Source organism: Stegodyphus dumicola, chromosome X1 (assembly GCF_044657685.1).
Source record: "Stegodyphus dumicola isolate Sdum_Otavi_A_Nest chromosome X1, ASM4465768v1".
NCBI classification, from domain to species: domain Eukaryota; kingdom Metazoa; phylum Arthropoda; class Arachnida; order Araneae; family Eresidae; genus Stegodyphus; species Stegodyphus dumicola.
The window spans coordinates 28,576,542-28,638,299 of record NC_140780.1 but is presented as its reverse complement, the minus strand read 5'-3'; the positions used below and the strand labels follow the sequence as shown (position 1 = coordinate 28,638,299).

General features: G+C 33.8%; 1 protein-coding gene across 1 annotated transcript; it reads left to right on the top strand.

Moving 5' to 3' along the window:
• The first annotated feature begins 9,207 nt into the window (after nucleotides 1-9,207).
• Nucleotides 9,208-39,152, top strand: LOC118196185 (pituitary tumor-transforming gene 1 protein-interacting protein-like). The gene is made up of 7 exons (XM_035367600.2): nucleotides 9,208-9,512; nucleotides 12,826-12,875; nucleotides 20,537-20,639; nucleotides 26,116-26,287; nucleotides 27,811-27,857; nucleotides 33,839-33,889; nucleotides 36,206-39,152. The coding sequence occupies exons 1-6, from the start codon at nucleotides 9,353-9,355 to the stop codon at nucleotides 33,880-33,882; spliced, it is 576 nt and encodes a 191-aa protein (XP_035223491.1). The 5' UTR covers nucleotides 9,208-9,352; the 3' UTR covers nucleotides 33,883-33,889; nucleotides 36,206-39,152.
• The last annotated feature ends 22,606 nt before the right edge of the window (nucleotides 39,153-61,758 follow it).

The window sequence follows — 61,758 nt, the reverse complement described above, 5'->3', positions numbered from 1 at the left end:
AATTGATGGCTGCTTTTAATGCAAGAAGCTCTGCCTGAAAGACGGTATTTTTGTCTGCCAGTCGTCTTTCCCAAGTTTTAAGCACTTCTCCTTCTTGGAGTACACAATAGGCGCAGCCTGTGCCTTTCTCCGTCTTTGAGCCATCTGTATAAATAGCAAATGCCTTCTCATTTGGCGGCGTGTATTGCATGTATATTGTGTGCGATAAATCGGTGTCTGCAAGGGTGTCCAAGCATGATCGGCTAGCGCTTCTCATAGTCTGTATGGTAGAATGTCTTTTGCCACAGAGAGACTTTATTTTCTAGGCGCAATGTCCTTACTAATAGTGATTCTCTCTCAACTAGAAGGTCCAGTGGAGGGATACCCGCCAGCACTTGCAGTGCCGCAGTTGGGGATGTTCTATAACCTTTGCATATGATCAAAAGTTGCATTCTTTGTATGGTGAGAAGCTGCTTCCTCATATGGGCAGTAAGCTTCCTTCCCCATATGGCAGCCCCATATAATATGATTTTTTCTGAGATGAACTACTGTGTACTTAACAATTTATTTCCAAATTTTGAGAATATGAATTAATATTAAGGTAAAATTAATGTTTAAACTTTAATTAAGAAATAAAGTTAGTAGACTGAGCAATCGAATCTCAATTAATAGAGTAGTTAGAAACGTTTAACTGCTTTTAAACGAAACAACTACTCATATATGTATATATAACATCGTTAGCAAAATTTATCAAGGGCCGAAGACAAGTTTTCTTTAAGAAAGAATAATTTGAAATTAGTTTTACAGTCTAAATGCTAAACAAGCGTAAGGCAGTCTTTATTTCCTAAATATTAACATAGTTTGTGGTCAGACAACTATTAATAAGTTGTAACGCTGATACATTTAGAAACTAAGCAATACAACACAAGCATGACCATTTTAAATTAAGGCTTAGAACTCGAAAAATTTGGTGTTAATGAATGAAATAATTTAACCTGGGGCGACGTCCGCAGCAGAAATTGGAAAAAATGTTTTTCTTACCGGTGTAAATTTCCTTTTCTACTTCACTCAGAATGAGACTTTGAATAATTAAAATATTCTCATTTTAACACGTATTGGAAAAAATGTCAAAATCATAAATGGTAAGCGATAATAATATCTATGGCGATGAGCGGATTTTTCAAATTCATAAATAAGCAGGAAATTCGATTTCGTATATTAATTTTGACTAGCACTGAAAAGCTCTCACTTGACAAAAGACAGAAATTAATTTGAAAAAACGCGTTCGTTGCAGAATTTACATAATTTGAATTCATTGGTTAATTATAAGTTTAACAGTAATACGATTTTGATAAATGAGCATTCAAATATTAACTGCTTCAACCTTCTACTGCAGGGATCTTTAATCTTTATGTACCTCAGAGCAACGGTGCCCAAACGATTTTGACGTACGATCCTTCATTTTGTATAAAATTTTGTCACCAGTTCTTAGTAGTAAGTTTGTCTTCAACGTAGTTAAACTTAAATAAAAGACATAATTTATGCATATATAATCACATAGACCTGCCAGCGGCGGAGCAGTAGTGTAGTTGAGCACTGGTAGTTCGGCTTGGGGTTCGAATATCGACGAACAGGCTGGCTGCATGGGCGTTTTCGTGGTTTTCTCCATGTGTAACGTGTATAAGAGCCAATTTTCCTTAGAAAGTCATTCACAAAAGCATCTCTTCCCTTAGGCAGAAATTTCTCGAGTGCTTTGCCGTTATTAAATAAAAAACCATAGTCGTACAATACTAATAACAATGGTAAATATTTAAATATTTCTTTAATCAAAACACTTTAAAAACAAACACTTTAAAAAACAATGTAAGAATTCAGTACGAGGTATGCGCTTGCAAAGAGCTCATAATTGCTTCTGTATTCAGATTTGTGTTGGAATCGCAAACCGTCATACTCTGGGTCTAATCAAGTTCGGTATTTTGTTTTAATGGCTACTAATTTTGGAAAACTGGCTTCACGTAAATAGGCTGATGCAACCTGAATCAAAATATTCATCGCCGCCGCCTTTAAATCGATATATTCGTTTTCAGTCGTTAATCATGTTTTTGGCAAGTCAGGGACTCAAATTCAATACACAGTATTTCGTCGCTTGAATTATCACTTAACCGTTCTTTTTTATTTAAATGGACATTGTAATTGAAAATTTCTAAGGAAATGGGTACGGATCCAATCTAATTCCTTATTTGGAAAATTTTAGAACCTTTTTGGAACATTTTCTGTCAGTTTTATCATATGCCGAGAAGTCATGTTTTAAATAGCAAGGAATTTTTATTGCTTCTTTTAGTAAGTTCTGAAAAACACGGGAACCTGTCCGTGTTGTGTTTGTCCAATTTTCCTTGCCAAAGCATTAGATGAGTTTTAAAAGCTCCCATTTTGGGGCTCATTATTAAAATGTTTGTATTTTCACACTGTAGACTTAAATACAAATCGCATTAATGTAACATATTTTCTTCTGGGTTAGGTTAGGTTATTTAATTACGGCAAAGCCTCGAGGGCTATCTGCCTAAGAGGAGGGATGCTTTCGTGGAGGACTTTCTAAGGGAAACTGGCTCGTATACACGTTACACACGGGGAAAACCATGAAAACGCCCATGCAGCCAGCCCCTTTCGCGGGATTCGACCCACGGACCGAACTACCAGTGTTCAGGAACTTTACCGCTCGTGCGCTTGCGGGCCGAGTTCTGAATGAGATGAGGTGTTGTTGACATCATGACAGGAAGCTCTCCTCATAAAGCGGCCCCGCCCACCAGCGGCCGAGCGGTAAAGTCGCTGAACACTGGTAGTTCGGTCCGAGGTTCGAATTCCGCGAACGGGCTGGCTGCATGGGTGTTTTCGTGGTTTTCCCCATATGTAACGTGTATACGAGCCAGTTTCCCTTAGAAAGTCCTATACGAAGGCATCCCTTCCCTTAGGCAGATAGCCGTGAAGGCTCTGCCATAATCACAACCACAATCACAACCACATAAAGCGGCCCACCAGCGGCCGAACGGTAAAGTCGCTGAACACTGGTAGTTCTGTCCGAGGTTCGAATCCCGCGAACGGCCTGGCTGCATGGTTTTCCCCATGTGTAACGTGCATACGAGCGAGTTTCCCTTGGGAAGTCCTCCTCGAAGGCATCCCTCCCCTTAGGCAGATAGCCCTAGTGTGCTTTGCCATAATTAAATACACCAACACCTCATAAAGCGTTCACGGATAGAGTGGTAACCAATCAGAAACAAGCTCAGAGGCAGTTTTTTCCGAATAGTGGAAGACCGCGTGAGTTGATTCCAATTTTTTGCTGCGTCAGTTTCAAGTATCTCTCAAATCACGCTTTCAAAAATTCTACTTGAAGAAAATATGAAATCAAATGCAACAATTTTAATAAATAAATTCAGATGATAATTAAAAATGTGTAAACTAATACAGTAATTAAAAAAGTTATTTAAAAGAACATTCTGAAGTTTATTGAGAGTAATATTAACCATAATTATGAACCATAAATGAGATACGGTTGATTAATTTTTACATAATAATCTAAAGCAATAAATTATTGTGAGCAAATAATGATAGACTTCGAAATCCTGCATTTTGAATTTTACTTATAATTTACATCAATTTAAGGTTGCTTTTATCACCTCTAGTTGCCTGATGAATAAAGCTTGGCCTCCGGAGACGAAGATTGTCGATTCAGGTCCCTCATTTGGAGTTATTGTAATGTAGTTGATATTTAACAAAAAAATGATTTACAAATAAGTTTACCACTAGCCTCAAAACAGCAGAGACGCTTCTTCACTTTGCTGAAGGCGAAGGTTAAATGCCAAATTTTTACTGACAATGCTTTAGCTACAGTTACGCGTTTGGTACAAGATTCTGCGGGTACTACTTATATTATAGGTTGGAAACTTGTTTTTTTTTTTCCTTCCTCTTCCTTTACGAATTAACTAAATTTTTACCTTTTTCGACTCTTTTTTTTTTTTTTTTTAAATTTTTATTTTCTTTTATTTTTCACAAGGAATTCGCATTCATTTTTCAATGATTACAAACGGGAATTTTGCCTTCACAGCAGTACTAGGTGCTTTATCTTTCTTATAACAATGATCCTTTAGCACAATTCACAAAATAATTTGTGCAAAAGTCTTTTTGGCTTACGCCAGACTACTAAAAGTATAAGGTATTTTTCCCGCCTTCGTGGTGTAGTGGTCGGTACGCTCGACTTGAATTCGAGAGTTCCGTGGTTCGAGTACCGGCGAGGGCATTGCTCATTTTTCATCTCTCCGTCTATCCTAACGTCTCTATGGTGATCTATCCTAACGTCTCTATGGTCTCTATGGTCTCTATGGTGAATATCCTAACGTCTCTATGGTGGCTCCCGAGCTAAAGGTGGTGAATGATGATTCTTCTCCACCAGGATTTGGCAATTGGGTACCCTAAACCCCAGTCGCCCTTTAAAAGGGGGAGTATATAAAGTATTTCTCCCACCTTCTTAGCATGCCTTCGTGGCGTAGTGGTCAGCATGCTTGACGCGTGTTCAAGAGGTCCGTAGTTCGAGTCCCGGTGAGGGCATTGCTCATTTTTCATCTCTCCAGCTTCGAAACAAACTAATGTCTCAACGAAAGCGATATTAGTAGAATGTTGCTTTTTTGCGCAATTTTAGAAATTTAGCTAGTTTTAAACAACTGGTGACAAATAAATTACGTATTTAAGAATTTAGGAAAACTGTTATTTATAAAGAAAGGAAACTTTCCAAGTATGGTACATTGAAATTAAGGTAAACTTCAACATTAGCTATTGAAGCTGATTTTATGGAATACTGCTAGCCATTTTAATATCTTCATGTGAGTTTTTCTCACAAATGTTAATCAAGCCAAAGTATACATTATAAGGTATTTCTCTCGTCTTCTTAGCATGCCTTCGTGGTGTAGTGTTCTGCATGCTGGGCATGTATTTCAGAGGTTCATGGTTTGATTCCCGGCAAAGGCGTTGCTCATTTTTCCTCTCCTGCTTCCAAAAACTATCTAATGTCTCTACAGTGGCTCCCGAACTAAAAGGGTAGTGGATGATGTTTCTTCACACCCAGGATTTGGCGATTGGGTCCCCTAAACCCCCCAATCGCCCTCTAAAAGGGGGAGTACATAAGGTATTTCTCCCGCCTTCGTGGTGTAGAGGTCTGCAAGCTGGGCGCGTATGCCAGAGGTCTGTGGTTCGATTGCCAGCGAAGGCGTTGCTCATTTTTCATCTTTCTTGCTTCCAAAAAATACCTAATGTCTCTACAATATGATCATTAGCAAAATGTCCTAATTCTGAAATTCAATTTTCAAAACAGAAAAGAAATATTATATAAAATGCAGTTAATTGAGTTTTAGATTAAAGTGACTTTGGAAAATAAATCTTTAGACAGCGACTCTTCATTAATATATGAATAACTAATTGAAATTATAGTTACATTCAGGGTAAAAAAATTTGCACATAAAACAGAAAATACGTTTTAAAGATTTTTAAAAATTTTATCTGCTTTACTAATACTATTTTTTTTATTTTTAACATTGTTTCCTTCGTTTCGAGTGAGATATTTCGTTACCCTGTTACCTGAATAAATTAAAACAAAATATAATTTTTTAATTACGCTAATTAAACCAATTTTATTACAGAAAATACAATGTACATCATAAAACAAATTTCATAGTGTCTTACTGTATGGGAAACTCACTGTCTAAGATATAATAAAGAATTTTTAATTATCATGCAAAAAATAATAAATAAAATTAATTAGATATATAAAACGACTCTTTTCTAGGATATTCCGTTTTTGTCCTTCAGATGATGCTCTTCTGGAATTCGGTTATTACGAATGTACCAGGATGAGTTTGAAATTTCACGTAATATACAATTTTGGGCTGTTTGGAGCCTCTTTCTGTCCGATTTGCAACAATGTGCCCATACTGGGCAGGCGTAACAGAGCATGGGACGCAATACGGATTTGTAAATGAGTAACTTGTTGTCTATAGATAGAATGCTGTTTCGAGCAATTAAAGGGAATAGTGTTGCTTTACGAGTTCGAAACTTCTGTAAGAGAGATGCTATGTGTGGGGTCCATGTGAGAGAATTACTGAGGATCACCCCTAGAATAAGGGACCTTCTTAGCCCAGGGGATAGATGATCTGTAGAAATACAAGTTTTTATCAATTTTCTTTTTCTAAGCAAGATAGCATGCGTCTTGTCTACATTAACAAGAACATTCCATTTTTGCAGCCACATCTCAAGTATGTTTATGTGATTTTGTAAACGTTGTACGACTGATCCATCAAATGCACATTGCGTCAGGATAGCTGTGTCATCTGCATACATTGCGAGTATCGTGTTGGTGGTGTAGGAATGTCGTTCAGATAAATATTAAAAAGTGTGGGTGCCAGGAGGAACCTCTGGGCTACGCCTGTTTATATGGGACGTTGTGTAGAATACGAGCCGAAAACATGAACGACGAAGTGTCTACCGGTTAGATAAGATTTAATTATGTTTGTGATGTAATCTGGGAAACCCAGATTGCGTATTTTGTAAAGGAGTGCTTCCAGCCATACGCGATCGAAAGCCTTGGAAATGTCTAAGAAAATTCCACCTGTGATCTTCTTGTTTTTTATTCCTTCAGTAATCGTTTCAACAACTCTGTAGAGTTGGTTTGTTGTGCCTAGATTCTTTCGGAATCCAAACTGGAAAGGGATGAGGATATTATTGTCTTCCAGGTGCTTACACACTCTTTGAAGAATGAATGCTTCGGTAATTTTGCTTAGGCATGGCAGGAGGTTGAAGGGCCTGTAAGAATCTGGTTTGTTTGATGGTATTCTAGGCTTTAATATAGGGTTTATTGTAGCAAGCTTCCAGTCTTGAGGAAAATATTGCCGTTTCAGGATCAGGTTAATGATTTTGACGAAGATGAACACAGTCTTTTTGGGGAATTTTTGAATCATATCGTTTGAGATCTTCTCGTGCCCTAGGGCTTTCTTCTTCTTGAGTCGTTGAATGTATTCAAGGACTTCCAATGGCATGACTGGGGTATGTTGTCAGTGCGTGGATTGGGAGAGTAATTGTTCTGAAAGCTAGTGATAATATTTTCTGTTGTTGTGTCATGTATGTTGTGAAGTTGAAAGTGAGATTCCAGATGCTGAGCAATAAGTTCTGCTTGCTCAGTTTCAGTGTAATGGATCCTATTGGCGCCTTTAAGGGGCGGAATGCTGTTGTAGCATTTCTTATACCTTTTGAGAGCTTTCCACAGCGAATTATCATTCGTGACCAGTGATGTAAGGTATTTGGACAAGCCGAGTTCTGCTTGTACGTTAGTCTCAGATAGTCTGAGATTTGACTGCGTTACACAGTTGGTTAAATCTACACAATTGCGTTACAGAGTCTGGTTATCTACACAATTGCATTGCGCAATCTGGTTAAATCTACACAATCTGCGTTACACAATTGGTTGTCTACAGGATTTCAAGTGCGCTGAAATTTTCTCCGAGCTGCATTTCGTTGTTTAATGAGTTCAGGTATTTCCTTGGTGCGACCTTTGTTTCTGGCTTTAATTTCTTTTTTTGCTCCGCTATATGCAGCTTGAATTTGTTTCGTAAAGCTCTTTACTAAACTGCCAATGTCATTCCCTGATTGTATTGTAGGAAGTGTGTATTGAATGTTGTTCAGAGCTTTGACATATTTACGCCAGTCAGTAGTAAAGGCTATTTTGTCTCTTGTGGTACAACTATTGATAATCAGGAGTATCCGAACTGGGTTGTGATCGGATGAGAGTTCATCCAGCGCAGAAACATCCAGTGAAACACTGGTGTTTCTGAGGAGGAAGAAATTTATGATTCCCGTGGAACCGGCAGGATACCGTGTTGGGATTTTTGGAGCTGCAACTCGTAATCCTGCCATGGAATTGGCTAAGTTGCAGATTACGGTACCCATGCTGTTATAATTTGAAAAGTTCCATGCGCGTTGTCGTGCATTTAGATTTCCACATCGAATTACATGTCTTTCAATTGTAAGTAATTTCTTTATGTCATCTGTGACCTGTACGAGGTTGCTGTTGCACTTTTCATCTTTTCCGAAAATGTGGTAATATGCAAGAGTCAGTTTGACAAGTTCGTTCGATCAGATCATCTAAACAAGGAGTCGAGAGACAGTGATCATCATTGTCTTGTGAAAGAATGGCGGCAGTGGGAAGTCTTTGTTTTTTGTATCTTTCCTCTTCCTCGTCTAAATCTTCAATTCGAAAGGATAGATTACTCGTCGGCTTTCGAAACGATCCAAAGACTATGTAAATAATTTATATTTAAATCAGGTTTCTTTCAGGTTATACAACAGAATGATGAAGGATGTCACATTTATTATAAAAAAGGTGCGTAATTTTAAATTTCTTCATTCTTCGTTTGCATAATACAGAGAAAAGAAAATATTAACTTTCTTTCTAATACAATATAGAAATAAAAACTCAAAATGTTAACACGACATGTATTGCAAATATTAAAACAATTAATTTAAGACTGAAATCTCGTATATTTCTCAGTGCTGTAAAACAAACGCAAGAGTGCATTGGAAAAATATACATGCTGTTAAGATATAAAAACTGTAATATTTCCATGAAGAATTTCTCTTTTTTAGAAATCTCCAAATTGTGCAAAACAAAATTTACTGGCGCAACTTTGATGTCGGAGATCGGAGATCATCATTCGTTAAGTGGTGTTCGACCCGAGGGCCTTTACCACTACATGTTTATCAATCCCCTAAGGACCTGTAAAAGTTCGTTAAATTCCATAAACTGGAAAAGTCCTGTGCACTTGTAATAAAAGTGCAAAGTCTTCAGTAGTGAAGAAGTTGATCAGGGGTGGCGACTTATATCGGCCACAGATGAAGTCTTCGTTGGATAAGCTATAATAGCAACTAAATTTTGGCATATCTTTTACACATTATCGTATATTTGACACTGTATCGTACATTAGTAAGATGAAAAGGATGATAGATGAAACAAAATCTAGATTAAATAGTTGAAAATAATAAAATATATACAAGAACTACCATCTAACATTATGATGTATAGTTCTGGGCCGTGTCCCACTTTGATGTGACACAGTCTTCGTTGCGCGTAAGATGTCACGTGATCTTCATGCACGTTTGGGGATTTAGTACTGACCAGGAAAATACGTGAAGCGTGAAGTTTGATCATGTGATTTTGTTTTCCGTGTAGCCTTTCAAGTTTTGGAGGTAGTACGTGAAAGACTGGTAGAAACTAGGTTGTTGCACTATTTACTTGTTGGCGTTCTTAATTACTCCCCATACAATTTTTGTAATTTAAATCATGGTAGGAGTTACGGCTAAGCATGCAATGGCCATTCAGTTCTTCGTAACTTTCATAATTATTTGCGGCGTTAGTGGGCAAAATAATCAGAATGTAAACAATACTGAAACTGCGACAGCCAGTATTACAAGTACAGTTTCCGATCTTCCTAAGAACATATGTGAGTTCTTTTTACATTTCTGTGTTTTTTTAACTCATTCTTGTTTCTGTGTGATTAACTATAGTTTTTTGTGAATTCGCAAAACTGATAAATACAAGTGTTTAAAAACTGATAAATACAAGCGTTTATTATTATGGAACTAAAATTGTATTTATTTTATGATTTATGAAAACCATAAACTGGCTTTCACTTTCTTAACGCACGGGGTATCACACATATTATATTCCATACAAGTGAAAGCCAGTTTCCTTTCCACTATGAGGGCATCCACTATGAAGTCCACTATGAGGGCATCTTCCCTTTACGCATATTGCTCTGGAACTACTGTGCCATAATAAATTACCCACTACGGTCATTAATTTATGTTTACATGTAGCGTCAAACCAAATAATTCCATAATTAAGTATGTGACATGTATGACAGCATTGGTGCAGTAATATGTAGTAATAATATTATTGTAATATAACCTGTTATAAAATAATATGTATATAGTGTAAGTTATTTTTTTTCATTATTCTTAGCAACGTTAGCAGTTCATTAATTAGTAGCAGTTAGTTAATTTTTCGTTCAGTAAATTTCAAGTTTGTCATGTTAAAAGTTACAAAGTTTCAAATTTTAAGAGAAACACACCAGTGTAAAATTTAAAATTAGCCTAAACAGCAGTTGTAAACTTACTCAAGATGTATGAGAAAGTAAGGTTGCCTAATGTTAAATTCATAAAATTTCATAGTATTTTGGGTAATTATTGTAAAATGTAGTTTACATATATGCAAATGTTTGTATTGAATATTACAAAGTAATGACTGTGTGAGTTAGATTCAAATTTGTGTTTTTGGGATTCTGGGGAAAAAAAAAAAAAAACTGTTATTTTTTTTTTCAGTTATCAACAAAATCTCTCTAAACAACTGACAGTTTTTATGTATGTGAATTTTTGATAAAAAGAGACAAAAATTTAAGAATCTTCCTTAAAGAGTAAAATAAAGGCTTCATGCAGTAATTATAATAAAATAGAATTTATATGTTTTGGAGAACAGCTGTATAGTTGAATGACGCAAAGTACACCTTGCATAAGTAAAGCTGACATTTAAGTTGTCAGTGTTGATGCATCCTTTCAGTTTTTAGAAGATGCTGTTGTTTTTTTAAACAGTAAAACTTAAATGATATGCATTAAAATAAATCTAGGAATTCAAAACGGGATAATAAAGCTTAACAATGATGAAAAATGTTAGAGATAAAGAAAGATTTTGTGAAATTTGAAAGGGCAAAGTATTCGTTTAGTGATATGAAATTATAAATTACTAAAAATAATAATTTCTGAAATTTTAATCCAGGAGGAAAGAATTTTAAACATAAAAGTTTTGATGACTATGAATATTTACCATTAGTGGTGGGGGAAAAGTTTGTCTGCAAACCATAAGATCATCTTTGAGGTCTGCTGGATATTTTGACAGGTTTAGGAAAGCCTGTGAAGTCTGTAGATTGATTTAAAAGAATGCAGTTTAAAATGATTAAACATTTTTATAATTGTGCTTTTGATTGAAAAAAGGTTAGTTTAGTGCATTTGGTTACTGCGGTCATCCTGAGGAAAAGAAATGAAAATTTATAGTTATATACAAGGCCATGTAAAGGTTTGGGATCAACATTTTCCAGGAGGGGGGGGGGAATGATTTCTTTTGGTACTAATATAAATTCAGTATAATACTATAAAATAACGATAATCTATAGTTTAAAATTAGGCAAGAAAGCAGTCATAGACTTAATGCATGTTTTTAATAAAACTCTGTTGATTTTAAGAGTGACTGAAAAAAGAGGAAATTGTGTTTGAGCACCTTCAAAGTCAATAGAGTTTTTTTCTAAATTTATGCCAAACTGAGACTTTTTATTCCTGAAGAAGAGAGACCTGTAGACGATCATCCTCAAAGTCAGTAAGCATTTTATTCAAAATCTATGAATTATGCCTTCCTACTTTCTTTTCTTTTCTTTTCCCTCCTTTTTTTAGTCCAAAGGGGCTTTGTCCCTGAAGGACTATTGTTTTCGTTTCTCAATTTTGCATCGGAACTCTATAAATATCATATCACTTTTAAAATCGTTGCCACCAATTACTATCACCATATTTTGTAAAACAAATTTTTGATTAGCAAACTGAATGATTTAAAAGAAGTAATAGCAACACTCTACGGGGGTTGGGAAACCTTTTTATTTCCAGTATGTGGAACTGTGTATCGAAAATTCTAAAGATAAGCTCATTTTAAAATTATTTTGCAACATTGCTGTTGAACTGAATTTTCTGGTTTAAGTGCAAAGAACATGATATTTAATAAATAAAGGTAACACACAAAATGTTAAAAAAAGCCCCTTTAGACGTAATTTAAAATCTGAAACCTTTCAGATTTTTTTTTTTTTTTTTTGCTGATATTTAAATTTTTTCCTTAGTATGTTTCTCTTCCTATCTGCAGTTATTTATGAACAGCATGAAGTATAAAGACTACTGAAATCTTCCATGGGGTGGCGATTCCTAACAGTTTCATTGGTTTGAAGCTGTGGCTTTTTAGCATGTTTTTGAATCAGCACCTTTCATCCCTACTCTTTCCTTTCTCCAATAACCAGTGAGATAAGATAGCAGTTTGACATTTAATGCAGATTTATTTTTATGATTTATGAAAACCATAAACTGGCTTAGAAAAGTGCTTCAAAGGTTGAGGTTTTCCCAAGAAAGTGCTTCAAAGGTTGAGGAATCGAATTGCATGCATCTGCCCAGAGCTCGCAAACAATTGGATTCTGCATCACAATAATGCACCAGTTTACACATCCTTGAAAGTGACTAAGTTTTTGGCACAACATTGCCCCAACCACCATACAACCCCGACCTGTAAATGCCAGATGCTTTTCTGTTCCCTTGGTTAAAATCCAGTTAAAGATCATTGTTTTAACAATCTGGAGATTTTTCAGAAATGCGTAACATGCATTCTGGACAGCATTCCAGTTGAAGACTTCAAGTTGGACATCAGTGGGTGGCCAAGCCATTGGCAACGGTATATTAATGTAGGAGGAGGCTTTTCTGAAGAATATCAAGCATCTCTCTGTAAAATGTCTCACTACTACGTGTCTAATTATTATGATTAATTTACTGTAAGACTATCTTCAACTAAACAAATTTTATGGAATCGGTCTCATTACTTTCTAGAGAGACCATGAATGTACAGGGCATTTTTTCCCATATTTAAAATTGCAATAAAATGAGTTCAGAAGAAGCAGAAATGTATATATAAAACTTTAAATGCTTATTGTATTAATTAATTTTTTTCTCTTTCAGCTTGTGAAGTATTCGATAATGATTGTAAAGCATGTGTTGAAAATACCCAGGTAATGTGTACATTAATGAATTATTAATTTTTAATGTTTTTTAGAGCAGATTTTTACCAATTCATTCAGAAAGATGGTATATTAATAAAATTTACAGTTGATTTTACTTAACTCATTTATTATTTATATAAAATATCTCTTTATATGAAATTGTCTTGTTTGCTAGACAATTTTTGTATATGAAAATTTGTAAGTTATCTTCATGGGAGAATTTAAGGGACATATATATATTAGTTTACCTTAGTGAAATTTGGTGAATTTTCACAGAAGAAAAAGAACTGCAAAAAATTATTTCTTGGAAAACTTTACATTTTAATTAGGTAAGATCAGTCAATGAACCTATCTTCAAGAGGATTTTTTTTTCGGTTGATCTTTAGATTATGGTAACTTGGCGATTTTTTGGCGAAAATTTGGTGACCAACTCTCCTACAGCAACCCTCTATTTTTTTTTTTTTTCCCGCCGCCATTTTGTCTTCACGAAGTAAAGACATGTTTCTTTTCTTTTTATCTACTGAACACTTCTTCCAACAATCTACTAGCCGAATTACACTTATGCTAAAAATTTTATCTAACAAAACTGCTTAATCATGACAAATATTCACTGCAAAATTGGGAAAAAGTGCACAATAGCAAACTCCTTGCGCGTTTTTCAAAATAACACATACACGTAAACCATGTACACGTCGACTTATTTTTACTTAAAAAAACACCCCAGAGTTGTACAAAAATGGCATTGCGCACACTCTTTACTATATCCATGTACACTGCTTTTTTTCTCATAAATTAGAAAAATTTCACGAAAATACATGACAATTTTTTGAATCTTTAAACCCGGTAAAAAGAACATATATGAAATTACCTGATCGCGAAAAAGTATATACCCTTTCCAAATATGAACATTTCCACATATAAAATAAATAAAATATCCAAAAACTTTTACCTCTAAATTATCTATTATATTATAAATGTCACCAACGAATTCATACCGCAAACATTACAAATACTTAGTGTCAAATATTTAAATTATTGCCATGCACGTTTACTTCAACTAAAACGTATACCAAATTCCTACAAACATAAAATTCACAAAATAAGTATAATTTAATTAAAATATCACTAAACCATGTACACGTCGACTTATTTTTACTTAAAAAAAACATCCCAGAATTGCACAAAAATGGCATTGTGCACACTCTTCACTATATCCATGTACACTGCTTTTTTCTCATAAATTAGAAAAATTTCACGAAAATGCATGACAATTTTCTAAATCTTCAAACCCGGTAAAAAGAACATATATGAAATTACCTGATCGCAAAAAAGTATATACCCTTTCCAAATATGAACATTTCCCCGTATAAAATAAATAAAATATCCAAAAACTTTTACCTTTACATTATCTATTATATTACAAACGTCACCAACTAATTCATACCGCAAACATTACAAATGGTTACAAATACTTAGTGTCAAATATTTAAATTATTTCCATGTACGTTTACTTCCACTCTAACATATACCAAATTCCTACAAACATATAATTCACAAAATAACTATCATTTAATTAAAATATAATTAAATTCAAAAACACTACTTAAAATATAAAAATCATTGCTAATAACAATTTTCCAATAATACCATATTATTTTATTTACTCCTTACATTTAGAACAATGCATAAAAATAATATCCTCAAATAATTAAAAATACTAACTTACCTAATCTTCTTCAGAATCTTGATTACGTGTCCGATAAACTTTTCTTATTTCCTCTGCTAAATAAAAAGCAAGCGTATGTGCGCCTGTTTCAGGATCTTTAAAATCATACTTATAGTTCACAGCAAGGTACCAGGTAAAATAAATAACTTAATAAAACATCTTTACTTCTATCTCGCACATCCTTAAAGAAACACTTATTACTACCCCTTTCAATCCCACTAAATACCCATTTCGAGTTCACTTTAGTTAGGGCCATGGGATTCAAAAATTAACAAACACTGTTTCACACAACACAGCATAAAGCTAAATATAAAATTTCCAGATTTTTTCCCGATTTCCCCCCTTTTCCGATTAAAGAACTGTAATTCGTCCATTAATATCACATGACATATCCCATGATCTCTCATTTCCCTCACACAAAATAATGTGTAATCGGAACTGAGTACTGCTCACATTATTACCAAAGTCCCAGGTAGTAACCTTTATCGCCTCCAAAATGTCACCAAACTACCAGTTACCATATTCTAAAGATCAGCCTTTTTTTCATTATAGTGAAAATTTTGTGGCAGCTATTTAAGAATGCATAGAACCAAAGCTGTTGCCAATTGAGTAATATGTGATATATGGGATTTTTTTGTTATCTGTTTATATTAAAAGCATAGTACTGCAGTGATCCTTGCATCTTTGTTCACTTAAATATTCTGAGTGGAGAAGTTATGGTACTTTGATTATCTGCATTCCTACCGAAAAGTACCGAACTCTTTGGAGAGCAATCGTGAACTCATCAGTGATTTTGAAAAGAATATATGTTTATTTTGGGTATTTTTACATCTATTTTGGTTTCAAGAAATTGTGTAAAATGATCATCCCATGCATACTTGGTGTCAAAATCGTAAAATGAGAAGGAAAAAAGAAGTGCGTGATCCCTTTGAGTGAGCCACAGTAAGGTGGCTTATGATGTGTGCCTAAAGAAAGTTGGAGAATTGGCTGAGAATGATGTCATTGCTAGGCAAAAATGCTGAAATTTCCATAGGAGGGATTATGATATGCAGTCACACTGTTGAAAATGCCTTGAGATGTGGGAAGCCATCTAGGGAAATGATTGTATTCATACTTGGGTTTCCAAATAAGTACATGTTCGTAAAACCATAGATTGTTACATAAATACTTTTTGGCAAGATTGTACATTATCTCATCAATGCTTTTTTGTTTCTTTATGGTGGGGGTGCTAATAATTAAAAAGTAACAAAGCTATTCTAGAAAATTCCTCCTAAGAACTTTGTGGAACTTTTCGGTTAACTGTATTTTTAAACTGAGGTAATACAGTCAAAAGTCGTTAATTCGGACTCGTCGGACTTCAGCGATTCCGGATTATTGATTTTTCCAGATTATAGATCATCAGTTTAAATCTCGTAAAATGGCATGCAGAAATTCTAAAATTAAAAATATGAAACCGTAATTTATGAAATAAAGATTAATTATGATCTAAAGGGTATCAAAATTTACAAAAAAAAAAAAAAAAAAAAAAAAAACCGCTTAATATTTATTTGTTTACTTTATTAAACATTTCTTTCAATGTAAGTTGTTTAAGTTGCTTCATTTTATGTGATAATACTTTTTCTTTAATTCTATAAACAGACATAATTTCTTGTTCAGTTACAAAGTTCCGCTGTTCAAGTCCCGTAATTGCTGTTCCGAGAATACTGACTAACTTGTCAATCGAAATTTTTTCGTTTTCACTAACTTCTCTGTCACCTTCTTCATGTCTTTATCCATTTTTTGCAGCAATTCCACTTTTTGTTTGATTTACATCGAAACATACTTTCGTTTTGTAGATCCTTTGGGAGCTCCGGCATCGGAAATTCTATTTGACATAATCGAAAGTTCAAGTTTACTTTTATAAAATTGCTCTTACAGTCTGAAAAAAGTAATAATCCGCATCCAGTTCAAAGATTAAGGAACAACTCAATAATCATCAGTAACTGAAATAGATAATTAGATAATTTTAGCTTATACTGTCCGTTATACATTAAACGTATTCTGCACTTGCGCACACGCATATGCGCAGTCGTAAAGGTCTTAACGCGCACACGTAAACGCCTATGTGCATGTGTCAACGCGGCGCATGTGCAGAAAGTTTTTAGCTTTGAGGTCCGGATTATAGATCATTCCGGATTATGGGTATCCGAATTAACGACTTTTGATTGTAATATAAAAATTCAACAATCCGAGACTACATAATATGTGAATGCCTGTAATCTGCAGGTGTGTTTTGGATGTCGGTGAACAAAATCTTTTTAGAAAATTTGCTATGGTAAATTTAGCAGTAATGAATTCCTTATATGAGTATGAAAATTAACCTTTTAACAAAAATGTAGTGTATTTATGACATTTTGTTTGAAGAAGTGAATTTGTTTTATTATTAACCCTTAGCGCTCCGTTGGCTCCGGTACGGAGCTGTCCGTCATTTGTTCCGTAACACCGTAGGCTCCACTGCAGAGCCCAGTGTTTTTAGCATGATTAGGCTTAAGATGTTACGGAATCGTCGTCATTGGCAATTTTTATCTGTAGTTAAAACATGCTCAGTCTCACTACTGTTATGATTGAAACAATATTTGACCCATTTTATGGCTAGCAACATGGAGAAAAATAATTATTGTGATGAGAATATAGAGTTGAGTGATAGTGAAAATATGTTTCATTTTTTTATTGTTAAAAGATATTGTGGAAGACAATTATAATTCTGACACTTCAAGTAGTGGTTCCGAAATTATACTACCAAAGAGACGACGAATGGTAGTTATTGAAAGTGAAAGCGAAGAGTCTCCGAAAGACTTAGATGAATGGCGCAGTGTCACAGAAGAATTAGATATTCCAGATAGAATACATTTTAGTGTATCGCCAAAGGTCATTGGACCACAAATTCCTACAAATATTGTATAGCCGACACAATATTTCAAATTATTTTTTGCAAATGAACTTGTAAATGGAATTATAAAAGAAACCAACAATTACGCAGAAAATGTTCTAAAGAATAAAGAAATATCTAGTAATTCCATTTGGAAAACGTGGCGTGCGGTGATGAGTTTTGGGCTTTTATTGGAGTTGTTATCAATATGGGTATGATACCCCTGGCAAATATGCAAGATTATTGGTCAGTTAAGGAGAATAGTCACATCCCTTTCTTTGGTAAAATATTTACAAGAAAGAGATTTATGCAGATATTCTGGATGCTGCGTTTAAAAACACCGGATCCTGCGAAAAATGACATTAGAATATGCATTCAACGAGCATCTAATTTTTTGGAATATATAAACTCAAGATTTTTAGACTGTTTTATACCTGGAGAAAACATATGCATTGACGAATCTGTAGTTAAATTTAAAGGAAAGATAAGCTTCATCACATACAATCCCAATAAACCTACCAAGTGGGGCATTCGAATATACATTCTAACAGATTCCGAAACTGGATATGTGTATAGCATTCTTCCGTATTATGGAAGTATCACTTCTGAAAATCTGCCAAGGCGAGATTTACTGGTCAGCACCAGAATTACCCGGCATCTGTACCAATAATTATTAGATTGGGTACCTACCGCAGAAGGATATCATATGCATACCGACAGGTATTATACTAGTATACCCTTAGCTGAAGAATTAAGAAAAATGAAATGCCACTTGACGGTACCATACAAATAAACAGAAAAGTTGTTCCAACAAATCTGAAGAAACCAAAATTAAGAGAAAAAAACTGTTGCATACAAACGAGGAAATACAATGCTCTTAGCTTGGAGGGATAAGAGAATAGTAACATTATTGAATAACTGGCATAATCCTGGAATGATTACCACTAATAGATTCGACGTGGTACAAACGAAGTGATCAAAAAGTCAAGTGTAATTGTTGGGTACACAAAGTCGATGGGTGGTGTTGATCTGGCTGATCAATACATCTCCAGTTATTGCTTTTTGATGATATCACTTAAGTGGTGGCGGAAACTATTCTTTTGGGAAGTGGAGATGTCAATAATTAATTCATACATCTTGCATAAAACTGTACAGCATAATAAAAGCGAGAAAGCATTGATGCTTTTAAAGTACAGGAAAATTTTAGTCGATCAACTCGTAGGAGATTTTCGTCAGAAGAGAACAAGAGTTTCTACGTCAACTTCTGAAATAAGACTAAACGGAAAACTGCACATAATGAGGAAAGGTCCAAAGAGGGACTGTGCTGTGTGCTCTACAAGGAAACAAAGGGATGGCAGACGTCAAACAATTGAGTACTGTGACACTTGCCCAAGTAAACCCAGAATGCACATGGGAGAATGTTTCCAAAGATTCCATTGTGAATTACAAAATATAAAATTTACTTTTTATTTACAAGAAGAAGGTGCATATGTATAAAATAAATAAAATCAAAAACATTCACAGGCACGTGTATTTCTTCTCACTTAAGACTTCTTTTTCACACTTGTTCCACTGCGAAAATGTGCCGGAGTTGCTGGTAGGCAGTGGTACAAAAACGTGCGGAGCTCTAAGGGTTAAAGCTATTTAGCCTTTTCTGCCTGCACATCAGAGCACTCGTTTTATAGTAAACTTTGATTGTGAATATGCAGATTTTCATTTAAATAAATCCATATTTTTGGATATATGTTCCTTTGCTTTTCTAAATTAATTTTGAGTTTATGTAGGTAGCATGTGATAAGAATTCTTTTTTTTTTTTTTTTTTTTTTTTTTTTTTTATATTTCTCACACAATATGCAAGATTTTGTGCTTGCTTTGAATACGGATAGATCATTAAAAAGTGTGCTTGCAGAGGTTTTTTGTTGTTGGGAAAGAAAAGCATAGTAAAGAAAATAGGTTGAGAGCATTAAAAAATTTAAAACTTCAGTTCCAGCATTTTTTATCAACTGCTGGTAGTGCTTATAATTTATTTGCACAAGCATGGAACATAATAGTGGAATTAGTGTACAGATTAAATTTAGTGAAAAACTTACTAGTAGGATTTTAGGTAACAATGCATTTATTTATCATTTAAGAGCATAAAAGTTAAGGGTTATCACATCTAGCAATCGACCCTGCTAGACAGGATTATTCTGAGAAACGAGATTCTGGTAGCACTGGTTTAAACGGGAGGATTCCTACAAAGAAAAAGCTTCGCTGTAAGAGAAGTCCTGCGTAGCTATATACCGGCTATGCGAGATTTTTTTAAACTTGGGTGAAAATGTTTCGGCTGGAGCTCTGTCCTGCATAGAGATCAACCAATCAGCTGAAAGTTCTGCTTCTGAAGGATCACGTAATACCAATCTGAGCAATAATTGATTACTGTTTGGCGTTCAAGTCTTTGTAGTAACTCAAAATAGTAGTTGGGGATGTGCAGTTTTTGAGAATTGTCCCTTTTGACATCAAGTCTCTCATGGCCGAAACATAATGTGATTGGGACTTTACTTTGAAAGTAATTTCACCTGTGAATGTATCAATTTTATATAAAATATCTTAGACATTATTGAGTTTTTAGAAAGAGTTCTTTATTTTCTGAAAATATTTCCTTGTCATTTAGCCCCCCTTTATAGTGTATAGCATATGATTCAATCTGTGTGTAGGGTACTTGTTCTGAATAAGTTTTGTAAAGTAGTTATTTATATTATTTGTTACTTAAGTTATTATTTATTTATTTTTTAAGTTAAAATATCTCTTCTCACATGTGATTTTGGAACTCTCAAGAGTTCTGGAATTAAGTTTGAAATTTATATAAATTAGTTTCTTGAAATAAGGTTTGAATTTCTATTTCAGTAATCAGCATGTTTGCTGATTGCTGATTACTGATTATTGATCAGTTAAAATATTTAACACAAGACTTTTATCTATTGCTTCACAAATTATGTGGCATATGTTTTTAAGCTCTATAAATTAGAGAAAATTTACTTAAATTTGAATTTGCAGTGTTACTACTGTGATACCAATAACAAGTGCAACTTCCATGTAGAAAGAATCATAGCAGATGGTGAATGTGACATAAAAGACGTTCACTTTTGGACATGCAAAGGTATGTGTCTAATTATATTTAATTTTGTGAAATTATAAATATTTGTATCTAATGTAGCTTTTTAGAACTTTTAGTAGTGTTGTTATAAAACATGTAACTGTTTCGTAGCATAGTAAATGCATGTAGAAATTCACACTGAATTCTAATTATATTTTGACTGCTTGAAATTTTATGAAGTTTTATTTTTGAAGAAGCTAAAGAGCTTCTATATTTCATTGATTTTTGTTAATAAAAATATAAAATGTAATACTCTCTAATGAATTCTCTGATAGTGTGAATTTTAAGTTTCATGGTGACTGGCACTTTTTTGATAATAAATTAAGTGCAGTTACCAGATGTGTGGATGGACTGAGACAGTCATGAATTCATGAATACATCTGGAGTTATGTTCTGGACTGAAAAAAATGTTAAGATTCCCCAGTGAGTGATTTTAAAAGCTAAAAAATTGTTGATTTTTTTTTAAAGAAGACAGGAGGGTACTTTTACCATTAAAGCCATATAGTGCATTTTCAACAAAATGTTGGCACATTTTGGTTTCTTTCTCTCTGCACATCTGGTGCTCAATACTAGATGAAACGTAATGATGAAATACAGCAACAAATAAAATTCTTTAATTTCATGATAAAATCTTCTAGAAACTTACTGTGGAGAAACAATATGGTCTATAGTTTCAATTTTTTTTTCCAATTAACCATTGTGCTGTGATTCATTCGAAGTAAACTTTGATTTGCAAAACGTAATGATTTTTCCCCCTCCTGTTACCAGAAGTAAATAAATCATACTGCAGTAACCCCCCCAAAAGAAATGCATGATCGAACAAACCATGTTTGTGTTTGGATACCTTTCACTTCTCAGCATGACTGAAGGCTATTTCGGGCTTCAACCTGGAAGTAATGAAATGTACCTCAACAACAACAACAAAAAAGGACTTGAGACAGAGTACAGACGGGAAAATCCCACAAAAATTTATGTTTTTACATGAAAGCAGGTATTTTTAGTAAAATTAAGTAATTTTCAGGATCTTGCTAAATAATTTCATAAGTACACCTTTGCAACAGACTGCAGCAAAATGTATGCAATCTCTTTTCTTACATTTTATTCATGAAGATCCTTGCATTAAATTTTCTTATTTCTTCACATCAACTTTTGATTGTCATGCTGAGAACAAGCTGTACAAGGCCATGCATGTCTTTAACATTAAATTTAACTTAATGGCCTGTATTATCTCTCGAAAAATATGCGATTCCTAAACTTAGGGCTATAGCTGTTACATGCATTAAGCATATAAAAATATTTGGTTAAATAGCATTTTTCTGAGAAATAATTTCCTTTCTTATATTTTATAGTGTTTGTTTCATATTATTATGAAAAATATAAGTGAAAAAAATTGACTTTTATAATTGTAAATGTTTATTCTAGTCCTTCTCTTCCCAATGTATTTTAAAGGATGATAATAGTTTTCATTCTTAAAAAAGTCAATTTTGAAATTTAATTTTAAAGAATATATTTATTCTTTCAGGCTTAATTTAAAGCACAGTATATCAAAATCAGACAAAAATAGGTGGTAGCAGAAAGAAAAGTGCATTTGTATGCACATTCAACCAATTCATCTCGGCTTTATATTTCTCAGTCAGCTGGTAATGTAAACAAAATTATTAGCAGCAGAGGTGGTATTAATTTCAAAACACTTATTGTCTGTATCACTTTTGTGTTCAAATCACTTTTCAGATTGTTGCTACCAAAAGATATACTATATCATTAAAAAATTAAATAATGAAGAATCTGTATGCATGTTCTTTGCATTGTGAAAAAACGATGACATCTAGAGCCACCCAATTTTTAATGTACCTAATCCTCTGCCCGAACATGGCCACCTTGGAGTCTGAATTTTATTTATTTCGTATTTTGTACAAATTTAACTTATTTTTGTTTAGCAAACTTGTCAATTTAAAAATGAGAAGGGGTAAGACTGAAATAAAACGTTTTTATCATCAGGATGCCAGGCTGTAGCCATTAAGCAAGATGTAAGATATTTATCTTGAAATTTTAACTCACAAATTGGCTATCTGAAAGCAGTGTGCTCCACTGTCTGAAATAGAATACATGGTACTTTTCTGTTTTGCTGGCGCAAGCGATAAAGTCGCCAATAGTGGTATAATTGATGCCAAACGGAATATCCTCCCTGGTAACATTTTATTCCTCATTTTCAAAACAAATCGCAGCCTTTTTTTTATCAGATTGATTGTTTCTTTCAATGCTTAGGCCATTCGCACTGGCAAAAAGGAAAAATACCATTTTTATCTAAGGAGCATGAATGATAACATAAAACAAATATCCTAAATGCGTCATTTTTAGATTTTATGTGATAATAAATGAGTTCTTTGATAAGATCATCCATAAAAGTAAAAATTATGTGCACATTGAAATGATCATTCTGGTATCTGAAGCAAATTAAGGATTTCTTAATTCTGGAAAAATTTGTATGTGAAAAAACCAAAATAGAATAATAGGTACTTTTTTAATAGGTTTTATGTACATAAAATTACATAGAATTTTTACCAGCTAGCTGAATTTTATGCCCTAAGGCCATTTGTGGTAGTTAAGTCAATTAGGATACAATCATACCACTCACCGGAAGGCAAAAATATAGAAATTCATCCATTCTAATGAGAATGCACTAGCAAAGTAAAACACTGCAGTTTTACATAATTTCTGAGTAAGGTATTCATACGAATTGAAATAATTCTAGCATTTTAAACTTGTATTCCAAATTAAGATTTAACTTGAAATTAATGTAGATAATTACTGAGAGAATTAGATTTTTGTAGCGTAGTTTATGTGAGATGAGATCACTTGGGGTCACGTAATATGAACCTGCGAATCAGGATGTTGAACAATGAAAGCATAGTAAATTCTTATATTAATGTCTTTTTACAAATTTATTGTCTTTATTTATTAGCGTTTTTTATAAAATTTTTAACGATATTATAGTGTTTATGCCTTCAAAATAAAAAATTCTTAGAACTACTATTTGTTAACATTTTTCACGAGTATACTATATCGTGTCGCCAATAAAGTCTGCTTGTCGAGATTTGCGCCGACAAAACGGAAAAGTACCGAATACATATTATCTCCACTCACCAGCATATTATCATTCCATAAAGCATACAATATTTTTTTTATGTCAAGTACTAGCCATTTTTAGGTTTTTGCCACTACTAAGGCTAGAAGGGTTGGTCATTTTATTATGGAGGCAACTAATAGGTGTGGCCACTATTACCTCCTATGAAGAGATAGACAATTTATATCCATGCCTTCTCTGGGATTCGAACCCAGTCCCTTCAGTATCGGAGTCGCCTTCCATAACCACTATACCATCTAGATGGCAAGCATAAGATATGTAACTTTCAAATTTAATCTTTCTATTGCTGAGTATCAAATAAATTCATTTGTATTATATGTGTTTGGGATAAAGTTTCGTACAAAAAATAGTGCATATTGTTACTTATTTTAATCAGTTTTTAAATGCCACCTATGAGCATGTAATATGGTAATGGGGAAATAATTTTACCTCTAGTGCTGCCACATTGTCATAAAATTCTCTGATTAAAGGCATAGCAATCAGTGTAATACTCATTATATCTTTTATTACCTCTTTTCAATTGTATTTCTTGAAATATGTAAGTCGGCATATGGGTAAAACCTACTTCTATAGCAGGGCAATAACTGTCAATGCAACCTCTCATGACTGGCAGCAAATGTGTTAAGTATTATCTGATTTATGTTGAGTGGAATAGGTGTGGCCCGTAAAAGCTAGCTGACAACATTATTGACGGATATATTGTATTTTTATCAGTGCAGTACATTACTTCTTAGATTGTGTACAGCCAATGCATGAAGTAAATATAAAAAATACCTTGGGTTCATGCTGTGAGTATATGATAGCTTGTAATTAAGTAAAAATTTTCACTTTTCCAAGAATACAGCTTTTAAAATAAATTTTGTGTATTTAAAAGAGCCGTGAAATGAAATCCCAATCTTATGCTTAATGTGATTATCAGTCTAATAGAACGAAGAAGTTAAATACTGCAGGTGAAATATTTCAGTTAGTTGATGGTTATTTTACAAAGCTGAAAAGTTTTTTACTTCATTCTGGGGGATTTATAAATATGTATGAACTCATTTTCAACTCTAAATCTTTTTATTTTGTGTTTTTGTATAGTTTGTTTCCAGTAAAACAGCACAAAGTATCATGTTGTGGGTTCTTATAACCTATAACAGTTTCTGTTAAAATGAGTAGAGCATTTCTTTAAAATTAACCCTATGATGAAATTATTCATACTGTCAAAATACCAGCTTAAGCATGCTTTTCAGTAGCTCTAGGATTTCAAGAAAAATACTGTTGTCCAGAATTATCTTTATGTGAAGAATTTTTACTGATGTTAACTATTGTCACCATATAAATTTACAAAAGTAAAAAACAAAAATATCCTCCACACTGCCACACTATCTGTGGCATTTCTTTCGAAAATCCCTTTTCCACATACCTTCCATAGTGTTGATATGAGCTCCAGTTTCCAAATCCTTAAATCTCACTGCGTAACTTACTGAGAAGCGAAGAAAGCCGTTTAAATCTTCATTTACACAAACTTCAATTACTGTTTTCCCTTCATTCATTTTAAATGATACAGAAACTTCAGATTAATGTTATCACAATCAGCCTTTTTGCGGTGTGGAGCACAAAATAAATAACGTACTTCCTACACCACATCCAATGCAGAAATAAGCCCTGAGATGATGCATTACAACCAATTACGTCATGATAGGGTTTCTGTAACATTCAATGCAAAATACTGAGGTTCATAAATGAAACAACAAATTGGCGATAATCCAAGGGGTACTCTAAAATATTATACTAATCCATTACTCTTGTGATCTAACATCTTAACAGAGGCTCAGACCTTGCTGGTGTATAAATGACACTTATTCCCAAAATTCTATTTGATTGTTTCATCGGGTATATAGAATTCCATTGTGATAGAAAGATTTTAGTCCCTATTAATGTCAGAAGTGTGTATTTGTTCCTGAAATATTTACTTTTTCCTAAAACTTATCTCCTACAATTTTACTTTTGTTTCATAATATTGCTGTGTGTAATATGCGTTCATATTTGATGTTTCAGTTTCCATTTATTTGTTAATGATACTGTGTATCACATCAAATAAATTTATTGAATTTTTGATGCAGTTTTTGAGAAATCAGTGTTTTTTCCCTATGAAACGACTTTTGGACTCTAATGTGTGTGTGTGTGTGTAAAAGTATGTGTTGTAACTAAAGAAAAAGTTCTAAACTAATATGTGTTGAGTTTAAATTTTTGTTTTAATTTATAACTATGTGTATTACTATATATATTTATAAATATATATGCAAAAGCATAAATTAATAAAAATGTATGTTTATTTTTCTTCCTTTTCAGTGAACTTAAAGATTATGCTGATTTTAATTGGTACACTGTGTGGAATTGCATTTTTAGTTATCACTATCTTCTGTTGTTATTGTTGCTGCAAAAAGCGAGGAGTTAAATTATCCAAAGATGATTTAAAATTTGCTCGTCAGCGAGAAGAAAGGAAACAGATAGCTGCTTTGAAGTATTCTTTTTTCGCTCTTTTTTTTTTTAATATCTGGAACATATGTACACTTTTTAATGATCTGTGTTTTTATTTTATAACTTGATATTTATTATGAGCTTAAATTATTTTATAGTATATTTTTTCCATATGTATTTGAGCCCACCAACGGCCGAGAGGTAAAGGCGCTGAACACTGGTAGTTCAGTCCGAGGTTCGAATCCCGTGAATGGGCTGGCTGCATGGGTGTTTCCGTGGTTTTCCCCATGTGCAACATGTATACGAGCCAGTTTCCCTTAGAAAGTCCTCCACGAAGGCATCCCTCCCTTTAGGCAGATAGCCCTCGTTTGCTTTGCCATAAGTAAATAATCCATATCCATATGTGTTTGATATAAGTTGCCTTTAAAATACTAATTTTTTTGTAAAAATAAAAATTGTTCATTTAAATGAAATCTTAAATGAAAAATTAAATGCGCTAAAATCAGCAAGGAATTAATTTCAAGAAGTGGCTAAAACTCTATACGTTTTTATAACTGTTGTAGAAATTGAATTGGAGAATTAGTAGAATTATGGAATGACATTTTGTTTGAATAATGTATATTTTTTATATAGTGATATCATGAAAAGGCATTGTAAGAGCTTGTTGATAGCCATTTTCATTATAGTGGTGGAAAAGGTTATATATTTTCAAATTCAAGAGCAAATTTTGATTATAATTAGAAAAATTGTGTTGTTTTTATAATTCTGAGTAAAGGGCTGGATGCTATCAAGAAATATAATGGTAAACATGTTGAGTTTCTCTGTTTGCAAAGAAGTATGAAATATTTTGAATTTTTTCCAAAGTATATTCTTTTAAACAATATAAAATATCACCATGCATTTAAATTTGTGTTACTGTATATTAAAAATTTTAATTGAAAACCTGAAAATTATTATTAGTGATATATACCAGTTACTCTTAACTATTAATGTATATAACAAAATGAAAAGTACCTAGTCACTTTTGAACATGAACATTTTTCGTGTTTAGCAACTAGAACTTGAATGGTGTTCTTCTGCTTTTTTTTCTATGTCTCTTGTTAGTGTCTGCTTGTCTCCAGTTGCCTTTCATATTAGATTCACTTACAGTTACAATAAGTTACCATCTGTGGTTTCTGGCTGGTGTTATAGCATTTTTTTTCATTTTGTGATTGTACTCAATTAAGTATTTGTCAAATTTGCAATATAATGGTATCTTGTATTAGATAATTCAAGCGTGCATTATATTTCTACAAAAGTATGAATATGTAATAAAGTGCTTTAATGAAATTAAACTTGATATTTTATAGCATTGTTTTTGCTGAATTTTTTCATTTTGTACTTTATGAAGAATTTTACTGAATTTAAGAGAAATTGATTGACAGTGTATGGCAGTTTTTCATCACTGCAGTAACAATTTAATGTTTTTACTCTGTTTAATATCTGTTTTTTGAACCTGGTTATCCGCACGATTTTTTCGTTGTCTTATTTAAGATTTATACGTGTTATGTTAATTTTGCTTTTTAGGAGGCAAGAAAGAGCTGAACGAACTGAAGAAATTCGCCGCAAATACGGTATGTATTGCTGCAGATTTTATAAAAGTTAGTAAGCTTTAATAATAATTTGATAATATAATTAATATTTTAATAATAATTAATGAATCATCATTTTAATAATTCAATAATATGAACTCAATATTAGAATAGTCAACTCAGTTTTAGAAGAGCTGATATGTAGGATGGGATTGAAAGATGTACAACATGTTTATCATGTAGTAATTTGTGCCTTTTTATGTTAAGGCACTAGAATTTTAAGCAAATGCTTCTTTATCTTTCTGTATTTACCTTTTAAAAGTGATAACTTTTTTTTTGTAAGGGGGTTAGGGTCAGCTTCCAATTTCTTGTGATTTTTTCATCTAGTATTCCCTTGAAATCTGATTGCCTTCCAAGAAGATTAATCACAAAGGAAGTAGGTGCATACAAATTAAATTTAGCCAAATATGAGTCATAAAGGTCAATCAGCAATAGTTTTTGTGGCTAATAATGTTATTTAGTTATCTTTATCTGTGCTTATAGAGAGAAATGTATACTGATGAAAATTAATCACTTTCATTAGTCATTTAAATAACTCAGAAAAATTTATAAATTTAGTATTAGTTGCATTGCAGATCTATTTCATTTTACAGTAGCTTTGGCAATGTGAATGTGAGTCAATTTCTGTTTACAGACTTTCTGCAAAGATTCCTTAGGCAAGTAACCCTCCTGTGCGCTTTTGCACCCTGAAGCAATCCAATATCCTTATCACCTTAAATTTTCTATTCAAAATATAGTCAGCATTTGTTTGTGTTATCTTCAATGTCCTGATATGATGATCCTTAAGAAAGTTAAGACTGATCTTCTGTTAACTTAAAGTAATTCTACTCATAGTGTAATGACCAATTGTTTGGCTTAAATTATGTTATAGGAGCCTTCTCAAAGTAGATAAAATATGAATCTTTTTTTTTTTTTCTGAGAAATAAATTTTTCTTTTATGTGACCTTTTTAAGTAAGCCAATTTAAGTGCAACTAAAACGAAGCTACCTTCTGAATCATATACTGTTTCTTGAGGAAAAGACATAGAAATATGCTTTGTAGAGTACTGTTCATCATTGTGACATTACTTTTTGATGCAGAAACGTTTTATTTATGTAAATAAGATCAAATTTAAATGATTCGACACCATATTCAGTTTTCTTGGAAGTGAATTTTCGAGTTAGAAATGAATAGTGAAAATTACTTTGTCCCTTTTTCTAACTGAATTTTAGAACTTTACCAACAGTTAATTCTTCTGAATCCTTTTTAAATTGCATCTAAATGTTTAAATGACAGTGGTAGTTTAATTCTTCAGTTATTTGAAGTTTTAGTGGAATAACATATTGTGTAATTTCAGCAGCATTATGCTACCCTAGAGGCTTATCTGACTGCTACTTGACTGTATCTTTCTTATCTGAGACGTAAAACCAGTTGTTTTAAATTGCATGTTAGAGTTTGCTGTTCATTATTTTTGTGATTATAAAGAACAAAATATACAATATTAATGTATAGAAGTGCATTTAATAGTTATGCATTTCATGTTATATATCTTTTATTAACTGCATGAGATGTATGTAATTATATCCCTGTATAAGGCTACTGTTTTCTATATAGTTACCGCTTGTAGCATTGCACTTACAAAAACCATTTTGAAAAAAGTCCTTTAAGCATTTGCTCCTAGAGTATGTAATAGGATATTTTACATTATTTGTATCATTAGAATGATGAGTCTAAAGAGTTTTCTTTTATTTGCTTGAACGATTTAAAATCTAAGGTTTTAAGATTAAGGCAGAGTATGGAGGTAGTGCCATTGATCATTCTACATATGTAAGCTTTTGTGAAATGTTTGAGAAAATAAGGATGTGGTATATATTGAATATATCATATCATGATTTCACCAAATGACAATTTCTTCTTCTTTCAGCCCTTTCTTCCTTTTATTTATTTATTTTCTTTTTATAACCAGTTGGCTATGCAAAGTTAGTGATGTAGCATTTCTGTTCATTGTTCTCCTCTGTTCAAGAAAATACAGTAAAATAATTATGATACAATTACATGCCGAATAAGTACTAATTTAGAAGTCAAACAACAAAAATCAGTGTTATATTTTCAAATTTTCACAGGACTAGTTTCGATGGTTTTACTGAACCATCATCCTCTGCTACAAAAGCGCAAATGAACAAGATAAGATATAATGATAGGTGAGAAAAGATAAGAAAGAATGGACAAGAGTCAAGCTACTGGCACCATCTTTCTAGAGGCATTTCACATTAAAAAAAATCTTTCTGTTCTAGTTAACAACCCTAATTCCAATCCATCTTTGCCTTCAGCCTTTAAAGAAATTATGTTTTAGTCCTGGTTTCAGGAACAGATGGCACCAGTAGCTTGACTCTTTTTCGTTCTTTCTCATCTAATCATTATATCTTATCTCGTTCATTTGTGCTTTTGCAGCTGAGGATGATGGTTCGGTAAAACCATCGAAATAAGTCCTGTGAAAATTTGAAATATAATGCAGATTTTTGGTGTTTGACTTCTAAATTAGTACAGTAAAATATCCTTTATCATGGCAGACATTCATGATAACCTTGTGTGCTGATCATTTGCTCTTAAATCTTTGTGCTCGTAAAGAGAATGTATCACTGCTTCATTTACTGGCTGTTGTTTCAGTGTCGTAAAGGAATACTAAATCGCATTGCCAGTGTAAGCATTCATGAGGTTATTCCTTATGGACTTCAAGTGTTATTGGCAGTTCTGAACATATATGTAGTCTCTTTTCTAATTGTCTGTCTTTTCAAAGAAATTCTGATTCTTTTGTAGCAGCATGATGATTGCAAAGTGTCATTCATCTTTCCAACCATGATATCCTGGGCACCATTCCAGCTATAAATAGTTATGGTATCGTCAAAGATAGCTAAAGCAATAGGTGCCTCGCAGACATTCCTCAGTGCTGTAGCAACATCAGATTGTATGTACAAAACATGGTTGATGTGCATCCTGAGTGATGTTTTGTAATATGATTATAGTCTGTAGTGCCATGGACATAGACATGTGCTCTTGCATGATGGTATGATGTAGTTATAGGGATTCTTAACATTGTGGAGTTCACCAGCCTATCAGTTCTATATTCATCTAACTAGCCACTTTCATTACATGATGAAAATCAGTTTTTCAAAAGAATGGACTTATCTTGATGTAATTTTGCTGTGATCAAAGCCTAATTTCTGGATATGGCTGCTGAATTTTTTAATAAGGTTTAATTTTTCCTATAAGCTAGAATGGCAAGAAAATACAATTTGGGTAAGGGAACATTGGAGTTTTGTTCTATTTTCTTATATTGCTTTCAGAGGGCATTATTAGTACATATGATTTGCATAATGTGCTGCATCAGTACTTATTTGCTTGTCCTACCATGATGTCAGAGGAAAATTTCAGATCAGACCACATATTATTAATTTATATTATTGTGTATTATGTGATGTTTTGCTTGGGCTGCTTAATTAAAATGGCTAGCAGTATGAACATGAAGCTGTCTGGGTTTACAGTGTAAGGCAAATAATCCTTGCATGTTTTATAACACGATTTTCCAAATTTTACCATAACTTTAGATGGTTTGATGGGTTGGTTTATGTGGCAAAGTGAAAGAGGGTTGCCTGCTCAAATTGGAAAGAAGAATACTGATAATGCTATATTGCCAGTAATTTCAGCATAAGTCATTTCAAGGAGAAAGTGGTTCAGTTTGATACTTTGAAGAAATGGAAACTGCCTAATTTAGATTGTTAATTCAGATTGGCAGAGCTTGTTAAAGACAATAAACTAACCAACTTAAAGTTTTCAGCCATTCTAAAAAAGGCAGTTGAACATTACTGACGTAGTTGATGAAAGATGAATGATTTGTAAAAGCCCTCTGAATGGGGCAAGATTGTTTTTATCTGGCAGTGAAATCTGTCTGAGCTTTATTGTGTTTTGTAAAATATTTAAAATTCTTCTGTTTCCTGTAATGTCTTATGATTCAGAGGCTGTTAATTGGAAAGGAGGGTGGATTGTTCATTTTCCCCATCCCGAAACTGTAATGAAAGCTTCATAGCAGACTGGCTATGACATCAGTGAAATCATGTGATTTTCTAAGGCTGATGAAAAGTTAAACATGAGGTAAAAAGTCATTAACAAAGTCATTTTGAGAGCTGGCTATTAAACCTGTTTATGCAAGAAATATAATAATGGAGTGTCATTTGTTTGATAGGATTTGACAAGTTGGAATTTCATTAATACAATGAAATTTAGGTTGGATTCCTTGCTGTATTAAATTTTTCAAGAGAATGCAGGGAATTGTGCAGATCATGAATAAAGTTGGATTGTATGGTTGAATCAGTTGAACTGATAATTTAAGTCCTTATTTATTGTGCTTTTAGACATTGTTATTACTTTTTCATAAAAGTTTTGTTAGTAAATTTATTGAAAAATTTAAAGATTTTTTTTTTTTTTTATCTAAGCTTGTTTTTTACTTATATTGTAGCTGCTATTATAGCTGCCAGCCATTCCAGTTTTTCATTACATCTGCTAGTAAATCACTGAATCATCAGTTTTTAATTTCTAGCTTTTTATTTTGCCATTACTAGCATGAGTTCAACCTTTCATGGGTAAAACTACAAAACTAACCTGAGCAGCCAGAGTGAGTTATTGTAATCCTTTTCATCCACAGAAGACAATGCAATTCCTCAGCTAATTTTTATTCAACATTATTCCTGTGCTGGACAAAGTAAATATACTTTTCAAAAACCAAAGACTCACTTATTCATAATTTACATTCTGTTCTTTTGGAGTTGCTAAAAAAATTGCTCTCAAAGTTTGTGGTGCCCAAAGTATTCCTCTCAAGCATATTATAATAACCCACTTCATCAGAAAACTGGATTTTCTTACTACATGATTTAATAAATTTTCTTTTAAAAATACTTTTCTTATCCATGATGCATTAAAGTTTCTTCTTTCGTTAAGCTTTCATTTTCAACTCTTCAGTTTTTCATAGAAAAGTTTCCAGTCATGTTATAGAAAGTTGAAAGTGAAACTATTGATAGTACTGTTGATAAACTCAAAGCAAAAAATTGGACCTGTAAAAATAGCTTGTTGGTAGAGCAGTCAAGTTTTCAAGACTTTATTGCCAGAAAGATTGCATTTATCTTGGATGTTATCTAGCACTGCTGCGTTTTATCAAATTTCATGCGATTCTGCTTGAGTTTATACACAGAACAGGGTTGGATTATCACTTGACCTAAAGTATCTTTCTTTCCATCCCATATAAAGTGACCCAAAAATATTTTTCAAAAATGTAGCAGCAGGTAGAGGGAAACTGAAATGAGCCGATTTCATAATAGAATGCATGTGCTGAAATGGCACATTGAGGTGGTATTGACTGGTAGGTAAAAGTGTTCTGCTGGCTTAAATTATCATTTGCCATGTATACATCTATGTTACATCATGTATGAATGTTTACATCTTCTGGAGGAAAGAGACTATGTTCTTTTTGAAAAGTATCTTAATGCCTTCTATTGTTGAAATTAATGCCAGAATAATGTTGGATATTAAAATCTTAAAGCTTCAATGTATTAATTAAAGAAACTGCATTCTGTGAAAGTTTTTGAAAGAAAGCTTTGGCTTTTGAATGATAAACTATTTACTGTAGTCAGTATGTGTAAAGTTTTCTCTGTCATTTTACTTACTTTCTCACATATTGTTATTAGTATGAATTAATGAAACTGTATTGCTAAATGTTGCATATTTGTAGGAATTTTATATGTAAATTGATATAAATCTATGGTTATTTCATCTTGCATAATGTCTGTGTAAATTTATATCTATTATCTTAAATTTATCTAACGTAATGATGTATGTGCCATGTATATATAATAATGAGAACACATGTATGTAGTTTGATTTATAGAACTTCGGTATTTCAAATCCATATGACTAAGAATATGCTTTTTTTATAGGTCTGGTTAAAGATTCAAATCCGTATCAAAGATTTGATGCCTAGTGTAAAGGTGAGTTTGATTTTCCTTGGGTTGGGTGAAATCACAAGAATTCTGCTTTTAATGTTTTATGATATTATTTTCTAATAGCTATATTATAATGGCTGTGATGTGTTTTAAAATTGCCTTGTCATTTGAATCATAGCCAAACCCCCTAATTAAAAAATGGTTTCTAATGTTTATGATTAAAGGGCCCTATTTCAAAGCTGCTCACAATTGAAACCAGTGATCAGAAAATTGTGAAATTTTGTGCCAGGCATAATGAAGGGATGAGAATTTCTTTCAGTGGGAAAAAATTGGTTACAAATAGTGTCACCAGTGGACATTTTACTTTGAAAAACCTGTAGTAAAAATATAAATCTTTGTTGACACCATGCAGCAGCTGTTATAAAACCTAGAAACACTCTCGAAGACTGATTTCAGTGTGCTTGTTGCTCATAATGATGATAATTTCACGAGATCACGCTTTATTAGTGAAATTATTTTACCAAAACAGTTATTCCGCAGTAGCTTCTATACAGATATTTCGGAAGAGGATTCTAAGAGGTCTAATGAATGTTAAAACCCTTCAGAAAATGCAAATAAAATCTGAAGAAAGAGGATCGTTTTCTGTTTGTTTTGGAAGATAAAGAAACCTGTCTGCCGAAGCAGTATAGAAGGTTGTGCTTCAGGCCATAGAAGACACAACTTCAAACTAGCACCAGTGTTTGGCATATAGCAGAGGCACTGGGTAGTACAGCTGAATTTAAATTCAGCTGTCCAGAAGAAGTAGAAAAATGAATGAAGTTATGCATCAATACTTTTATTTTTATCACAATACAAATCAAAATTTTTACAAGAGTCACTGATGTAAGTTATTAATAAAATCTTGAGAGGTTGCTATTCTCAAAATTGTAAAAATACAGTTTAAAGGACTTGCCAAAGCACTTTTATTAAACATTTTCAAAAACTAAGAACCGTTTCTTATAAGGTCACTTGATCTTGGCTTCTTCAGTGCTACTCTCTTTGGACATTTTTATGAAAAATTGATCAGTTTCACAACAGTATGACTTTGCCAGATGAATTTTAGAATTTCCCATAAATAAATCAGAGAAGCTGGTGGTAGATGACATACTCCTTCACCTATTTCCAGTGTATCCAATGGGATTTTAAATCCAGGCTTCTCTGTGGGCATTCCAGCTGGCAGAATCCAATGGAATGTTCCTTGAACTGGGTGGTAGCCAACTGGGATTGTGATAGAAGTCTTGCTGGTGCACCACATTTCTGTTTGAGTTTCAGAATGGCTTGAAGGGATGTAAATGATCACCCTGCAGATCTACATACTTAGAGAGATAGTGAGGATGCTTTGTGAAAGTACCAAAGGTCCCAAACATTGCAAACATCCCACACCATCACCAAGTTGCCCTGACTTTGCACAGTTCCAATGTGACATTCTGGAGGTATGGCTTTGTAGGGTATTTATCAGTGTGGGATTCTTAGCTTGCCATCAAAATGATGCAGTAGGAACTGAGACTCACCACTTTGTGGTACTCACTTTGAACCATCAGCAATTTAAACACAGTGTCCTCCTATACATGACATTAAACTCAGTGGTCTGCTTTAAGAAATAATATTCTCATAGGCCTTTTTCTTCTGAAGCCCATACACTAAAGCAAGTGTTGCATGTTCCATTTTTTTTAACTGTTTGGACTGTACCCTTCACTCAATTAAGTGGTCACCTGAGCTAGTCATTGGCCTTATATGGAATGGTTGAGTTTTCGAAGATCCCAATCATTCACGTTTGCTTGTTACTTGCAGTTTGCCCGATTACTCTTCCTTATATCTGAGTACTTTCATCAGGCTTTTGATACTGTGAAATGCAAATGCTCTTATTCTCAAACTATTTCTGAAATTGAATGACCAGTATGTGAAGCACCTATTATGCTTCTTTAACTGAAGGCATCTTAAGATTTTTGCCCATTGTTTATTTTTAAGAAATTTTTAAAGAAGGATACACATGTATATTTTATGGCAGCATCCTGAAATGTGTAGAAATAAGGCAGCAGTGCTATAATAATTGCATAATGCTAACTGTTTTTAATTCACTGTAACTTTATTTATTAGTTTAGTACTGCACAACTTCTATGTACGGCTGCAAGATTTATTATGCTAGCATATGTTTAATCAACAGCTGAAAAGTGAAAATCTATTTTATTATATATATATGTATCTATGACTTGTGCTGTAGGATGTTCCTTTAATGTTATATGGATATCTTTCTCTTTTAAAGTTCAGTAATTTTTAATGTTAAGTTTGCTATATTTTCATGACCATTTTCTCTTTATGTAGGGACTTAGTGGATGATGTAAGGTTGATTAGAAGAGAATTACTTAATGCCGATTCAGGAACTGCACTGTGAATCTTAATATTTTGCTAAATTTAGGAGGTTATATGCTACTGATACTGTTTCCATTACTTAATTTACTGTTTGATTTAAGTGTGAAATTATATAGCCAAGTATAAATTAAATAAGGAAAAGAAAATTTTAACATTTTACTTCTTTTTAAATGAAGGAATTGCAGTTATAGCATATAAGACATCTGTAAAATTCATTCTAATATGCTCTTTTCCTTTCAGAGATATGTAAATAACAGAGTAACAGTAAGGTGAAGATCTTGGTTGCATTTTGTTTACTGTATTTGTTGCATTATTTTTATGAAAAAATATTAGAAATATTTAATATTTCTTTGATTATTTAAATTTTAAAATCTGAACAGGAATTTACAATTCAGATAGTTGAAATGAAATGGTGAGAAAAAATTGGTTTTAAGCAGTGTTGCAAAAATTTGGGATAAAAAATACTATACATTTTTAAATGCATTCTTGCATTCATCTGTTTGGTAAAAGACTGAGAAAATTGCTGCAGCAAAATGGCCAGAAGTATGTATTTAATGATTAAGATAGGTATGTCATATCAAACTAAATTGTATGATTGCATATCTGCATGCATGATAAATATGAAAGTGTTTTCATATTCTGTGGACAATGCATATATTTTGTACAAGTATGCCATTATAACTCATTGTGAAACTGAGATTTTTATAAACTGTAGAAGAGTGATTTTTTCTAAGATAATTTAAATGATCATATATATGTATTTTTGTAATTCTCCTGTAGAAGTTTATGCAAGACCTTTCAGTGTATTTTATAAATTGTTTGTTTGTGAATGCATATTTATTCACATATTATTAAGATATCTTAATATTATTATAAATAATTTTTCTCCAAATGCTGTATATCACATGGAAATTGTCAATCTAATATACTTTTGATGAATATTTATTAGAATTAATATTTTGATATAATTATGTACAGTTTGTATTCATATAAAAATATATACTAAAAAATGTTTTGTAAGATTCCACTTCCAAGTTTTTTCTAAATATGTGACTTCTGTGAAAGATTGGCCAAACAAATTTGTCCTTTGGTATTTAGTGCAAATGCATTTTTTCTGAAGTACTCTAATTTTTGGAGCCTCATACCATTCATTATGCTGGTTACGTCACCTGTTACCAAGATGTAAAATTTGCTGTATATTTATAGTTTTGTCAGTGGAATGGAGGAGGGTATAACACTTCATTGTGTTTTTTAAATTGTGCTTAACGCACTAAATAACCAAGTTCCATCTAAGTAGTGAACTTCTATATGTACAGATATTTAGCTGCAGATGTATACATTCATATGTGTGTACAGTTTGTAAAGTAGTTTTAAATGCTCAGAGCTTGGTGAAAATATCCCAATGATGTCAGGAGATTATTTGTTGTAATAAGGCAGTATGATGTAATATTAAAATTGTTTGCATGTAGTATAAGTGTCGGACATATTTGTTTTTATTATTTTCATCGATATGAGAAAATGTGAAAAGTGATTTTAATCATAACATTGCACAAAATAAAAGTTCAGTAGTTAGATTGAAAGTATGTTGGAAATATTGGAAGAAATAGATGCAAACGATTATTAGTGCCGTTCATGCATTATTATCAGGAAGTCGATGTTTACAATAGTTACTAAACATAAGTTTAGATTAATAGGGGTCTATGATTATGCAGTCAACAATTAAGAAACTAATTTGGTCTCTTAGATAACCTTTAGCTTACAAACTAGCTAGTCGCTAAACTAGGTTTATATGTCAAGGGCCTTTCTGCATTATATCATTTCTAATTTATCGTGGGTATTTGTACTTCATAAGAATTATAAAATTAAGATACAAGATGTAATATAAAAATGTCATGTTCATCCGGTTCTGTGTTCTTATAAACTAATATTTATTATTTTTGAAGCACTAAATATTTCACTGGAAGATATTTTATCATTTATCTGTTAATTTAATATAGTTTAGGTTAAATGATGTACTTAAATTTGATGTCTGTTATTGATATAATATGAAGTATATTATTTCAGTAATGTATAAATCATATAACTATAAACTTCAATATGTATAACTCGTATTAAACTTTGTTTTTTTTTTTTTTTTTTTTTTTTTTTTAGAAGTGATATGAAATATTCATGCTATTCACAGCTGCATATTTATAAATTTAAGAAAGTGAGCAAAATACAAACACACATACAAAACTGAGTGATAATTTTTTGCATTGTTTTGCCCTTTTTCTTTGAGAAACTCTGAAATAAATGAAAGAGTGCAGTGAAAAGGAAAAGAAAGATTTAGTGTAATTTTTATCTTCAATAGCTGTGCTTAGTTAATCAAAACTGTTTAATGTTTTCTCTCTTCAAGTTATTTTTATGTAAAATGCTAACTAACAAAGTGTATAAAGTACCTTCATGCCATTTGTCTCTTAACTACCCCATTTTCATAATTTAAATTGGCAGTACCAAAGTGTAACTATGTATATTGTTTGGTAAAGCACTATTGAAGAATTACACATAGAAGACATTTTAAATGTCATATTTTGAAGACCAAAACTGAATGGAAGAAATTTTTATAGATTTATAGCTTTCATTTCTTCAGTGAATTATTTATAAAGTTTGGGCCTTATTATTCATTCCATTAAGCTGTTATTAATTACCAAAGATGGTTTCCATTTTTACATTAGAGTAAGCTTTGTATTACACAGTAAGATGTCATAATCTTGATAATTTATATACAGTGGAACAATTTCTAATTTTGTACATTTGATTACATCTTTGATATCGTGCTGTATATCATAAATATTCTAGATGAAGTTTTGTAATATATTTTAAATGTATTTTATATGGAATAAAGTATTTTGAATATGTATATTGGGTTTTACACTATAGAGTTATTGTACAATATATAAATCCAAGTATACAGTTATAGTTTATTTTGATCTAGCATGGGCCATATGTAAATACAAACTCAGTTAATATACTGACTAATGCCCATTAGAAAGATAAATTATATTTTGGAGAATATTTCTTGTGGATAATTTTATTTTATGTTAGTGTAAAAGATAACTGCTCAAACATTTTTTCTTACTGTAATGGTTTCAGCAAATTTTGATGTGAACATCAGTGATGTTTCAGATTTTATTCCACATTATTTACAGCTGTGGTTCCTAAATGTGTTATTCATAGAGCTCTCTTTAGAATCAATTTCTATGGAAGAGCCCCTTAAACTCAGGGAATGTGTTTATGACTGAAGAGGTTTAGTTAGGTGGAGGAAGAAGGGATAAATAGTACAGAAATGTGAAGACAAGACATATCTAAGCAACAGAACAATATCCGTGCAATGAAATTATTTAAAAAACTTTGCAATTTGTCATATATCTTGATTTAATCTTAACTTTCAACCAATGCGTATGGTTTTGCCTACTATACCGAAACATTAGTTTATATCTCAATGAATCAAACCATTTGCACTGCAGCAGGTTACTTGGTGACAGCAACAGTGAACACAGCTCCTTCAGTTTAATCATTATATGCAATTCAATTAAAATAAATATTCATTCATGATTCACTGTTCAAAATTGTTACTATTCATTACAGAACTTTAATTTTACTACATTGTGTGTACTGTAGTGCAACAAGAGGCCTAAATTAAGATGCAACAAAACATGTTAGGAAATGTCCACCTGGGGTAAGATAGCTTTTCCACAAAGCAGGTTTAGGGCTGCCTAAAATTGCAAGGGAATGCAGGGTTGCCATATTTGGCACAAAATTGCCCATATGGTGACAAAATTAGTGATATGCTATAGATTGATGGTGAACATTCTGGAACAAATTCTTAACAGTTTGTTCCAGAATGTTTTCGAAGGCAGTCCAAGAAGCTATATAAACCCTGCTTGTATATCAGGTAGCAGTATATCGTAGTGCGTCGTTGAATGTGCTGAGCTCCGAGAGCTATCGACTGAGTCGGAAGCTATACTCTGGTCAAGGCTTGTACAGTCCTTAAGAGTACTTAAAAGCTCTTCGATTTCTTTAGAATAAATTTTTGGACCTTAAAAGTCCTTAATTTTGGCCAAAATCAGCAAAAGGTCCTTAATTTTAATCATCTTAAATTTCTGTCTGTTTTTACGACTGCCATGTTTAGTGTGAATTAGCATTTTGGAGGAATATTTTTGGTGATTCACTGACATATATGGCTATCTTCTGAATGGGTTCATAGGTTATAATTTGTTTCTAAAATGATGGGATACTTTAGTTTCTAAGCAAAGAGTGAAACATAAGCATTTCGAAATTCATTTTTTCTAATGAAGAGCTCTTAAACAACTTTTCACTTTTTGGAAGGGGAATTCTTTTATTAAATCGTTCAAAATTTGGCGACTTATCAACATTTTGGCGATTTTAAGATCAGTTTCTATAGAAAATTTTTAATTCCGAGATCTGAGAATTTATCGACGATTTTTTTAAAACCTCTTAACATTGATAAATTTCATTAAAATAATAATCATTTCATTCAATAATTAATATTGTTAAAAAATAACATTAAAATAAAACATTTTTATTTTTATTTTTCACTATCATATTATAAAGTTTCATTTTGGCAACTTAATATACAATATTTTGAATTTGAAAAATAAACAAGGTATAATTAATTAAAAAGATCTTTTTAATTTTTTCGTAGTAAGAGTTTTTCCCATGTAATTGTTTCAGAATATTAAAAATTCTCAGAATATGCATCAGTTTTCTGTATAAAATTAATTTTACACTTTTTCCGTAAATAGTTCTGGCTTTTTGCTGTTACAGAATTGGTAGGGATAATTTTTTTAGGGTCTTAGACATTGCAGCTTGGAAAGTTTAGAAGGTTCGAGAAATATGTGACAAAACAAAAAATGTCTCCATGGTATCAACATGTAAGGTTTACATGTTGTAATTTGACAGTAAGTTTGCAGTGAATTTCTTACTTTTTAGAGAACGTTTGAAAGGACAATGAAAACATAATATTTGAATGTTTTACTTCTGATACTAGAATCTTTTTCTTAACATCCCTTTATTTTCTCTACTTTCAACTAGACACAAGCTTGGAAAATATTAAAAATGCTTTTAATCTTATGACATGGGCAGGCATTATAGAAAGGGATTTTTTTAATAATAAAGAAATTGAAAACTTGCAATTTCAATGATTCATCTAATATGTCCTAATGCATCATACACAGAGCTGGCATTAGGCATTTTCCCACCTGATGCAATCTCTGTTGATTCTAAATTCTGCAACCTAGTACCTTGCTAAATTCTGCTTCCAGTGCCTGCTCTAAATTTTAAATGTTTAGCCACATCTAGGTTTTGTTGTTCGGTGTGTAAATAAATTCTAAAAATTCTGCCACACCAGCTCTGTAACCAGGCTTTACCATATATATTTCATATTTCTTCTGAATGTTCATATTACTAAAGAAATAAAATTAGCCACTTTTTATATACATTCAAAATGCATTTAGTGTTTTTTAGAATAACAAAAATCCTTAATTGAATCCAAAAATTCTAAAATGGAAAGGAAATATGTTGAAAAAAGAAACTGAATAGATAAACAAAATTATTCTTGTGCAGTTATTATTATGTAAATTACCCAATTTTTTTGATTTCAGCCTTTACTATCCCATTTATAATCCATTTATAATTTATAATTTTATATCCATTATCCTCTTTATCCCATTTTTGTTTCCTCATATGATAAGAGTTACTGAGCCAGATTAAATTTAAATTAAAGTGTATAATCTTTGACCACTGGTCCACATTTTTAGTTTGAATTTGACTGTTCTTGTTCAATTACGTCACCGTGAGCTGTAATTAATTTTGTTAGCATCAGAACGTACCTTTATGTTCTAAGTTCTTTTCAAATAATAGGCTTATTTAAACCTTTGTCTGATATTGTAGTTACTTTCAGCCATAGCGATAATTTACTTCACGTCTATTGGGGGTTTTGGAGTATTTAATTTTACGTGATCAAGTAAACCCTCATAGGTACATTGTGGAGAGGTTGACAAGCTAGGAGATAAAGCATGCAGAAATTAGCAAGAGCTTTGGTTTGCCTATTGAGGCAAATCTCTAATTGTTAGAAAAGATGCTTAAAGAGAAGGAATTCGATATAAACTAGCGAAAATGATTGGGAAGGCTTCAAATTAGAATGTCTGATAAATTGTATTTTTGTTGAGTGTTGTTACAAAAACATAAATGCTTTGTAACAATGGTTGGCAAGTGTTGGTGGTTAAACTCCTCTTAAAAGGAAACAGCCAGTTGCATTTGAAAGTGAGACATTTGTACTATTAGATTACATGTCTGTGAGGAACCAAATGGCTGCTGCTACACTGCTTTACCTCATCTTTAATTTTAACATTTGTTCTAGCACTGTGACCCCCTCATTTTTTTCCACCGCCAGTGCATATATCAGCATAATTTTCACATTATTTCATTTTGATGGGAAGAATTCGATCAAAAAATTAAATATTTCTTCTGATATGCTTACTAGTTGTAAAAGTCCGCAAAGAAGATGCTCCTTGCTATCTTTGTAAGCAGCATCTAGATCAAGTTCATGAACCCGTAGATTTTCAAGAAATGGAGAACTGCATTCCAGATTAAAGTACAGCTGGATCTTCAGGAAACCAATGCATGATAAGATACTGGCAGGGCTGGCCTGGGGCAAATTGCATTTCGGGCAAAAGGGATAAACTTTAAGGCCCAACACATGTCATTGAGTGTGAGGATGACCACTGTGGAACCTAGCGAGAGCTGTCTGTTCGCATCTGTTGTTTGACCCGATCATAGCAGCTCCAGGACAATTACAATCGTGGCATTCACTCATGGATAGGTGCCTTGCTTAAGGTAGAGTTAATTTCTTGTTTGAGCTGGGAGGCAAGTTCCAAGAAAGAAATGCAGCCACTATCAGTAGAATCTGCCCTTCCTGGCCGGTCAATTTACAATTTTGTTACCATAAACATCCACATGTGATGGTACCCACAGGAAGAAAATCTTATTAAACTCATGGTTAAAGTAAGTAAGCCACGAGGAATGCTTAACAGAACTGAACCATCAACATCGGTGAATTCAGTCATTTGCAGCAAGAATTCGGTGTAGCTAATGTAACTGATAAGTATCTCTTTCATATCATCATTCATGCTCATCCAACAAGGGCCATATTTGATATATGTGTATACCCTTTTATAAGAATATCATGCAAAATGCTTAACGGTATTATAAGCAGAGTCTCTGAATTTTTTCGTGTTAATTTTGTGATCGCTTGATACAAATATTAAAATTATGTTTATTTTTAAAATCAAATTAGCATGTTCCTTTAGGATGGGAGGGAGAAGATCTTGTATGTTTCTCTCATTTGAGCTGCCTAAGCTGTGCTTTATCTGTTCAAGATTAATCCAGATTTCCCTTAAAATAGCTTTTGCATGCTTTTTTTTCTTTTCTTTTTGTTTCGCTCAATAACTGTCATCTCCTTGAACTTGTACCCTTTTTTATTAGAAACACATGGCCTAACTGTTAGCAGGCATTCAAAAAAATTATCCATCCATGTAATATGGGTATTCCAAATCATAAGCTTTCGTTCTGATCTTTTGTGATTCTACTAATAGAGTTATTTTTTTTTTTGGCCCCGCAAATGCAGCATTACTACACTGCTGGCCATTAAAATTGCTTCACCAATAAGAAAAGCAAATAGAATGTACTTTGTTGTTCGTATACAGCATGATGGGAGGAAGATATGATTTAATTTGCAGGTGGTTTGGGGTTCATAGAGTGCGGAATTCAATACACAGAGCTACCAAATTTGGCAACAAACAACGCTTATAATCTGGCAAGTCATCCCCTGGAACTAAGCTTGGATAGCAGATATGGATACTTCATTCCATTCGCTGTTGAGTTATCAGTCATAGTGACTGATGAGTGGCACCCTGGTAGTCTCTCGGCAATCAATGACCGGATGATCTCAATGGGTGAGAGGTCTGGAGCATGTGCTGATCAAGACAAAAGTCAAATTTAGCTCTATCAAGAAAGGTCGGTACAGCATGGGCAATATTCTGTTATGCGTTATCTTAAAGATAGCTTCATGCAGGTGTCGAAGTTAGGGCCTTAACATGACAAAAATGCAACGCTGGCTGTCCACATTATCAGCTATGCGAACTAGAGATGATTGTGATATGTACCGAATGGCATCTCATACCAGGATGCTGGACCGGTGTAATGATGATGAATGCAAGCTGGTACCGTTTGCTCTCGGTGCCTCCACACATGGATATGTCCATCATAATGTTGTACATAGAAGCGGGGTTCGTTTGAAAATGCGACGTGGTGCCATTCATCTCACCGCTGTGCGGTGCGAATCTTTACTGCATCCAGGAAAGCCGTAACGGTTGTTAATGTGCAGACAGCTGTCATCCTACACATGAACCAAGTTCCTGATTGAGGTTATGTGACTTGGCTATACAATCCCACCAGGCCAACAAGACAAAGTGTCTGCCCTCTCGGGCATTAATGGTCTGGAGCCGCCGATATCCTGCTATTCAGTGTGGCCCTACCGGACCCATCGATTACACGCTCCCTTGATAATCATGAGATCCCGACCAACATGAGCACCAGTGTTGCGGAACAATAAACCATGGTCAAATTTTGACACATGCTACCAGGGGTGTCTCCTTTTTACATAAGACACAACGTGATCTTTACACAGATAAACATTCAAATGGGATTTCCAGATGAGAAGCCTGCTGTGCTATCTTTCCATTTATACACAATTTATTTGTAGTTAATCATATGTATTTTCTGCGCATTCATTGGAATGCCAATCATTTGCATATCCCAGCATGTAGCCTTTCATTCAAATCTGAAATCGAAATGCGGTCATCTTCATGCTGCAATTTTAATGGTCAGCACTGTATATAATTTAATTATCAGTGATAGAATTGTATACTTTATCATCAACCACTTAAAAATTATATCTTTGTACTAATTGAAACTATGTACCATACTCAATTGTCGCACAAACAATATACTTATGCCTGTACACGCATCTATATTAAGGCCATCTTAATGAATGGACTCACTGGGCACTTGCTCGGGAGCGCACGAGCATAGGGGCTGCATGCGAATCCGTTTATATTTCATTTATGTGAGTGTTTATCATAGGGGCCCGCAATACTGGAAGGATGGCACTGATCTATACCTTCTATGGGATTGAAATTTGAAGCCAACGATACAGCAGCTAGCGTTGCTGACCACTATACCGATCGGGATGGGCGAAACAACCGATACTTGCACAACAGCCTGTTTGTGCTGTTTAAGGTGTGAGGAAGAGGAATGTGTTATGGGATCCAAAACATTTGTTTACATATTTTCTTATTATAAACAACGCAATTACACCGCACGTCTTCTAGTAAACAACGCGACGTGTATGTGTAACGTGGATAGAGCTAATTTTCCTTGAGAAGTTCTCCACGAAGGCATTCATTCCTTTGGCAGATAACCTTGTGTGGGTCGTCATAAGTATAATAATAGAAGAATGGTGCAGTAATTTTATTACGTTTCGGTATCAACATAGCGTCGTAGAGCTTACTGAACATCCCACTTGTAGTTTAAACTTGTAATTTATTCTCTGCTGTGTGAACCACCATCCGCTGTTTTAATACGTGTAAAATTCACCGAAAAGAATACTGAATGAAATTAGCATAATTTGCGTCAAATATTTTTCACCTTATAAGAAATTCTTTGTATCTTATTCCTGCATAGACGTATTAATATGTCTAAAATGGCTGAGATTACATTTTGTCGTTATTTGGCTTCAGACCTCAATACTGCGTGTGCATCAGCATTGTTTACATTCTGATTCATATTTTGCTGTGTCGAGGTTTTTTAGCTTTTATCAAATATATATAAAAAAAAGATCTTATAGCTGCATAAACCTCCCTTAAATGTTCTTTTAGATCAGTAGAAATGTAAATGAAATTCAATGCTGGAGACATATCTGTGAAAACACTGCTATATAAGATCCGACTGTTTTTCTTCCTTCATTTTTGATATAAAGTTATGTAATTTTCAGCCCAGAACTAAGACGTTTTCTGCTTTATGAACGTAAGAACTGCGAAAGGACAGAGTAAAGGGATATGAAGAGTCAGCTATTTAGAAAAGTTGTGCGGGCGATTGTACCACTTTGATTCTAATCGGTCATCGTGAACTACTCTCGACAAGTGCTGCCATTTCTGCTTCTCAGGAAGTAATGTTACGAAAGCAATAACTTTTAAACTAAAGAGATTATACAGTTAGGAGTTGGAAGGCACGATTATTTCAGGTATTCAAAATTACCGTTTGGTATCACTGTTCACAACCTTCTGTATGATCTTCACAATGGTAATGAATAATGAAAAATTTTCTCTTCACATGTTTGTAAATGGAAGGACAGGAATCGCCTAGAGAGCAACACAAAAAGCCATTTATACTTCTAAATGGAAATATTTAACTTGAGAGTAAAAATTGTCTATTTCTATTATTAGTTTTGTTTTAATCATGATTATTCCAAATGTAAAATAAATTACACGAAAATTTGACAAGTGGTTAGTTAGTAGTGATTAAGCCGCTCTCCGCGCAGTTTCAGATCAAATAAGTTTATACTGAGGCAAGCAACAATTTTAGCTTTCCTAATTATTAAAATAACATACATTTTAACATTTCAAAGCCACTTAAAATCATGCATAACTAAGATACAGATAAACATAATATTATTCAAAACATACTAATCCTAAAATTAGTTAATAAAGATAAATGTATTAAAAGCAATAAACACCGATATTATCTAAAAGCAGAAAAATATTTACATGTAGCGTATGAAGATGAACATAAGTATGTAATAAAATTTTGAATATCATTAAAATATGGATCTGAATTCAGAATTATGAGATACAAATAAATGCGTCATATAACTATGAATAACGATGAATATAGTATATATCTTTTAAAAATTTTAATAAATTATAATAGGCTTTTGCCGCTAGTATGAATGTAAGAAATATTTCAGAATTTGGGGAATGCAAAGAACGAAACGAATTAAAAGCAAGAAACTGAATTATAATATATTCCTCAGAAAAAATGGAGCGCCATGTAGCAAAAATTAGTTCATTTTTTCGACGCATCGGGTGCTGATGTGTGAACTAGGAATAACCGTTTGTTACGTGAATCAACAGAACTTTCTTTTCAACAATACCTATTCACTACACAAGACTTCATTCTTCTTTTACACGTCTCAGTTTATTGTTCCCTTGCTCGTTCCCCGACTATTGCTACTTAGTATACAATAAAATTGTCGCTTTCCGCTTGATGAAATTCCAGATTCCATTGAGTGGAATCGTTTCGTCATGCATTTCATTAGTTGATTTGGCTGCAGTATCTCCAGTTTCGTTCATTCTTGCCAACATATATAGGTATTCAAGAAAATTTAAGGGAGACAGAAAAGAACTAAATTAATTAAAACAACTTTAATCATAGATCACATGATTCTTATTTCAAATTAACATCCAGTTACACTATAGGAGTACGGCTAAGAGATAATATGAAGTACCTACGCATTTTTTCTTTTCTTATTTATCGTAATTTTTATGATTTCACATAGCTTTAAAGTTAAAAATTTATTACTGTTTCAATATTTATATAGTCGTGTTGCACGTTTATTTCAGAGCAAGAAACATGAAAAATGAGCAATACTGTCGCCGGTCCTCCAGATTGCCGACCTCAAATTACAACAGGAAGAAACGCGGTAAGAAGGGAGAAATTTCCTTACATTCTGTCCCACTAAAAGAACGACTGAGGAGGAAAACACCTATGAGCCGAATTCAGGTGGCGACTAATTATTATCCATCACATTTTAGTTTTGTGTTATTTGTAGAGCTTATTAGGTTTATTTCGGTGCAGGAAACAAAAGCATCCACAAAACCATCGCCTGGATTCGATCTCCGGACTTCCAGATTGCTAGCCGGTAAAAATGCTTGAAATTACTTCTTTGTAAACAGAAACTTGATGTGATGATGAAGGATAGCATTGATGAACATCATTAATCACCAACATGAAAATGGAAAGTCGTATCCTCACCTCAGAGTAGAGATATCACCGGAGCCATAGGCTAAAAATTTAACTAAGTTAAAGAGTAGCTTAATGCTAAAGTAAAATCTCATTAAAAAAATTTAGAAATCCTAGCATAGATTTTGGAGTCTTTTGACTTGAAGATGTGTTGGCCTCACCAAATTCTTTATTGAATTCTATTTACAATATATACAATGATCCAGTTACAACATATAAAAGTGCTACAGTTATAAGAACATTCAGTTATTATATTTTCATAAATGTTACACAAAGATAAATTATTCTATATTTTATAATCAAAAAGGTCGAAAATACAACATGCAGTTTGGAAAATGAGTTGACAAAGAGCATGCAGATTCCAAAATATAATATTGCAAATCAGTTTAGAAGCGATAAACATTCTATTCTAGTTGTGCTTTAATAAAGGAACTGTGGGACTCGCCACTCTTTACTCCTTCACGCTGATGTGAAAGGATAGTGTAAGAAGCTATCTAGCACAATGACCGCTTAAATTCTATTGAAAGTTATACATATCGCAAAGCATGTAACTATTCATGTTTCTCGTCAAATATGTGTTAGTTCATTATTTGTTTTTCATTTGCCATTTCGTGTGCAGTCTTTTTTTTGAAGTATAAAAAGAAGACTATGGTGACGTACCGAACTATTGAGAAGGCAAGACCAAAAAACTGTTTCTTTTCCTTACTTCATTAATTATTGAATAAATATTTACAACAAAGATTATGAGCCCCGAGGGAAAATCATAGTCTTTGAAAAACAAAACTGTTGAGGCTAGATTCTAGTTTCATATTGTTACGAAATGCACAGGCGCGGTAAGATAGCTTTCCCGCAAAGCATGTTTAGGTTTGCCGGAAAATGACAAAGGAAGGCAGGATTGCCACATTTGGCGAGAAATGGCCCATTTGGCGACAAAATTGGCGATATGCCACGGACAGATGGAGAACCTTCTGGAACGAATTTTTACCGCTTTAGCCCAGAATGTTCTCGAACACAAGCCAAAAGCTATATAAACCTTGCTGGTACGCGGAGAGTCAGTTAGTCCGTGCAGAGTCCATGGAGTTGACAGTTAGTCAGCGAGTGCCGAGTGGGTCGTCGAGTGCATCGAAATAGTCTCTAAATGTATCGCGGTTAGTGCATCGAGAGAGTGTGTTGAGCTCCGGGAACGACTGAACCGAAGAGTCGGGAGCTGTGCTCTGTGTGTCGTCGACTGCATCGCTCGCGAGTTGTAGCGTGGAGAGTCTCGAGAGTACGTGTAGTTCTGAGAACGACCAAGCAGAGTCGGGAGCTGTATTCTGGTGCTTTGCAGTGAAGCTGTCTCCACCGTTATAGCTTGATAACCTGAAGGCTGTGTCGTTGATTGTTCCAGCGAGTTTATAGTAGATCTTCGACGACTGTAAAACGTGACTTTGGAGCTGTCCTGATTAATATTAGTAAATAAAGTGTGTTTCGATATTCCATCAAGTGCTGTCGTCGTTATTCACTCCAAATCTGCACGAACCCCGTACGAACGCGAAGTGAAGGAAGAAAATAACGTAACAATATATAAACCGAAAGCGATATATGAGATGCTGCATTCAGTTCAAAAGTAAGTAGCAAAAGTTAATTCCAGGTAACTATTCAGCATGGAAATTCAAAATGCAAATGATATTAATAAAAGGGAATCTTAGCTTTGTAATCGAAGACGTACCAGCTAGCCTTATTACTGAACAGTAGAATAAACTCGATCGGCACTGTCGCACGACAATAAATTTATCTATAGAAGATAATCCGTATTAAAAACGAAACTACTGTTAAAGCTATCTGGGAAACACTCAGGGAGCTACATGGAAGGTCTATCCTCTCAAGTAAATTATTTCTCTTACGGAAGCTCTTTAATTTGAGGCTAGAAGAAAATAGAGAGACGTAAAGTTATATAAATACTCTCCCAGAATTAGTCTATCTGCTTGACGCAATAAGACAAAACATGAAAGATGATCATATTTCAGCAATATCGTATTGTTCAGTGCCTAGCTTGTACGACGTGGTATTGTTATTTGCGTAAAACTGAAAAGGAAGAATATTTGTAGTTTAATGATTTTTTTGTATGATTATTATATTATCATTTTAAAGTAATAATAAAATCATTTCTGTTTACATTATTAGGTACTTACGTATTATCCCGTTGACAGTGAAAGTTAAATACCATCGAACCATGAAAATTAGCCTAGATCCCGCCAAAAGGTGCACCAATCGTTCCTGCTTCTGAAGTACCGACACCTCTTTATTTAATATACAATGAACCGCTTCGTTTTATGCGCTTCGTCGAGTTCTACTATTTTATAAGCTCCTCCGATTTTACCGGAAGCTCTGTTTAGAACGTTAATGAGTGCAAACTTTTTGCAAGTAATTGTTCCAGTCTATTAGTGTTCGTCGGTCAATTCAGCTGACTACATCGTATTCATTAATAGACACTTTTTTTCGTGTTATCTCCCACAACTATGAAAATAATCCACCCCTTGTTGTTTTGCAGAAGGCACTTTGCAAATTTTAATAAATTTTTCTCAAAATACGAGAGCAAAATACAACAATAACAGTTAATTTATATCCTTGTGCATAAAAATAGAAGGTGACTTATCAAGAATCATTCGGATTTACGTCAAATGAAAGTGCAGATTGTATGAGTGTATTGTGACGTCACGCATTTCCTTGATTGTCGCTGAATCGCGCTGTTTGGCAAGAATTTTGCGTCTACGGGATAACACGTAGGTACCCATTATTAACATTATAAGACTATTAATAATGTAAATATGATCATTACTTTTACTAAACTAATTCAAATGTTTCACGGTAGCTATAAAGTAGCGGTGACTGCGTTTAGCTGTGTTTAAGATGTATTGAGTAGATGGAAAATTGGGAAGCATAAAAGTTGCTTCGTTATAAAGTCTTTATACTTAAAAATATAAAAGTATGCTGTTTTCATGTTAGGTTTAATGACTTCCGAGCATTAAAATTCCATAAAGCTGCGTGCTGCCTGAGCGGTCATGATATAGGTTCAAATATCCAGGGGTTGTAGTAACAAGATGCTCATGTGGGTCGGTATGTTATTAAAAAGATTGAGCCAAGGTCCCACACAACATTCATTACGATGATAAACAACATTAAATAGATACATTATACCAGTGCTTCGCAACTGGTGTGCCATGAGTAGGATATAGGTGTGCCGCAATCAGATACATGTATTTGACATTTTGCAATTTTTTATCATGTATTTAATACACAATGACAATTTTTTTCCCTTAATAATGTCTATTTTAAATGTTTTTATATATTTCACTGTTGTGTGGTTGTGTGTGTCATTGTAAGTGTGTCAGCATTTGAATTTTTTCGGCACTTCCTTGATAACTCGGAACTCAAAAATATATAACTTTTTTTAAGCGCAGGTATCACATTGATAATTATTATGATTGCATATAAATAAATATGTTATGGTTTTATAATTGTATATTTTTCAAATTAAAAACAAAAATTTATTGTAAATTTTGTGTATAAATCAATACATGTATACATTAGCTTTTGGTGTGCCACGAAATTCCAGAAAGATTTTTTGTGCGTCGCAGGTGAGAAAAGGTTGCGGAGCACTGCATTATACGATGATATACAACATTATATAGATACATACCGAAGAGTAGGGCTACAGGATTTTAGCCCTTTCGACCCGCCCGTCAGCGCCACCTATAATATCTCATACTTCCTAACACTGCCTTTATTTAATATGGATGTTTTAATAATTCATTAGTAAGCACCGATTAAAGTTATTGCACAATCCTCATTAATTCATAAATTAGTTCTTATCATGACTCATTAGTGATATATAATCTTGAGTAAATAATGAATGAATATTCTAATGTTATTAACAAGTAGTATATGCCATACGAATTTCTCCCGATATATCTCTTACATCTAAAATTTTGTCAGATGAAAAGTTACCAGTTACTGAGAATCGTTGTGTCGGAAATTCAACACGTAATTTTCTCAAAAAATTGGAATAAATTGATGAATGAGATACTAGTTACTCCTCCTGCAAAAAGCAGAGGGAGTTCACGGCTTTGGAAAGACTTGTTAGAAACATTTTTCTTTAAACATGACTCCAATGAAACTCATAATTAAGAGGAATTAGATCATTCATTACTCTTCAAAATGTACATTTAGAGAAGTATAAGGTACTTTCTCCCTCCTTCCAGCATGCCTTCGTGCTGTAACGGTTAGCACATTCGGCGCGTATTCGAGAGCTCCAGATTCGAATACGAGGCATTGCTCATTTTTCACCTCTCCTGCTTAAAAAAAACTTAATGTCTCTACATTGGCGCCCGATTAAAAAAAAAGGGGGTGGATGATTATTCTTCAACACCAGGATTTGGCGACTAGGTCCCCTAATCCACAGTCGCCCTTTAAAAGGGGGAGTATATAAGGTACTTTCTTCCTCGTGGTGTAGCGGTTAGAACACTCGGCGCATATTCGAGAGGTCCAGGTTCGAGATCTGGCGAGGGCACTGCTCATTTTTCACCTGCTTAAAAAAAAAAAAAAAAAAAAATCTAATGATTTTACACAGGTTAACAGGTTTTTAACAGATCGTACTAATTTTAGGGAAAGGAAAGCGTAGAATCAGCTAATTTGACTGAATTACAAGAAAATCTAAATTCAATTTGTTGGATAATTTATAATTTTTTATCTCTAGCGAAATAAACTATCACTGTTTAAGATGGATTTATATTATAAAACTGGCAATGATTTTAAGAAATATTATACATTTGATTAAAAATATACAGTATTTTTGTATGTTACAAAACATATTTCTAGGTGCGCCAGCACTTCAGACGGAATGAAAACACGACCAGACAAAACACCTGTTCTGGCATTCAGCCAATCATTCTGACTACATGAGACAAAGAGAAGTTCTATTCAATACATGTTGAAGAAGACTTATTATGCATGAGCTGGCAGAACACGCCTTTACAAAAGCGAATGAAAATGCATGTCTGTTGGTTTCTTCACATGGCAAGCCAACCTCTGAGTGAAAGACATGTTTTACTGAAATTAGAATTTCTCAGAATTTCTGTCACTCACAATAACATGCAATATGTATTCAAAAAATAACATAATTTTGCCTCGTAAATTGCTTTCTTGTCACGTTAATTGATTAAATAAGTAAAAATTAATAATATGCTACATATTTCCTCCATTCCAGTTTTAATTTCTATTGATTAGCTTTAAGTGAGGTTGGGTTATTCGAGTATGGCAAAGCACGCGAGCGCTATCTGCTTAAGGGAAAGCGATGCCTTCGTGTAGGACTTTCTAAGGGAAAATGGTACTTCACGTTACACATGGAGAAAACTAACACACGACCTTATATTTCCTTTGCTAGGGGAGAGGGGAAATAATTTAATAAGCAGTCAGGTAGCAATATGTTTCATGAAGGAAATGAATCCATTAGCCCTGACCCCGCCGCGTTGTTCTCTCCACAAAGAGATGTCTATTATTTGCCTGTTCCATGCAGAATTCCAAACCAAGATAGCGCCTTTAGTTTTTCATTAATAATACAACTTTTAATAGGAAATTCTTCTTGAAGAAGCATTGTGTTAGCTAAACTCCACAGAGTTTTAGAGACTCTAGTAAAAGACTTGACCCAAGCAGTTGCCGAGCAGTTAAGAACGCTGAATGCTGATAAGTTCTGAATTCGAACCCAGATAAATGGCTTCTCTAGATGGTTAATTTTTTTTTTTAGTTTCCTAATGTGTAACGTGAAAATGGACCAATTTTCTCTAGAAAGTTCTCCACGAAGGCATCCCCTTAGGTTGATAGCTCTCGTGAGATTCATAACCATATTTCCAAAATCTAATATTCCTCCCTTTTCTCCTGATTAAAACTGATTATTAAACTTTATGTTTTTATAGGTTCTTGGTAATAATTAATATTATAAGGTATTTCTCTCGCCTTCCAATCCGAAAACGTCAGCTTATACACTATCTAAATTATTTACATTCGTATGAGGAAATGAAAAAAAGAAGTTATAGTAAAGGGGGGATATTATAAACAGCTGGTTAATTTAAATAATAATAAAATCATCTTTTCTGTTAAATCATTTTCTAAATTGTTGAACTGAAGTAACTTTTCTGAGTAATTAGAAGATAAAAATATTTTTTACATGCATAAGCATGGAAAGCACAACATATCCAAATACACAGTTGTTGAATTCCGTTTCTCCTGAACAGCATCAGCATGCATAATCAGGAAAAAATATTCAGGAAAAAGTTCAGGGGAAATAATAATCAGGAAAAAATATTCAAAATATGAAAAGAACGATGATGAGTGAAAATGAATCAGTCCGCTCAATGTACAAGAAAAATGGAATTCGCGAAATCTGTACTCCAACATACTGGAGAGAATTCAATTTCCTTTAATTTTTACTTACTGCATGGCAATTAGTTTAATCGGATTGTTTACGGTACTAGTTCTCAAGTCTGAAAAATTGGATTTTATATTAATTTGTTATCCTATATTGAGATGGCCAGCCAGTAGCAGAAAAGGTTTGGTTTAGTTTGGTTTGGTTTTATTAGATTATGGCAAAGCACTCCAGGTCTATCTGCCTTAAGGGAGGGATGCCTTCATGGAGGACTTTCTAAGAGGAACTGGTTCGTTTACACGTTACACATGGGAAAAACCACGAAAACGTCCATGCTGCCAGCCCGTTTACGGGATTCGAGCCTCGGACCGAACTGCCAGTGTTTAGCGACGTTACCGCTCGGCTGCTGGTGGGTCCAGCAGAAAAGGAAAAGCCGCAGATTGCTAATACTATTTCGCCCTTGGTCTATTCTTAATGGTTGAATAGGCTCGATTCTTGACACTTTCATAGCTTTCCTAATATGTAGCGTAAATATTATCTGGTTTTCCTCAGAATGTCCTCAGTGGAGACTCTCTCATCAGGCAAGTAGATCCAAAGTGACTTGTCATGTATAAAATAATCTAGTGAAATAAAATTTCAGAATTATTGCTTACATATTAATTGCTGCTACCTATTATTTATTTAATGCGCCGAGTGAAGCTTTCACTAAGTTCAATTAATGTATAATGGTTAATGTAAATCCCGACATCAGGTTGACACATCAGGCGTCAGTTTATAAGATCTAACCTTCTTTGCCATTATATAAAGTGTTTATATCTCAAAGTCTAGCCAGGCGACTTCTCGCAGAGGCATTAAAAGTAACACAACAGTTAAAGGGTGTAAAAAAATCTTTTGTATTTTAAAAGAAAGGCACCTGGACTTCGTGCTCACAAAAACACCGACTATTTACGATGAGAACTTAAGGTAAATTTAACAAAAAATTCGAAAGATAATTTTACAATTTAATTTAACCTAACACGCAACGCTGTCTCAGCAACCTACATCTGAGATAGAATAGCAAACGTGCGCTATACTAGCGAAATCAGGCTTTATGTAAACTATTAATTTCAGCTGTTAAAATACTCTCTTTCTTTCACCTGTTTAATTTACATCCTGGCGAGCAAATGCGAGGGAAAATAGAGGATTCAGAAAAGATACCAAACTTAAAATCACTGGTATGTAAACTAAGGGAAACCCTAGAATTTATTAAATCTAGTATAAATTCTCTTGTAAGGGCAGCTCTAATGGCAGTTAATTCAGAGTGTGAAATTGTATTTTCAAACTTTAGTTTTCGTTTCATACGTATATGGCGTCACCATTTACTAGAACACAAAACCAACTACCAGTGCCACCTTCTAGTCTACTGATTTTCAGTGTCATATTAAGGTGAATGGCCTGGACAAGATTGTTTTCAGTAGGATAGCAGGGGAGATGAGGGTTGTGTTTCTCATAGTGTGTTTGAACTTAGACTTGCGGTTCCTAAGCCTATTGGGTTGGTGGCAAGTAAAAAGCATTTACTGCAGCCGCTTCGCTTTCAAGTAATAAATCTAGTAGAGGCGTGCCTGCCATTATTTTCAAAGCTGCCGGGGAGGTAGTACGCCATGCCTTGCATAAGATAATAAGCTAGCTGTTGTCTCGGTAGTGTGAGTAGTGATCTCCTCATTGAGAGCTGTAAAAGCATTTCCGCAGATTGGTGCTATTGACAAAACAATGCGTTCTGCTGCCACCTTGTACCATAGCCTCAATAGCTTTCTCGGTATTCCTCATCTCACTGATGTTGCGGAGCACATGCTTCTGGTGAGAGTATTAATCCTCAGTTTCAGTGAGGCGATATGAGGCTACTAGAAAAGTCAATCATCCAGGAGTACTCCTATTATTTGAGTTCTTTGGCACAATATGGATAAACCCAGGAGGCATAGAGTCCTGTGCAGCGGAGGTACTTGACGTATGGTAAGTGCCCGTGTCTTGGGGTCAGACTGCTCTCGCCCATCCAGCAAATACATCAAGATACTCTTGGGTTCGTCTTTCCAGATTGCTACAGCTTGGTAGTGAGAAGAAAATCATCTGCGTAGGCGATGAGCATAACTTCCTGTTTGTTACCGAATAGAGAGAAAATAGTGTTGACGACAATGTTCCAGAGGATCGGTCCAAGATAGAATCCTTAAGAGCACCCCCTCTCAAGTTTCTTCCCAGCTGTCCTTCTATTCAAGGCTTAATTTTCACACTTTCGCATTCCTTTGAAGATGGTCGGTGGGAGGAGTCGGGAGATGGTTCCTTTGGAGGTAAGGTAAAAGAGGGAGAACAATTTGAACTTAAATTTAGCATAATTTAGAAATATATCTCATATGTAGATGGCCTTAGTTGCATCCTTAATGCATATTTAGTGAACAAATGCTCATAAAAAAGCTGAGTAATTTGAAGAACACAGACTGCATCCGTATGTCTGCATCTTTTTTTTACACTATACACTGCAGTCATTTTTGACAATAGCTTAGATACCTTGTTCAAACCAATGCCAGCCGCTCATAAACCAAGATCACAACTTTTATGTCTGGGCATGCGGTATGAGTTACATTGCAAGATGCAACCTTCTCCTTTATATTTACAACACATTAGCGCAGCAGCTATATTCGTGAAATTTTCTAGCGGCCGAGGCATCTGAGTACAAGCAGTTCGCCTACTGAAAGTACGATAAAGCGGACATATAAAAAAAAGCTAAACTCAATTTCACTGCTGAATAGAGATAAACTTCACGAATGCTGAATAGAAATAAACTTTATAGTGATTGAAAGTTTATATTTACTATTCAACAATAAAAATACAGAAATGATTATTCGCTGCAGACCGAAATATGTAATCAAGGCCTCAATTAATAATGGGAAAGGATGTAAGGATGTAGAATATTTCTTGCTCATTGTCTTTTAACAACTATATTCGTTAAATTTTCTAGCTGTCGAAGCATATGAGTACAAGCAGTTCGTCTACCGAAAGTACGCTAAAGTGGACTTATAAAAAAGCTAAACTCAGTTTTACCTCTGAATAGAGATAAACTTCACAAATGCTGAACAGAGATAAACTTTCGAGTGATTGAAAGTATTTATTTACTGTTAAAAAATAAAAATAAAGAAATGAATATTCGCTGCATACCGAAATATGTAATCAAGGCCTCAATTAATAATAGGAAAGAATGTAAAGATGTTAAATATTTCTTGCTAATTGTCGGAACAACTTCAGGGAATTTTTTGAAAAAAGGGTGGTTGTCAAGTGGATATAGAATGCATTTAAATGAATAGCAAATATTAATCATTCGAGTAGTAATATATGCAAGATACAGGTTCTGTTAACATTAATTGAGGAAATCAGCTGCACCTTTTGAAACTTCTCATATTTTCTCAATGGCAGGTCTTAGCGAAAACGTGTTCATGCCATTTGGTTTCTAGCCTTTGGCTGGAAAGAGCGGAAACTTTATTACTTCCGTCACGATCAGAAGTGAATGTAATCTACCATGTTCCACTTAATCAAATTATACATAAAACATTTCTAGAACCGCTCTTATAAATTCTAGGTGGAGAAATTCGAGTTAGAGGAAAAGAAAATTACTTTTCCTCTTTTCAAAAGATGGCATTTTTTTGCGTCATTTCCGCAGATTAGTCGTTCACGAAAATATTCGCCCTTCTTCCCTTTTTCGAAGAAAATCATTGATATGTTTTCCATGCTTGTTGAAATGAAATTCACCTTGTCACCGTCTGCGTGTTTTCTGTCTCCTAATGACAAGCTACATGAGACCTGCACACATTCTCGCGTGCTGGTAAACGTGTCATTGGATGTGGTCATTGACCAGAGTATTGCAGGGATTTCCTTTTGTTCTCCTGAAAATAAAGACTAAAACTTGTTTCTGAGTCAGTTCAATAATTAAACGTGTAAGGTTTTTCTCTCGCCTTCTTAGCATACCTTCATGGTGTAGTGGCCTGCACGCTCGGCGCGTATACGAGAGGTCCGGGGTTCGAGTCCCGGCGAGGGCATTGCTCATTTTTAATATCTCCTTTGAAATAATTTAATGTGTCTACAAGCATATGTAGATTTCTGAACAGTTAATGTGATTGTAAGTTGCTCAGTAGGTCAGTGTTGTCATTAAATAATATGTTTCTTGGCTTCTAAAGTTTAGATTCAAGATTCAAAGAAGGTTAAATTCAAGATTCAATAAAGATTCAAAGAGAGTTTGTCATGTGCATATGAAAATACTTACAAAATTAGAAACGCTTAGGTAGTGCGAGCTTCAACTAACTAGCTTATGTTAACCCATCGCTTTTAGTCGACTTTAGAGTGGGAGCTGACCATGTGAGCTCTTCATGGCATCCTTTTATTTTTGGGTTGTGAGGCCGAACACGATCGAAGTGAGCACACATTGGAGGAAGCTGGCTTCTCTCCACGTTTTCAACGTAGCTTCTGATTTAATGTCTTAGACTTCGAATGCCGTTCGAAACATAAGTGTTCCTAGTTGAGTTTACAGTTTTAGCATCGTGCTTCCTTCAGAAACATCAATTTAGTCCGTCGTATTTGGTATTTGCTTGGTAAAAGCCCTAATATCATGCGAAAATTATTTATTTCTAATAAATAACATATTCAGACGCTTTAACTACGAGGCAGAAAAAGAGAAATAGCATTTATTTTAAACTATAAAAGCATATATATCCGATTTGATATAATCCCATTCCCAAAAGAAAAATAATGTCTTAAATTTAAGTAGAATAAAACTGCCAACCAAGGAAACGAAGAATAACCGCTGTCTTTAAATTTTAATTGTAAATAAAAATGCCAGCCAAATGTGCATTTTTTACCAATACAAAATACAATACACTTTTCGCGTTAATGGATGTCCGAATATAAATCAGGCCAGTCTCATTTTATATAGAACTCTCACATAATTGTTGAACTTTTGAAAAAATTAACATTTTTAATATTTCAGTTTTAAAAATAAAGCTTATTCCGTCATAGCTACAGCGAACAGAAATGATAAGTCATGAACTCTCACATTACTATACGAAAATTTTTAAAACACGTGTATTTGTAAAAAAAAAAAAAAAAAAAAAAAAAAAAAAAAAATTAAAGATGATAAAATCTTTGATTTCAGTGAAAAGTTTCCTTGAAAATAGCTAGGCGCAGTGTGTATTGAATTTTGGTGCAGGGTCCATCCCGTACCAAACATTAATATACACTGCTCTTCAATATTAAAGGATAATTTGAAAAAGATTTGCTTTTCTTTTTTACTTAACAAAGTTTCCAACCAATGGCGGTAGTGCAATTATTTATGTTAATTACTTGCAACTGAACGTAAAACTGGAATTTTGCGCATAGATTAGCGCATGAAATATGAAAATTAAGTGGCTGACAAGGTGTTGCGCAATAGATGCACACTGAAATTCGTGTGTGCATTGTTTAAAATTAGTGTGGATTCTGAGAGTGCTTGGAATTCATTAGCTATAATTCAAAGGCATTGTTTAAGTGAAAGGCAAAAGTGGTCTTTGACCGATACATTTGAGGAGGAGCAAACACAAACAGAGGCTATCCAAGATCTGAGTATCACTCAAAGTGTGGTATCAAGAACTTGGAAACTTTTTAAACAGGGATTCAGGTAGCATACAGCAAGCTTGGTCAAAGGCAGGGAAGATTAACAGCTGCATCCGAAGACTGTTCTTGTCACTGCCGACGTTTTGAATAAATTGCGAAACGACCACTTGAGAGTTGGTTTGTGACATACAGGTTTCAACAGGAATTTAAATGAACCGTTCTTCACTAAGGTTTAACAAGGTCAGAATTCATGCAAGAAAATCAATGTTTTGTGTCCCATTTATTTCATTTTTCAAAGGGATTCCCATATTGTGGGGTCGTCATCATGCTTAGTGCAGCCAAGCGGACCGTATACTGTTTGCTGACGAGTTCAGATTTAACATGAACTGTGATTCTGGACATGTTTTGATACGGAGGGGCGAGAAACGCACAACTTGCTATCTTTTGTTCATGAAAGATCCCATTTCCACGGAAACGCTTCATGGATTCAGGAAGGAATCATCAAAAACGGTTGCACTGAGTTGCATATCTTTGATGAAGGTTCTGTAAGCGATCACAGATATGCTTACGACATACTGGAACCCCATGTAAGGCCATTTAGATGTGGTAGTGTTGGCCTACTTTATTTGCTAATCGATGACAATGCTTATTCTCATCGAACAAATCAGGTACCAGAACACTTGGGAACGGAAAATATTGTTCAAATGGATAGGGCAGCATATCACCAGAATGGAACCCTATTGATCATGTGTAGGATGCTTTGGGTCGCCGAATGGCAGCTCGCCAAATGCCTTCCAGGTTCTGAAAAGGTTTGGTTTGGTTTATTTAATTATGGCAAAGCACACTAGGGCTATCTGCCTAAGAGGAGGGATGCCTTCGTGGAGGACTTTCTAAGGGAAACTGGCTCGTATACACGTTACACATGGGGAAAACCACGAAAACGCCCATGCAGGTAGCCCGTTCGCGGGATTCGAACCTCGGACCGAACTACCAGTGTTCAGCGACTTTACCGCTCGGCCGCTGGTGGGCCCAGGTTCTAAAAAAGAGCATTTTTAGAAGAATAAGATTTTTAAGTAAGATTTTTCTTCCTCCTTACTGCGTATCTTCGGAATGTAATGATTAAGCACATCTGACTAGTAGTAGGAAGGTCCGGAGTTTGAGTCCTGCGAGGGCATTGCACATTTTCATGTCTCCTGCTACGAAATACCTAATGCTTGGAGTAGTGGCAAATGGATTACAAGATGGTGGACGATAATTCACCCTCACCTGGATTTGGCTATTGGGTCCTCTTTTTTCCCCAGTCGCATTTTAAGTGGAGAAGAAAATAGTGATTTCGTGATGTAACTGAAAAAGCACG

Bases quoted from the DNA above. Each gene is read 5' to 3' on its own strand.
- LOC118196185 (XM_035367600.2), top strand. From the start codon at position 9,353: ATGGTAGGAGTTACGGCTAAGCATGCAATGGCCATTCAGTTCTTCGTA. The intron at 20,640-26,115 runs GTATGTGTCTAA...CTTCCTTTTCAG, and splicing joins TCACTTTTGGACATGCAAAG to TGAACTTAAAGATTATGCTG. The intron at 26,288-27,810 runs GTATTCTTTTTT...TTTGCTTTTTAG, and splicing joins AAACAGATAGCTGCTTTGAA to GAGGCAAGAAAGAGCTGAAC.